The sequence below is a fragment of the Lissotriton helveticus genome, chromosome 6 (assembly GCF_964261635.1).
Source record: "Lissotriton helveticus chromosome 6, aLisHel1.1, whole genome shotgun sequence".
In the NCBI taxonomy this organism is placed as follows: domain Eukaryota; kingdom Metazoa; phylum Chordata; class Amphibia; order Caudata; family Salamandridae; genus Lissotriton; species Lissotriton helveticus.
Window position 1 is genome coordinate 348,985,123 of NC_136067.1, and position 72,089 is coordinate 349,057,211.

The following is a 72,089-nucleotide window of genomic DNA, read 5'->3' on the forward strand; positions in this document are numbered from 1 at the left end:
CAACATAACAGCAACAGGGCAGTGTGCACAACAGAGCAGGTACATCTGAGGCAGCACATGAGACGGCACAATGCAGCAACATAACAGCAACAGGGCAGTGTGCACAACAGAGCAGGTACATCTGAGGCAGCACATGAGAGGGGCAAAGTGCATCAACAGTCCATGGTACAGAGCAGCTACATCTGAGGCAGCACATGAGAGGGGCAAAGAGCATCACCAGTCCATGGTACAGAGCAGGTACATCTGAGGCAGCACATGAGAGGGGCAAAGAGCATCGCCAGTCCATGGTACAGAGCAGGTACATCTGAGGCAGCACATGAGAGGGGCAAAGTGCATCAACAGTCCATGGTACAGAGCAGGTACATCTGCGGCAGCACATGAGAGGGGCAAAGAGCATCACCAGCCCATGGTACGAAGCAGGTACATCTGAGGCAGCACATAAGAGGGGCAAAGTGCATCAACAGTCCATGGTACAAAGCAGGTACATCTGAGGCAGCACATGAGAGGGGCAAAGAGCATCACCAGTCCATGGTACAGAACAGGTACATCTGAGGCAGCACATGAGAGGGCAGAATGCAGCAACATAACAGCAACAGGGCAGTGTGCACAACAGAGCATGTATATCTGAGGCAGCACATGAGAGGGCACAATGCAGCAACATAACAGCAACAGGGCAGTGTGCACAACAGAGCAGGTACATCTGAGGCAGCACATGAGAGGGGCAAAGTGCATCAACAGTCCATGGTACAGAGCAGGTACATCTGAGGCAGCACATAAGAGGGGCAAAGAGCATCACCAGTCCATGGTACAGAGCAGGTACATCTGAGGCAGCACATGAGAGGGGTAAAGTGCCTCACCAGTCCATGGTACAAAGCAGGTACATCTGAGGCAGCACATTAGGGGGCACAATGCAGCAACATAACAGCAACAGGGCAGTGTGCACAACAGAGCAGGTACATCTGAGGAACCACATGAGAGGGGCTAAGTGCATCAACAGTCCATGGTACAGAGCAGGTACATATGAGGTAGCGCATGAGAGAGCAGAATACAGCAACATAACAGCAACAGGGCAGTGTGCACAACAGAGCAGGTACATCTGAGGCAGCACATGAGACGGCACAATGCAGCAACATAACAGCAACAGGGCAGTGTGCACAACAGAGCAGGTACATCTGAGGCAGCACATGAGAGGGGCAAAGAGCATCACCAGTCCATGGTACAAAGCAGGTACATCTGAGGCAGCACATGAGAGGGGCAAAGTGTATCAACAGTCCATGGTACAAAGCAGGTTAATCTGAGGCAGAACATGTGAGGGGCAAAGAGCATCACCAGTCCATGGTACAGAGCAGGTACATCTGCGGCAGCACATGAGAGGGCACAATGCAGCAACATAACAGCAACAGGGTAGTGTGCACAACAGAGCAGGTACATCTGATGCAGCACATGAGAGGGGCAAAGTGCATCAACAGTCCCTGGTACAGAGCAGGTACATCTGAGGCAGCACATGAGAGGGGCAAAGAGCATCACCAGTCCATGGTACAGAGCAGGTACATCTGAGGCAGCACATTAGAGGGCACAATGCAGCAACATAACAGCAACAGGGCAGTGTGCACAACAGAGCAGGTACATCTGAGGCAGCACATGAGAGGGGCTAAGTGCATCAACAGTCCATGGTACAGAGCAGGTACATATGAGGCAGCGCATGAGAGGGCAGAATACAGCAACATAACAGCAACAGGGCAGTGTGCACAACAGAGCAGGTACATCTGAGGCAGCACATGAGACGGCACAATGCAGCAACATAACAGCAACAGGGCAGTGTGCACAACAGAGCAGGTACATCTGAGGCAGCACATGAGAGGGGCAAAGTGCATCAACAGTCCATGGTACAGAGCAGGTACATCTGAGGCAGCACATGAGAGGGGCAAAGAGCATCACCAGTCCATGGTACAGAGCAGGTACATCTGAGGCAGCACATGAGAGGGGCAAAGTGCATCAACAGTCCATGGTACAGAGCAGGTACATCTGCGGCAGCACATGAGAGGGGCAAAGAGCATCACCAGCCCATGGTACGAAGCAGGTACATCTGAGGCAGCACATGAGAGGGGCAAAGTGCATCAACAGTCCATGGTACAAAGCAGGTACATCTGAGGCAGCACATGAGAGGGGCAAAGAGCATCACCAGTCCATGGTACAGAACAGGTACGGTACAGAACAGGTACATCTGAGGCAGCACATGAGAGGGCAGAATGCAGCAACATAACAGCAACAGGGCAGTTTGCACAACAGAGCATGTATATCTGAGGCAGCACATGAGAGGGCACAATGCAGCAACATAACAGCAACAGGGCAGTGTGCACAACAGAGCAGGTACATCTGAGGCAGCACATGAGAGGGGCAAAGTGCATCAACAGTCCATGGTACAGAGCAGGTAGATCTGAGGCAGCACATGAGAGGGGCAAAGAGCAATAGAAGTCCATGGTACAGAGCAGGTACATCTGAGGCAGCACACGAGAGGGGCAAAGTGCATCAACAGTCCATAGTACAGAGCAGGTACATCTGCGGCAGCACATGAGAGGGGCAAAGTGCATCAACAGTCCATGGTACAAAGCAGGTACATCTGAGGCAGCACATGAGAGGGGCAAAGAGCATCACCAGTCCATGGTACAGAGCAGGTACATCTGAGGCAGCACATGAGAGGGTCAAAGTGCATCAACAGTCCATGGTACAGAGCAGGTACATCTGAGGCAGCACACGAGAGGGGCAAAGAGCATAACCAGTCCATGGTACAGAGCAGGTACATCTGAGGCAGCACATGAGAGGGCACAATGCAGCAACATAACAGCAACAGGGCAGTGTGCACAACAGAGCAGGTACATCTGAGGCAGCACATGAGAGGGGCAAAGTGCATCAACAGTCCATGGTACAGAGCAGGTACATCTGAGGCAGCCCATGAGAGGAGACAATGCAGCAACATAACAGCAACAGGGCAGTGTGCACAACATAGGAGGTACATCTGAGGCAGCACACGAGAGGGGCAAAGTGCATCAACAGTCCATGGTACAGAGCAGGTACATCTGAGTTTGCGCATGAGAGCGCACAATGCAGCGACATAACAGCAACAGGGCAGTGTGCACAACAGAGCAGGTACATCTGAGGCAGCACATGAAAGGGAAAAAGTGCATCAACAGTCCATGGTACAGAGCAGGTACATCTGAGGCAGCGCATGCTAGGGCACAATGCAGCAACATAACAGCAACAGGGCAGTGTGCACAACAGAGCAGGTACATCTGAGGCAGCACATGAGAGGGGCAAAGAGCATCACCAGCCCATGGTACGAAGCAGGTACATCTGAGGCAGCATATGAGAGGGGCAAAGTGCATCAACAGACCATGGTACAAAGCAGGTACATCTGAGGCAGCACATGAGAGGGGCAAAGAGCATCACCAGTCCATGGTACAGAACAGGTACGGTACAGAACAGGTACATCTGAGGCAGCACATGAGAGGGCAGAATGCAGCAACATAACAGCAACAGGGCAGTGTGCACAACAGAGCATGTATATCTGAGGCAGCACATGAGAGGGCACAATGCAGCAACATAACAGCAACAGGGCAGTGTGCACAACAGAGCAGGTACATCTGAGGCAGCACATGAGAGGGGCAAAGTGCATCAACAGTCCATGGTACAGAGCAGGTAGATCTGAGGCAGCACATGAGAGGGGCAAAGAGCAATAGAAGTCCATGGTACAGAGCAGGTACATCTGAGGCAGCACATGAGAGGGGCAAAGTGCATCAACAGTCCATAGTACAGAGCAGGTACATCTGCGGCAGCACATGAGAGGGGCAAAGTGCATCAACAGTCCATGGTACAAAGCAGGTACATCTGAGGCAGCACATGAGAGGGGCAAAGAGCATCACCAGTCCATGGTACAGAGCAGGTACATCTGAGGCAGCACATGAGAGGGTCAAAGTGCATCAACAGTCCATGGTACAGAGCAGGTACATCTGAGGCAGCACACGAGAGGGGAAAAGAGCATCACCAGTCCATGGTACAGAGCAGGTACATCTGAGGCAGCACATGAGAGGGCACAATGCAGCAACATAACAGCAACAGGGCAGTGTGCACAACAGAGCAGGTACATCTGAGGCAGCACATGAGAGGGGCAAAGTGCATCAACAGTCCATGGTACAGAGCAGGTACATCTGAGGCAGCCCATGAGAGAAGACAATGCAGCAACATAACAGCAACAGGGCAGTGTGCACAACAGAGGAGGTACATCTGAGGCAGCACACGAGAGGGGCAAAGTGCATCAACAGTCCATGGTACAGAGCAGGTACATCTGAGTTTGCGCATGAGAGCGCACAATGCAGCGACATAACAGCAACAGGGCAGTGTGCACAACAGAGCAGGTACATCTGAGGCAGCACATGAAAGGGGAAAAGTGCATCAACAGTCCATGGTACAGAGCAGGTACATCTGAGGCAGCGCATGCTAGGGCACAATGCAGCAACATAACAGCAACAGGGCAGTGTGCACAACAGAGCAGGTACATCTGAGGCAGCACATGAGAGGTCACAATGCAGCAACATAACAGCAACAAGGCATTGTGCACAACAGAGCAGGTACATCAGAGGCAGCACATGAGAGGGTCAAAGTGCATCAACAGTCCATGGTACAGAGCAGGTACATCTGAGGCAGCACATGAGAGGGGAAAAGAGCATCACCAGTCCATGGTACAGAGCAGGTACACCAGAGGCAGCACATGAGAGGGGCAAAGTGCATCACCAGTTCATGGTACAGAGCAGGTACATCTGAGGCAGCACATGACAGGGGCAAAGAGCATCACCAATCCATGGTACGAAGCAGGTACATCTGAGGCAGCACATGAGAGGGGCAGAGTGCATCAACAGTCCATGGTACAAAGCAGGTACATCTGAGGCAGCACATGACAGGGGCAAAGAGCATCATCAGTCCATGGTACAGAGCAGGTACATCTGAGGCAGCACATGAGAGGGGCAAAGTGCATATACAGTCCATGGTACAGAGCAGGTACATCTGAGGCAGCACATGAGAGGGGCAAAGTGCATCAACAGTGCATGGTACAGAGCAGGTACATCTGCGGCAGCACATGAGAGGGGCAAAGAGCATCACCAATCCATGGTACGAAGCAGGTACATCTGAGGCAGCACATGAGAGGGGCAAAGTGCATCAACAGTCCATGGTACAAAGCAGGTACATCTGAGGCAGCACATGACAGGGGCAAAGAGCATCATCAGTCCATGGTACAGAGCAGGTACATCTGAGGCAGCACATGAGAGGGGCAAAGTGCATATACAGTCCATGGTACAGAGCAGGTACATCTGAGGCAGCACATGAGAGGGGCAAAGAGCATCACCAGTCCATGGTACAAAGCAGGTACATCTGAGGCAGCACATTAGGGGGCACAATGCAGCAACATAACAGCAACAGAGCAGTGTGCACAACTGAGCAGGTACATCTGAGGCAGCACATGAGAGGGGCTAAGTGCATCAACAGTCCATGGTACAGAGCAGGTACATATGAGGCAGCGCATGAGAGGGCACAATGCAGCAACATAACAGCAACAGGGCAGTGTGCACAACAGAGCAGGTACATCTGAGGCAGCACATGAGACGGCACAATGCAGCAACATAACAGCAACAGGGCAGTGTGCACAACGGAGCAGGTTCAGCTGAGGCAGCACAAGAGAGGGGCAAAGTGCATCAACAGTCCATGGTACAGAGCAGGTACATCTGAGGCAGCACATGATAGGGGCAAAGAGCATCACCAGTCCATGGTACAAAGCAGGTACATCTGAGGCAGCACATTAGGGGGCACAATGCAGCAACATAACAGCAACAGAGCAGTGTGCACAACAGAGCAGGTACATCTGAGGCAGCACATGAGAGGGGCTAAGTGCATCAACAGTCCATGGTACAGAGCAGGTACATATGAGGCAGCGCATGAGAGGGCACAATGCAGCAACATAACAGCAACAGGGCAGTGTGCACAACAGAGCAGGTACATCTGAGGCAGCACATGAGACGGCACAATGCAGCAACATAACAGCAACAGGGCAGTGTGCACAACAGAGCAGGTACATCTGAGGCAGCACAAGAGAGGGGCAAAGTGCATCAACAGTCCATGGTACAGAGCAGGTACATCTGAGGCAGCACATGAGAGGGGCAAAGAGCATCACCAGTTCAGGGTACAGAGCAGGTACATCTGAGGCAGCACATGAGAAGGGGAAAGTGCATCAACAGTCCATGGTACTGAGCAGGTACATCTGCGGCAGCACATGAGAGGGGCAAAGAGCATCACCAGCCCATGGTACGAAGCAGGTACATCTGAGGCAGCACATGAGAGGGGCAAAGTGCATCAATAGTCCATGGTACAAAGCAGGGACATCTGAGGCAGCACATGAGAGGGCAGAATGCAGCAACATAACAGCAACAGGGCAGTGTGCACAACAGAGCAGGTACATCTGAGGCAGCACATGAGAGGGGCACAGAGCATCACCTTTCCATGGTACAGAGCACGTACATCTGAGGCAGCACATGAGAGGGGCTAAGAGCATCACCAGTCCATGGTACAGAGCAGGTACATTTGAGGCAGCACATGAGAGGGCACAATGCAGCAACATAACAGCAACAGGGCAGTGTGCACAACAGAGCAGGTAAATCTGAGGCAGCACATGAGAGGGCACAATGCAGCAACATAACAGCAACAGGGCAGTGTGCACAACAGAGCAGTTACATCTGAGTCAGCACATGAAAGGGGCAAAGAGCATCACCAGTCCATGGTACAAAGCAGGTACATCTGAGGAGGCACATGAGAGGGGCAAAGTGCATCACCAGTCCATGGTACAAAGCAGGTACATCTGAGGCAGAACATAAGAGGGGCAAAGAGCATCACCAGTCCATGGTACAGAGCAGGTACATATGAGGCAGCACATTAGAGGGCACAATGCAGCAACATAACAGCAACAGGGCAGTGTGCACAACAGAGCAGGTACATCTGAGGCAGCATATGAGAGGGGCTAAGTGCATCAACAGTCCATGGTACAGAGCAGGTTCATCTGAGGCAGTGCATGAGAGGGCACAATGCAGCAACATAACAGCAACAGGGCAGTGTGCACATAAGAGCAGGTACATCTGAGGCAGCAGATGAGAGGGCACAATGCAGCAACATAACAGCAACAGGGCATTGTGCACAACAGAGCAGGTACATCTGAGGCAGCACATGAGAGGGGCAAAGTGCATCAACAGTCCATGGTACAGAGCAGGTACATCTGAGGCAGCACATGAGAGGGGCAAAGTGCATCACCAGTCCATGGTACAGAGCAGGTAAATCTGAGGCAGCACAAGAGAGGGCACAATGCAGCAACATAACAGCAACAGGGCAGTGTGCACAACAGAGCAGGTACATCTGAGGCAGCACATGAGAGGGGCAAAGTGCATCAACAGTCCATGGTACAGAGCAGGTACATCTGAGGCAGCACATAAGAGGGGCAAAGAGCATCACCAGTCCATGGTACAGAGCAGGTACATCTGAGGCAGCACATGAGAGGGGTAAAGTGCCTCACCAGTCCATGGTACAAAGCAGGTACATCTGAGGCAGCACATGAGAGGGCACAATGCAGCAACATAACAGAAACAGGGCAGTGTGCACAACAGAGCAGGTACATCTGAGGCAGCACAAGAGAGGGGCAAAGAGCATCACCAGTCCATGGTACAAAGCAGGTACATCTGAGGCAGCACATGAGAGGGGCAAAGTGTATCAACAGTCCATGGTACACAGCAGGTTAATCTGAGGCAGAACATGTGAGGGGCAAAGAGCATCACCAGTCCATGGTACAGAGCAGGTACATCTGAGGCAGCACATGAGAGGGCACAATGCAGCAACATAACAACAACAGGGTAGTGTGCACAACAGAGCAGGTACATCTGAGGCAGCACACGAGAGGGGCAAAGTGCATCAACAGTCCATGGTACAGAGCAGGTACATCTGAGGCAGCACATGAGAGGGGCAAAGAGCATCACCAGTCCATGGTACAGAGCAGGTACATCTGAGGCAGCACATTAGGGGGCACAATGCAGCAACATAAGAGCAACAGGGCAGTGTGCACAACAGAGCAGGTACATCTGAGGCAGCACATGAGAGGGGCTAAGTGCATCAACAGTCCATGGTACAGAGCAGGTACATATGAGGCAGCGCATGAGAGGGCAGAATACAGCAACATAACAGCAACAGGGCAGTGTGCACAACAGAGCAGGTACATCTGAGGCAGCACATGAGACGGCACAATGCAGCAACATAACAGCAACAGGACAGTGTGCACAACAGAGCAGGTACATCTGAGGCAGCACATGAGAGGGGCAAAGTGCATCAACAGTCCATGGTACAGAGCAGGTACATCTGAGGCAGCACATGAGAGGGGCAAAGAGCATCACCAGTCCATGGTACAGAGCAGGTACATCTGAGGCAGCACATGAGAGGGGCAAAGTGCATCAACAGTCCATGGTACAGAGCAGGTACATCTGCGACAGCACATGAGAGGGGCAAAGAGCATCACCAGCCCGTGGTACGAAGCAGGTACATCTGAGGCAGCACATAAGAGGGGCAAAGTGCATCAACAGTCCATGGTACAGAGCAGGTACACCTGCGGCAGCACATGAGAGGGGCAAAGAGCATCACCAGCCCGTGGTACGAAGCAGGTACATCTGAGGCAGCACATGAGAGGGGCAAAGTGCATCAACAGTCCATGGTACAAAGCAGGTACATCTGAGGCAGCACATGAGAGGGGCAAAGAGCATCACCAGTCCATGGTACAGAACAGGTACATCTGAGGCAGCACATGAGAGGGCAGAATGCAGCAACATAACAGCAACAGGGCAGTGTGCACAACAGAGCATGTATATCTGAGGCAGCACATGAGAGGGCACAATGCAGCAACATAACAGCAACAGGGCAGTGTGCACAACAGAGCAGGTACATCTGAGGTAGCACATGAGAGGGGCAAAGTGCATCAACAGTCCATGGTACAGAGCAGGTACATCTGAGGCAGCACATAAGAGGGGCAAAGAGCATCACCAGTCCATGGTACAGAGCAGGTACATCTGAGGCAGCACATGAGAGGGGTAAAGTGCCTCACCAATCCATGGTACAAAGCAGGTACATCTGAGGCAGCACATTAGGGGGCACAATGCAGCAACATAACAGCAACAGGGCAGTGTGCACAACAGAGCAGGTACATCTGAGGCACCACATGAGAGGGGCTAAGTGCATCAACAGTCCATGGTACAGAGCAGGTACATATGAGGTAGCGCATGAGAGAGCAGAATACAGCAACATAACAGCAACAGGGCAGTGTGCACAACAGAGCAGGTACATCTGAGGCAGCACATGAGACGGCACAATGCAGCAACATAACAGCAACAGGGCAGTGTGCACAACAGAGCAGGTACATCTGAGGCAGTACATGAGAGGGGCAAAGAGCATCACCAGTCCATGGTACAAAGCAGGTACATCTGAGGCAGCACATGAGAGGGGCAAAGTGTATCAATAGTCCATGGTACAAAGCAGGTTAATCTGAGGCAGAACATGTTAGGGGCAAAGAGCATCACCAGTCCATGGTACAGAGCAGGTACATCTGCGGCAGCACATGAGAGGGCACAATGCAGCAACATAACAGCAACAGGGTAGTGTGCACAACAGAGCAGGTACATCTGAGGCAGCACATGAGAGGGGCAAAGTGCATCAACAGTCCATGGTACAGAGCAGGTACATCTGAGGCAGCACATGAGAGGGGCAAAGAGCATCACCAGTCCATGGTACAGAGCAGGTACATCTGAGGCAGCACATTAGAGGGCACAATGCAGCAACATAACAGCAACAGGGCAGTGTGCACAACAGAGCAGGTACATCTGAGGCAGCACATGAGAGGGGCTAAGTTCATCAACAGTCCATGGTACAGAGCAGGTACATATGAGGCAGCGCATGAGAGGGCAGAATACAGCAACATAACAGCAACAGGGCAGTGTGCACAACAGAGCAGGTACATCTGAGGCAGCACATGAGACGGCACAATGCAGCAACATAACAGCAACAGGGCAATGTGCACAACAGAGCAGGTACATCTGAGGCAGCACATGAGAGGGGCAAAGTGCATCAACAGTCCATGGTACAGAGCAGGTACATCTGAGGCAGCACATGAGAGGGGCAAAGAGCATCACCAGTCCATGGTACAGAGCAGGTACAACTGAGGCAGCACATGAGAGGGGCAAAGTGCATCAACAGTCCATGGTACAGAGCAGGTACAACTGCGGCAGCACATGAGAGGGGCAAAGAGCATCACCAGCCCATGGTACGAAGCAGGTACATCTGAGGCAGCACATGAGAGGGGCAAAGTGCATCAACAGTCCATGGTACAAAGCAGGTACATATGAGGCAGCACATGAGAGGGGCAAAGAGCATCACCAGTCCATGGTACAGAACAGGTACGGTACAGAACAGGTACATCTGAGGCAGCACATGAGAGGGCAGAATGCAGCAACATAACAGCAACAGGGCAGTGTGCACAACAGAGCATGTATATCTGAGGCAGCACATGAGAGGGCACAATGCAGCAACATAACAGCAACAGGGCAGTGTGCACAACAGAGCAGGTACATCTGAGGCAGCACATGAGAGGGGCAAAGTGCATTAACAGTCCATGGTACAGAGCAGGTAGATCTGAGGCAGCACATGAGAGGGGCAAAGAGCAATAGAAGTCCATGGTACAGAGCAGGTACATCTGAGGCAGCACATGAGAGGGGCAAAGTGCATCAACAGTCCAGAGTACAGAGCAGGTACATCTGCGGCAGCACATGAGAGGGGAAAAGTGCATCAACAGTCCATGGTACAAAGCAGGTACATCTGAGGCAGCACATGAGAGGGGCAAAGAGCATCACCAGTCCATGGTACAGAGCAGGTACATCTGAGGCAGCACATGAGAGGGTCAAAGTGCATCAACAGTCCATGGTACAGAGCAGGTACATCTGAGGCAGCACACGAGAGGGGCAAAGAGCATCACCAGTTCATGGTACCGAGCAGGTACATCTGAGGCAGCACATGAGAGGGCACAATGCAGCAACATAACAGCAACAGGGCAGTGTGCACAACAGAGCAGGTACATCTGAGGCAGCACATGAGAGGGGCAAAGTGCATCAACAGTCCATGGTACAGAGCAGGTACATCTGAGGCAGCCCATGAGAGGAGACAATGCAGCAACATAACAGCAACAGGGCAGTGTGCACAACAGAGGAGGTACATCTGAGGCAGCACATGAGAGGGGCAAAGTGCATCAACAGTCCATGGTACAGAGCAGGTACATCTGAGTTTGCGCATGAGAGCGCACAATGCAGCGACATAACAGCAACAGGGCAGTGTGCACAACAGAGCAGGTACATCTAAGGCAGCACATGAAAGGGGAAAAGTGCATCAACAGTCAATGGTACAGAGCAGGTACATCTGAGGCAGCGCATGCTAGGGCACAATGCAGCAACATAACAGCAACAGGGCAGTGTGCACAACAGAGCAGGTACATCTGAGGCAGCACATGAGAGGGCACAATGCAGCAACATAACAGCAACAAGGCATTGTGCACAACAGAGCAGGTACATCAGAGGCAGCACATGAGAGGGGCAAAGTGCATCAACAGTCCATGGTACAGAGCAGGTACATCTGAGGCAGCACATGAGAGGGGAAAAGAGCATCACCAGTCCATGGTACAGAGCAGGTACATCTGAGGCAGCACATGAGAGGGGCAATCAGAGGGCACAATGCAGCAATATAACAGCAACAGGGCAGTGCACACAACAGAGCAGGTACATCTGAGGCAGCACATGAGAGGGGCAAAGTGCATCAACAGTCCATGGTACAGAGCAGGTAGATCTGAGGCAGCACATGAGAGGGGCAAAGAGCATCACCAGTCCATGGTACAGAGCAGGTACATCTGAGGCAGCACATGAGAGGGGCAAAGTGCATATACAGTCCATGGTACAGAGCAGGTACATCTGAGGCAGCACATGAGAGGGGCAAAGTGCATCAACAGTGCATGGTACAGAGCAGGTACATCTGCGGCAGCACATGAGAGGGGCAAAGAGCATCACCAATCCATGGTACGAAGCAGGTACATCTGAGGCAGCACATGAGAGGGGCAAAGTGCATCAACAGTCCATGGTACAAAGCAGGTACATCTGAGGCAGCACATGACAGGGGCAAAGAGCATCATCAGTCCATGGTACAGAGCAGGTACATCTGAGGCAGCACATGAGAGGGGCAAAGTGCATATACAGTCCATGGTACAGAGCAGGTACATCTGAGGCAGCACATGAGAGGGGCAAAGAGCATCACCAGTCCATGGTACAAAGCAGGTACATCTGAGGCAGCACATTAGGGGGCACAATGCAGCAACATAACAGCAACAGAGCAGTGTGCACAACTGAGCAGGTACATCTGAGGCAGCACATGAGAGGGGCTAAGTGCATCAACAGTCCATGGTACAGAGCAGGTACATATGAGGCAGCGCATGAGAGGGCACAATGCAGCAACATAACAGCAACAGGGCAGTGTGCACAACAGAGCAGGTACATCTGAGGCAGCACATGAGACGGCACAATGCAGCAACATAACAGCAACAGGGCAGTGTGCACAACGGAGCAGGTTCAGCTGAGGCAGCACAAGAGAGGGGCAAAGTGCATCAACAGTCCATGGTACAGAGCAGGTACATCTGAGGCAGCACATGATAGGGGCAAAGAGCATCACCAGTCCATGGTACAAAGCAGGTACATCTGAGGCAGCACATTAGGGGGCACAATGCAGCAACATAACAGCAACAGAGCAGTGTGCACAACAGAGCAGGTACATCTGAGGCAGCACATGAGAGGGGCTAAGTGCATCAACAGTCCATGGTACAGAGCAGGTACATATGAGGCAGCGCATGAGAGGGCACAATGCAGCAACATAACAGCAACAGGGCAGTGTGCACAACAGAGCAGGTACATCTGAGGCAGCACATGAGACGGCACAATGCAGCAACATAACAGCAACAGGGCAGTGTGCACAACAGAGCAGGTACATCTGAGGCAGCATAAGAGAGGGGCAAAGTGCATCAACAGTCCATGGTACAGAGCAGGTACATCTGAGGCAGCACATGAGAGGGGCAAAGAGCATCACCAGTTCAGGGTACAGAGCAGGTACATCTGAGGCAGCACATGAGAAGGGGAAAGTGCATCAACAGTCCATGGTACAGAGCAGGTACATCTGCGGCAGCACATGAGAGGGGCAAAGAGCATCACCAGCCCATGGTACGAAGCAGGTACATCTGAGGCAGCACATGAGAGGGGCAAAGTGCATCAATAGTCCATGGTACAAAGCAGGGACATCTGAGGCAGCACATGAGAGGGCAGAATGCAGCAACATAACAGCAACAGGGCAGTGTGCACAACAGAGCAGGTACATCTGAGGCAGCACATGAGAGGGGCACAGAGCATCACCTTTCCATGGTACAGAGCACGTACATCTGAGGCAGCACATGAGAGGGGCTAAGAGCATCACCAGTCCATGGTACAGAGCAGGTACATTTGAGGCAGCACACGAGAGGGCACAATGCAGCAACATAACAGCAACAGGGCAGTGTGCACAACAGAGCAGGTAAATCTGAGGCAGCACATGAGAGGGCACAATGCAGCAACATAACAGCAACAGGGCAGTGTGCACAACAGAGCAGTTACATCTGAGTCAGCACATGAAAGGGGCAAAGAGCATCACCAGTCCATGGTACAAAGCAGGTACATCTGAGGAGGCACATGAGAGGGGCAAAGTGCATCACCAGTCCATGGTACAAAGCAGGTACATCTGAGGCAGAACATAAGAGGGGCAAAGAGCATCACCAGTCCATGGTACAGAGCAGGTACATATGAGGCAGCACATTAGAGGGCACAATGCAGCAACATAACAGCAACAGGGCAGTGTGCACAACAGAGCAGGTACATCTGAGGCAGCATATGAGAGGGGCTAAGTGCATCAACAGTCCATGGTACAGAGCAGGTTCATCTGAGGCAGTGCATGAGAGGGCACAATGCAGCAACATAACAGCAACAGGGCAGTGTGCACATAAGAGCAGGTACATCTGAGGCAGCAGATGAGAGGGCACAATGCAGCAACATAACAGCAACAGGGCATTGTGCACAACAGAGCAGGTACATCTGAGGCAGCACATGAGAGGGGCAAAGTGCATCAACAGTCCATGGTACAGAGCAGGTACATCTGAGGCAGCACATGAGAGGGGCAAAGTGCATCACCAGTCCATGGTACAGAGCAGGTAAATCTGAGGCAGCACAAGAGAGGGCACAATGCAGCAACATAACAGCAACAGGGCAGTGTGCACAACAGAGCAGGTACATCTGAGGCAGCACATGAGAGGGGCAAAGTGCATCAACAGTCCATGGTACAGAGCAGGTACATCTGAGGCAGCACATAAGAGGGGCAAAGAGCATCACCAGTCCATGGTACAGAGCAGGTACATCTGAGGCAGCACATGAGAGGGGTAAAGTGCCTCACCAGTCGGTGGTACAAAGCAGGTACATCTGAGGCAGCACATGAGAGGGCACAATGCAGCAACATAACAGAAACAGGGCAGTGTGCACAACAGAGCAGGTACATCTGAGGCAGCACAAGAGAGGGGCAAAGAGCATCACCAGTCCATGGTACAAAGCAGGTACATCTGAGGCAGCACATGAGAGGGGCAAAGTGTATCAACAGTCCATGGTACACAGCAGGTTAATCTGAGGCAGAACATGTGAGGGGCAAAGAGCATCACCAGTCCATGGTACAGAGCAGGTACATCTGAGGCAGCACATGAGAGGGCACAATGCAGCAACATAACAACAACAGGGTAGTGTGCACAACAGAGCAGGTACATCTGAGGCAGCACACGAGAGGGGCAAAGTGCATCAACAGTCCATGGTACAGAGCAGGTACATCTGAGGCAGCACATGAGAGGGGCAAAGTGCATCAACAGTCCATGGTACAGAGCAGGTACATATGAGGCAGCGCATGAGAGGGCAGAATACAGCAACATAACAGCAACAGGACAGTGTGCACAACAGAGCAGGTACATCTGAGGCAGCACATGAGACGGCACAATGCAGCAACATAACAGCAACAGGACAGTGTGCACAACAGAGCAGGTACATCTGAGGCAGCACATGAGAGGGGCAAAGTGCATCAACAGTCCATGGTACAGAGCAGGTACATCTGAGGCAGCACATGAGAGGGGCAAAGAGCATCACCAGTCCATGGTACAGAGCAGGTACATCTGAGGCAGCACATGAGAGGGGCAAAGTGCATCAACAGTCCATGGTACAGAGCAGGTACATCTGCGGCAGCACATGAGAGGGGCAAAGAGCATCACCAGCCCGTGGTACGAAGCAGGTACATCTGAGGCAGCACATAAGAGGGGCAAAGTGCATCAACAGTCTATGGTACAGAGCAGGTACACCTGCGGCAGCACATGAGAGGGGCAAAGAGCATCACCAGCCCGTGGTACGGAGCAGGTACATCTGAGGCAGCACATGAGAGGGGCAAAGTGCATCAACAGTCCATGGTACAAAGCAGGTACATCTGAGGCAGCACATGAGAGGGGCAAAGAGCATCACCAGTCCATGGTACAGAACAGGTACATCTGAGGCAGCACATTAGAGGGCACAATGCAGCAACATAACAGCAACAGGGCAGTGTGCACAACAGAGCAGGTACATCTGAGGCAGCACATGAGAGGGCACAATGCAGCAACATAACAGCAACAGGGCAGTGTGCACAACAGAGCAGGTACATCTGAGGTAGCACATGAGAGGGGCAAAGTGCATCAACAGTCCCTGGTACAGAGCAGGTACATCTGAGGCAGCACATAAGAGGGGCAAAGAGCATCACCAGTCCATGGTACAGAGCAGGTACATCTGAGGCAGCACATGAGAGGGGTAAAGTGCCTCACCAATCCATGGTACAAAGCAGGTACATCTGAGGCAGCACATTAGGGGGCACAATGCAGCAACATAACAGCAACAGGGCAGTGTGCACAACAGAGCAGGTACATCTGAGGCACCACATGAGAGGGGCTAAGTGCATCAACAGTCCATGGTACAGAGCAGGTACATATGAGGTAGCGCATGAGAGAGCAGAATACAGCAACATAACAGCAACAGGGCAGTGTGCACAACAGAGCAGGTACATCTGAGGCAGCACATGAGACGGCACAATGCAGCAACATAACAGCAACAGGGCAGTGTGCACAACAGAGCAGGTACATCTGAGGCAGTACATGAGAGGGGCAAAGAGCATCACCAGTCCATGGTACAAAGCAGGTACATCTGAGGCAGCACATGAGAGGGGCAAAGTGTATCAATAGTCCATGGTACAAAGCAGGTTAATCTGAGGCAGAACATGTTAGGGGCAAAGAGCATCACCAGTCCATGGTACAGAGCAGGTACATCTGCGGCAGCACATGAGAGGGCACAATGCAGCAACATAACAGCAACAGGGTAGTGTGCACAACAGAGCAGGTACATCTGAGGCAGCACATGAGAGGGGCAAAGTGCATCAACAGTCCATGGTACAGAGCAGGTACATCTGAGGCAGCACATGAGAGGGGCAAAGAGCATCACCAGTCCATGGTACAGAGCAGGTACATCTGAGGCAGCACATTAGAGGGCACAATGCAGCAACATAACAGCAACAGGGCAGTGTGCACAACAGAGCAGGTACATCTGAGGCAGCACATGAGAGGGGCTAAGTTCATCAACAGTCCATGGTACAGAGCAGGTACATATGAGGCAGCGCATGAGAGGGCAGAATACAGCAACATAACAGCAACAGGGCAGTGTGCACAACAGAGCAGGTACATCTGAGGCAGCACATGAGACGGCACAATGCAGCAACATAACAGCAACAGGGCAGTGTGCACAACAGAGCAGGTACATCTGAGGCAGCACATGAGAGGGGCAAAGTGCATCAACAGTCCATGGTACAGAGCAGGTACATCTGAGGCAGCACATGAGAGGGGCAAAGAGCATCACCAGTCCATGGTACAGAGCAGGTACAACTGAGGCAGCACATGAGAGGGGCAAAGTGCATCAACAGTCCATGGTACAGAGCAGGTACATCTGCGGCAGCACATGAGAGGGGCAAAGAGCATCACCAGCCCATGGTACGAAGCAGGTACATCTGAGGCAGCACATGAGAGGGGCAAAGTGCATCAACAGTCCATGGTACAAAGCAGGTACATATGAGGCAGCACATGAGAGGGGCAAAGAGCATCACCAGTCCATGGTACAGAACAGGTACGGTACAGAACAGGTACATCTGAGGCAGCACATGAGAGGGCAGAATGCAGCAACATAACAGCAACAGGGCAGTGTGCACAACAGAGCATGTATATCTGAGGCAGCACATGAGAGGGCACAATGCAGCAACATAACAGCAACAGGGCAGTGTGCACAACAGAGCAGGTACATCTGAGGCAGCACATGAGAGGGGCAAAGTGCATTAACAGTCCATGGTACAGAGCAGGTAGATCTGAGGCAGCACATGAGAGGGGCAAAGAGCAATAGAAGTCCATGGTACAGAGCAGGTACATCTGAGGCAGCACATGAGAGGGGCAAAGTGCATCAACAGTCCAGAGTACAGAGCAGGTACATCTGCGGCAGCACATGAGAGGGGAAAAGTGCATCAACAGTCCATGGTACAAAGCAGGTACATCTGAGGCAGCACATGAGAGGGGCAAAGAGCATCACCAGTCCATGGTACAGAGCAGGTACATCTGAGGCAGCACATGAGAGGGTCAAAGTGCATCAACAGTCCATGGTACAGAGCAGGTACATCTGAGGCAGCACACGAGAGGGGCAAAGAGCATCACCAGTCCATGGTACAGAGCAGGTACATCTGAGGCAGCACATGAGAGGGCACAATGCAGCAACATAACAGCAACAGGGCAGTGTGCACAACAGAGCAGGTACATCTGAGGCAGCACATGAGAGGGGCAAAGTGCATCAACAGTCCATGGTACAGAGCAGGTACATCTGAGGCAGCCCATGAGAGGAGACAATGCAGCAACATAACAGCAACAGGGCAGTGTGCACAACAGAGGAGGTACATCTGAGGCAGCACATGAGAGGGGCAAAGTGCATCAACAGTCCATGGTACAAAGCAGGTACATCTGAGTTTGCGCATGAGAGCGCACAATGCAGCGACATAACAGCAACAGGGCAGTGTGCACAACAGAGCAGGTACATCTAAGGCAGCACATGAAAGGGGAAAAGTGCATCAACAGTCCATGGTACAGAGCAGGTACATCTGAGGCAGCGCATGCTAGGGCACAATGCAGCAACATAACAGCAACAGGGCAGTGTGCACAACAGAGCAGGTACATCTGAGGCAGCACATGAGAGGGCACAATGCAGCAACATAACAGCAACAAGGCATTGTGCACAACAGAGCAGGTACATCAGAGGCAGCACATGAGAGGGGCAAAGTGCATCAACAGTCCATGGTACAGAGCAGGTACATCTGAGGCAGCACATGAGAGGGGAAAAGAGCATCACCAGTCCATGGTACAGAGCAGGTACATCTGAGGCAGCACATGAGAGGGGCAAAGTGCATCACCAGTTCATGATACAGAGCAGGTACATCTGAGGCAGCACATGAGAGGGCAATCAGAGGGCACAATGCAGCAATATAACAGCAACAGGGCAGTGCACACAACAGAGCAGGTACATCTGAGGCAGCAAATGAGAGGGGCAAAGTGCATCAACAGTCCATGGTACAGAGCAGGTAGATCTGAGGCAGCACATGAGAGGGGCAAAGAGCATCACCAGTCCATGGTACAGAGCAGGTACATCTGAGGCAGCACATGAGAGGGGCAAAGTGCATCAACAGTCCATGGTACAGAGCAGGTACATCTGCGGCAGCACATGAGAGGGGCAAAGAGCATCACCAATCCATGGTACGAAGCAGGTACATCTGAGGCAGCACATGAGAGGGGCAAAGTGCATCAACAGTCCATGGTACAAAGCAGGTATATCTGAGGCAGCACATGACAGGGGCAAAGAGCATCATCAGTCCATGGTAGAAAGCAGGTACATCTGAGGCAGCACATGAGAGGGGCAAAGTGCATATACAGTCCATGGTACAGAGCAGGTACATCTGAGGCAGCACATGAGAGGGGCAAAGAGCATCACCATCCATAGTACAAAGCAGGTACATCTAAGGCAGCACATTAGGGGGCACAATGCAGCAACATAACAGCAACAGAGCAGTGTGCACAACTGAGCAGGTACATCTGAGGCAGCACATGAGAGGGGCTAAGTGCATCAACAGTCCATGGTACAGAGCAGGTACATATGAGGCAGCGCATGAGAGGGCACAATGCAGCAACATAACAGCAACAGGGCAGTGTGCACAACAGAGCAGGTACATCTGAGGCAGCACATGAGACGGCACAATGCAGCAACATAACAGCAACAGGGCAGTGTGCACAACGGAGCAGGTTCAGCTGAGGCAGCACAAGAGAGGGGCAAAGTGCATCAACAGTCCATGGTACAGAGCAGGTACATCTGAGGCAGCACATGAGAGGGGCAAAGAGCATCACCAGTCCATGGTACAAAGCAGGTACATCTGAGGCAGCACATTAGGGGGCACAATGCAGCAACATAACAGCAACAGAGCAGTGTGCACAACAGAGCAGGTACATCTGAGGCAGCACATGAGAGGGGCTAAGTGCATCAACAGTCCATGGTACAGAGCAGGTACATATGAGGCAGCGCATGAGAGGGCACAATGCAGCAACATAACAGCAACAGGGCAGTGTGCACAACAGAGCAGGTACATCTGAGGCAGCACATGAGACGGAACAATGCAGCAACATAACAGCAACAGGGCAGTGTGCACAACAGAGCAGGTACATCTGAGGCAGCACAAGAGAGGGGCAAAGTGCATCAACAGTCCATGGTACAGAGCAGGTACATCTGAGGCAGCACATGAGAGGGGCAAAGAGCATCATCAGTTCATGGTACAGAGCAGGTACATCTGAGGCAGCACATGAGAAGGGGAAAGTGCATCAACAGTCCATGGTACAGAGCAGGTACATCTGAGGCAGCACATGAGAGGGGCAAAGTGCATCAACAGTCCATGGTACAAAGCAGGGACATCTGAGGCAGCACATGAGAGGGCAGAATGCAGCAACATAACAGCAACAGGGCAGTGTGCACAACAGAGCAGGTACATCTGAGGCAGCACATGAGAGGGGCACAGAGCATCACCTTTCCATGTTACAGAGCACGTACATCTGAGGCAGCACATGAGAGGGGCTAAGAGCATCACCAGTCCATGGTACAGAGCAGGTACATCTGAGGCAGCACATGAGAGGGCACAATGCAGCAACAAACAGCAACAGGGCAGTGTGCACAACAGAGCAGGTAAATCTGAGGCAGCACATGAGAGGGGCAAAGAGCATCACCAGTCCATGGTACTGAGCAGGTACATCTGAGGCAGCACCTGAGAGGGCACAATGCAGCAACATAACAGCAACAGGGCAGTGTGCACAACAGAGCAGGTACATCTGAGTCAGCACATGAAAGGGGCAAAGAGCATCAGCAGTCCATGGTACAAAGCAGGTACATCTGAGGAGGCACATGAGAGGGGCAAAGTGCATCACCAGTCCATGGTACAAAGCAGGTACATCTGAGGCAGAACATAAGAGGGGCAAAGAGCATCACCAGTCCATGGTACAGAGCAGGTACATATGAGGCAGCACATTAGAGGGCACAATGCAGCAACATAACAGCAACAGGGCAGTGTGCACAACAGAGCAGGTACATCTGAGGCAGCATATGAGAGGGGCTAAGTGCATCAACAGTCCATGGTACAGAGCAGGTACATATGAGGCAGCGCATGAGAGGGCACAATGCAGCAACATAACAGCGACAGGGCAGTGTGCACAACAGAGCAGGTACTTCTGAGGCAGCACATGAGAGGGGCAAAGTGCATCAACAGTCCATGGTACTGAGCAGGTACATCTGAGGCAGTGCATGAGAGGGCACAATGCAGCAACATAACAACAACAGGGCAGTGTGTACAACAGAGCAGGTACATCTGAGGCAGCACATGAGAGGGGCAAAGTGCATCAACAGTCCATGGTACAGAGCAGGTTCATCTGAGGCAGTGCATGAGAGGGCACAATGCAGCAACATAACAGCAACAGGGCAGTGTGCACATAAGAGCAGGTACATCTGAGGCAGCAGATGAGAGGGCACAATGCAGCAACATAACAGCAACAGGGACTGTGCACAACAGAGCAGGTACATCTGAGGCAGTGCATGAGAGGGCACAATGCAGCAACATGACAACAACAGGGCAGTGTGTACAACAGAGCAGGTACATCTGAGGCAGCACATGAGAGGGGCAAAGTGCATCAACAGTCCATGGTACAGAGCAGATTCATCTGAGGCAGTGCATGAGAGGGCACAATGCAGCAACATAACAGCAACAGGGCAGTGTGCACATAAGAGCAGGTACATCTGAGTCAGCAGATGAGAGGGCACAATGCAGCAACATAACAGCAACAGGGCATTGTGCACAACAGAGCAGGTACATCTGAGGCAGCACATGAGAGGGGCAAAGTGCATCAACAGTCCATGGTACAGAGCTGGTACATCTGAGGCAGCACATGAGAGGGGCAAAGTGCATCACCAGTCCATGGTACAGAGCAGGTAAATCTGAGGCAGCACATGAGAGGGCACAATGCAGCAACATAACAGCAACAGGGCAGTGTGCACAACAGAGCAGGTACATCTGAGGCAGCACATGAGAGGGGCAAAGTGCATCAACAGTCCATGGTACAGAGCAGGTACATCTGAGGCAGCACATAAGAGGGGCAAAGAGCATCACCAGTCCATGGTACAGAGCAGGTACATCTGAGGCAGCACATGTGAGGGGTAAAGTGCCTCACCAGTCCATGGTACAAAGCAGGTACATCTGAGGCAGCACATGAGAGGGCACAATGCAGCAACATAACAGAAACAGGGCAGTGTGCACAACAGAGCAGGTACATCTGAGGCAGCACATGAGAGGGGCAAAGAGCATCACCAGTCCATGGTACAAAGCAGGTACATCTGAGGCAGCACATGAGAGGGGCAAAGTGTATCAACAGTCCATGGTACAAAGCAGGTTAATCTGAGGCAGAACATGTGAGGGGCAAAGAGCATCACCAGTCCATGGTACAGAGCAGGTACATCTGAGGCAGCACATGAGAGGGCACAATGCAGCAACATAACAGCAACAGGGTAGTGTGCACAACAGAGCAGGTACATCTGAGGCAGCACATGAGAGGGGCAAAGTGCATCAACAGTCCATGGTACAGAGCAGGTACATCTGAGGCAGCACATGAGAGGGGCAAAGAGCATCACCAGTCCATGGTACAGAGCAGGTACATCTGAGGCAGCACATTAGGGGGCACAATGCAGCAACATAAGAGCAACAGGGCAGTGTGCACAACAGAGCAGGTACATCTGAGGCAGCACATGAGAGGGGCTAAGTGCATCAACAGTCCATGGTACAGAGCAGGTACATATGAGGCAGTGCATGAGAGGGCAGAATACAGCAACATAACAGCAACAGGGCAGTGTGCACAAAAGAGCAGGTACATCTGAGGCAGCACATGAGACGGCACAATGCAGCAACATAACAGCAACAGGGCAGTGTGCACAACAGAGCAGGTACATCTGAGGCAGCACATGAGAGGGGCAAAGTGCATCAACAGTCCATGGTACAGAGCAGGTACATCTGAGGCAGCACATGAGAGGGGCAAAATGCATCAATAGTCCATGGTACAGAGCAGGTACATCTGAGGCAGCACATGAGAGGGGCAAAGAGCACCACCAGTCCATAGTACAGAGTAGGTACATCTGAGGCAGCACATGAGAGGGCACAATGCAGCAACATAACAGCAACAGGGCATTGTGCACAACAGAGCAGGTACATCTGAGGAAGCACATGAGAGGGGCAAAGTGCATCAACAGTCCATGGTACAGAACAGTTACATCTGAGGCAGCACATGAGATGGGCAAAGATCATCACCAGTCCATGGTAAAAAGCAGGTACATCTGAGGCAGCACATGAGAGGGGCAAAGAGCAACACCAGTCCATGGTACAAAGCAGGTGCATCTGAGGCAGCACATGAGAGGGGCAAAGAGCATCACCAGTCCATGGTACTGAGCAGGTACATCTGAGGCAGCACATGAGAGGGGCAAAGTGCATGAACAGTCCATGGTACAGAGCAGGTACATCTGAGGCAGCACATGAGAGGGCACAATGCAGCAACATAACAGCAACAGGGCAGTGTGCACAACAGAGCAGGTACATCTGAGGCAGCACCTGAGATGGGCAAAGTGCATCAACATTCCATGGTACAGAGCAGTTACATCTGAGGCAGCTCATGAGAGGGGCAAAGAGCATCACCAGTCCATGGTACAGAGCAGGTATATCTGAGGCAGCACATGAGAGGGGCAAAGTGCATCAACAGTCCATGGTACAGAGCAGGTACATCTGAAGCAGCACATGAGAGGGGCAAAGAGCATCACCAGTCCATGGTACAAAGCAGGTACATCTGAGGCAGCACAAGAGAGGGGCAAAGTGCATCAACAGTCCATGGTACAAAGCAAGTACATATGAGGCAGCACATGAGAGGGGCAAAGAGCAACACCAGTCCATGGTACAGAGCAGGTACATCTGAGGCAGCACATGAGAGGGCACAATGCAGCAACATAACAGCAACAGGGCAGTGTGCACAACAAAGCAGGTACATTTGAGGCAGCATATGAGAGGGGCAAAGAGCATCACCAGTCCATGGTACTGAGCAGGTACATCTGAGGCAGCACATGAGAGGGCACAATGCAGCAACATAACAGCAACAGGGCAGTGTGCACAACAGAGCAGGTACATCTGAGGCAGCACATGAGAGGGGCAAAGAGCAACACCAGTCCATGGTACAAAGCAGGTGTTGGACAGGCCCCACGAAGGGCTCGCTCCCTCCCCACATGACAGGGCCCAGACACCGGCTCTCCGGGGGCTACCCGCAGAAGCAACCCGCAACCCGTCCCCTCCGGGACATCTGCTCCCGGATATCTCTGTGTCACGGGCCCGGGCCCCCGGCAGCCCCATTGCCCGGCCCAGCCGCCATCTTGGACACTGCACCACGCGGCCGTGTGGCCTCAGCTCGACCCCAACCCTGGGCCCGGCCAGACCCCGCCATCTCGGCACCACCATCCATCCAGGAGGTGAACGGACCACTTGGCAGGCTAATGGGAGAAAGAAGTGTTGATGGCTCTCCCCCGCCAGGTGCCGATCGCCCCCAGCCTCCCCGGGTGCTGGCTCCACCCCCCTGCTGGGTGTCTGGACTCCCTCATCCCGGACCTCCCGACCTCCCAGTGCGAGGGTCCGGACATCAAAGGGCGCCAGACCTATAACCGAGGAGCCCCAGAGCAGGAAGGCAGTTGTATCCTGGAGTCGAGAGACACCGAGAAGAACTCATCCTTGACGGACTGCTGGCGCTGCCGCAGCCCTGCCTTGTGAACTATCGTCCTGCCTGCTGGCGCTGCCGCGGCCTTCTGCAACCTTCATCCTCGTGGGACCTGCTGGCGCTGCCGCGGCCCGTTGCAACTTCCATCTTCGTTGGGACCTGCTGGCGCTGCCGCGGCCCGTTGCCACCTACGATCTCTTCGGGACCTGCTGGCGCTGCCGCGGTCCGACCCGTCCGACCGCCGAGCTCGAGGATTGTGAGCTACCGCTGTTTCACCTCAGTACCCGTAGGTACCAAGACTGTCCCGCTACCCCCTTTTCCTACTAGAGACTAGAATTGAGAGGATCATCGTGTCCTGATCTCCTTGTATCGTACTACCTTACTTCAAGAACTGCCTATAAAAGGTGTTACTCTGATCTTCGTGTGGTGTCCATCTGTGGGGGGGGGGAAGTTACTTGTCTGTACGATCGCTGGAGACGGCCCTCACCGGAGGCCTCTCCCCTTGTGCTCGGCCGACCCTGCAGGTCCCCGTCTAACATTGGTGGCAGCGGTGGGATCCGAACCAACGCGTAACCGTACAGAGAGTAACTCACCCTACGACTAATCCACAATGACGACCAGAGAGAGCGGATCTGCAGAGAAATTCCAGATGGAAAAACTGGAAGAGTACAACCACCGAGAGCTAAAACAATTTTGCATAGAACTAGGCATTGCCACCACCGGTCTGAGCACGAAAGAGGACTTCAAACACGCCTTAGAATCCTGGGCAGAGACAAATATCGCCGGACCCCGGGACCCCGAAGCCCCGGAGACAAACACCACTCTGACGGAAGAAAGGAGAACGGATCTCTCCCGGGAAGAGATCCGAGAACGAGAGAAAAATAGACTACACGAGTTAGAGTTGGCACGGCTCAAATTAGCCGGAGAATTGAAACTGGCAGAACAAAAGATGAACTTAGAACACTTACGGCTCCAAGAAGAGCGAGAGGAAAAGCAGAGACAGAGAGAACTCGAAGAAAAAAGACTGGCATACGAACACGAGTGCAAGCTAGCGGAGATAGAAATGCGCAAACAGAGCAAAGACCTAGGGGTGCCCGAGCAACCGCGCCCCCCAGGTACTACCGAACAGAAGGTCCACATCCCCAAGGATGTGGTCCGTGAATACTATCGGAACGACGACATACAGCAGTGGTTCAAGGCCTACGAGATCGCCATGACTGCCCACCGGATCGCTCGTAGTGACTGGGGAGCCGGTCTATGGGGGAGATTCGTCAATGAAGGCCGGGATGCCCTGCTGCAGCTTCCGGACCATCAAATGACGTCCTATGACCACATGAAGGCCGCCCTCCTCAGTCGATATGGGCTGACGCCCGAGATGTACCGCCAGAGGTTCCGCAACTGCACCCGGATCCCGGGTACAACCTTGTTAGACGGGGACCTGGAGGGTCGGCCGAGCACAAGGGGAGAGGCCTCCGGTGAGGGCCGTCTCCAGCGATCGTACAGACAAGTAACTTCCCCCCCCACAGATGGACACCACACAAAGATCAGAGTAACACCTTTTATAGGCAGTTCTTGAAGTAAGGTAGTACGATACAAGGAGATCAGGACACGATGATCCTCTCAATTCTAGTCTCTAGTAGGGGAAGGGGGTAGCGGGACAGTCTTGGTACCTACGGGTACTGAGGTGAAACGGCGGTAGCTCACAATCCTCGAGCTCGGTGGACGGACGGGTCGGACCGCGGCAGCGCCAGCAGGTCCTGAAGAGATCGTAGGTGGCAACGGGCCGCGGCAGCGCCAGCAGGTCCCAACGAGGATGGAAGGTACAACGGGCCGCGGCAGCGCCAGCAGGTCCCACGAGGATGAAGGTTGCAGAAGGCCGCAGCAGCGCCAGCAGGCAGGACGATAGTTCACAAGGCAGGGCTGCGGCAGCGCCAGCAGTCCGTCAAGGATGAGTTCTTCTCGGTGTCTCTCGACTCCAGGATACAACTGCCTTCCTGCTCTGGGGCTGCCTCGGTTATAGGTCTGGCGCCCTTTGATGTCCGGACCCTCGCACTGGGAGGGCGGGAGGTCCGGGATGAGGGAGTCCAGACACCCAGCAGGGGGGTGGAGCCAGCACCCGGGGAGGCTGGGGGCGATCGGCACCTGGCGGGGGAGAGCCATCAAAATACAAATAATGTCACTCTCACCTTTGTTTCCAGCTTTAAAATAGCCTGTGAGACTCAGTCCATCAAGGACGGCATCGGTAACAACAGAGGTTTAACATCTCCTCCACTATGCCGGCTCCTGGCGAATGGCTATACAGGAATCCCAAATGATGAAGGGCGGTTCCGAGTGGTGACTGATGGGAACCCTGCTATAGATCACGAGGTGCCCACCTAACTCGACAAACACCTAGATGTAATTTCTCTAATACATCGACGACAGTACCACATTTTTTCTTTAGACCCGGTGACATTATTTGTATTTTGAGTCTATTAGGGAACATGTCATCGCTAGGTCTTTAAATTCCCTGTAGGCCCCTTCCCCACCCTATTTTGTTCACGGGGGAGAGCCATCGACACTTCTTTCTCCCATTAGCCTGCCAAGTGGTCCGTTCACCTCCTGGATGGATGGTGGTGCCGGGATGGCGGGGCCTGGCCGGGGTCGAGCTGAGGCCACGCGGCCGCGTGGTGCAGTATCCAAGATGGCGGCTGGGCCGGGCAATGGGACTGACGGGGGCCCGGGCCCGTGACACAGAGATATCCAGGAGCAGGCGTCTCGGAGGGGACGGGTTGCGGGTTGCTTCTGCGGGTAGCCCCCGGAGAGCCGGTGTCTGGGCCCTGTCGTGCGGGGAGGGAGCGAGCCCTTCGTGGGGCCTGTCCAACATGCGTCCCCCCCAGCTGAAGGCGGGGAGAGTCACCCATCCTCTTGGGGACTCTCCTCGTCGAGGCGGAAAAAGTGGGACAGGCCATCCGCGTTGGCGTGGTCTTGGCCAGGGCGATGCTCCACAGTGAAGTCCATCCCCTGCAGGGAGATGGACCATCGCAATAGTTTGGGGTTCTCCCCCCGCATTTGCATTAGCCATTGCAGGGGCCGATGATCTGTTTGTACCCGGAAGTGGGTTCCGAAGAGGTAAGGCCGGAGCTTCTTGAGGGCCCATACTACTGCGAAGGCCTCTCGCTCAATGGTGCTCCAGCGCTGTTCTCGGGGCAGGAGGCGTCTGCTGATGAAGGCCACTGGTTGGTCGACTCCCTCGGGGTTCAGTTGGGAGAGGACGGCCCCGATGCCATGGTCTGAGGCATCAGTCTGGACGATGAACTCATGGCTGTAGTCGGGGGCCTGGAGCACATGAGCGGTGCACATGGCGGCCTTCAGCCTCTCGAAGGCCGCTTGACAGTCGGGAGTCCAGTTCACTGTTTTTGGGTAGGTCTTGGATGTGAGTTCCGTGAGGGGCCCCACAATGCTGCCATAGTCCTTTACGAACCGCCGATAGTATCCGGTGAGCCCCAAGAAGGCTCGGACCTCGGTTTGGGTTACGGGGGGCGCCAGGACTGGATGGCAGCGATCTTGAGCTGGAGGGGGGCCACCAGACCGCTCCCCACTTGGTGTCCGAGGTAGGTCACGGACCCCTGGCCGATTTGGCACTTGCTGGCCTTGATTGTGAGGCCGGCCCGTTGGAGGGCCTGCAGGACCCCTCGGAGGTGGCGGAGGTGGTCTGACCAGTGGCGGCTATACACCGCGATGTCGTCCAGGTATGCGGCGCTGAACTCTTCGAGGCCCGCCAATACCTGGTTCACAAGTCGTTGAAACGTGGCTGGAGCGTTTTTCATGCCGAATGGCATCACTCTGAAATGGTAGTGTCCATCCGGGGTGGAGAAAGCGGATCGTTCTTGTGCCCTGGGGGTGAGGCCGATCTGCCAGTAGCCCGCCATCAGGTCGAAGATGCTTAGGTAGCGGGCCGCCCCCATGCGGTCAACTAGTTCGTCGGCTCGGGGGATGGGGTGAGCGTCGGTTCGGGTGACAGCGTTCAGACCCCGATAGTCGACGCAGAACCGGAGCTCGGGTGTGGTGCCCGGGGCCGCAGCTTTGGGGACCAGTACAACCGGGCTGGCCCAGGGGCTGTCAGAGGGTTCGATGACTCCGAGTGCGAGCATCTTGGAGACTTCTTCTTGGATGCAGGTGCGTACCCGATCTGGTACCCGGTACGGCCGGTGTCGGATAGGAGGACTGTCGCCAGTGTCCACGTCGTGCAGACACCAGGGGGTGACCCCGGGTGTGAGGGAGAATAGGTTTGCAAATTGCAGCAGGAGGGCCCGACAGTCTTGGCGCTGCTCCGGGGTCAGAGCCTCGGAGAGTTGGACCCCGTCCACCGAACCATCTTTTTCCCCGGCCCCCAGTAGGTCAGGGAGGGGCTCGGAGTCCTCTTCTGCCCCACTGTCTGTAGCCATCAGCAGGCTGAGCTCCGAGCGCACGAAGTGGGGTTTGAGTCTGTTGGCGTGGAGGACCCGGAGGGGGTTCCGGGGGGATTCCATGTCGATGAGGTAGGTGATGGGGCTCTTACGCTCGATCACCTTGAAGGGCCCCGTCCATTTGTCCTGTAAGGCACAAGGTTCGATGGGGGACATCACCCATACCTGCTGGCCCGGCTCGAATTCGATGGAGGAGGCATGTTGATCGTACCACTTCTTCATGTCCTCCTGACTGGCTTCAAGATTGGCTTTGGCGAGCTCTCTGAATCGCCGGGTCTGATTACAGAGGGTCAGGAGGTACTTGTAGACGTCTGGAGGGGTCTTCAGGGGGGCCATTTCCCACTCTTCTTTAACTAGGCTGAGAGGCCCGCGAACAGGGTGTCCGTACAGGAGTTCGAAAGGGCTGAAGCCGAGGGACTTCTGGGGGACTTCTCGGTAGGCGAAGAGGAGGCACGGTAGTAGCACGTCCCACTGGCGGCGTAGGGGTTCTTCCAGCCCCATGATCATCCCCTTGAGAGTGCGGTTGAATCGCTCGACCAGTCCGTTTCCTTGCGGGTGATAGGGGGTTGTGAATTGGTAGGTGACTCCGCACTGTTGCCATAGGGATTTCATATATTTGGAGATAAAGTTCGTGCCCCTGTCGCTGACGACTTCCCTGGGGAAGCCCACTCGAGAGAAGATCCCCATTAAGGCTCGACCTACCACTGGTGCTGTTACAGTTCGAAGGGGAACCGCCTCAGGATAGCGGGTGGCGTGGTCCACCAGGACCAGGATGAATCGATGCCCTTGTGCTGTTCGGGGGTCCAGGGGCCCCACAATGTCTATTCCCACCCTTTCGAACGGGGTGGTCACAACGGGGAATGGTTGAAGAGGTGCCTTGAGCTTGCGGCCGCTCTTCCCGCTGGCCTGGCAGGTCGGGCAGGACCGGCAGTGGGTGGAGACGTCATTTCTCATTTTCGGCCAGTAAAAGTGAGTTACCAGGCGGTTGTATGTTTTGTCTTGCCCCAAGTGTCCAGCCAGGGGGACATCATGGGCCAAGTTCAGAAGGAAGTCTCTGAAACGGAGGGGCACCACCAGCACTCGACTGGCCCCCAGCTCCGCTATTCTTTGTTCGCTGTACAGTAGGTCATTGTCCCAATAGATCCAGTGGGCCCCTGCGGTGTCTCCTGTGCCCTGGGCGAGCGCTTGCTGTCGCAGTCCCTCGAGGGAGGGACATGTCTTTTGCTCTTGCCGGAATTGTTCTTGGGTGGGCCCCCCTTCCTGACGCCACTGAGCCAGGTCCGGGAGGTCTTGGGGCTGAGCGGGCTCTTCGTGGGTTTGTTCCGGGGTGTCCGCAGGGATGGAGTCTCCCTCTGAAGCGATCGGGGGAGGAGGTGCTGGCCATTCGGGTTCTTCAGATCTAGGGATGGTGTCGGCGGCCATGGACCGGGTTGTTACGCACGCCCAGCCCGGGAGGCCTAACATCCCCAGGTGCTCTCTTCTTTCAACGGCTGCCCACGGGGAACTCTCGAGATCGTTCCCCAGGAGGCAGTCCATGGGGGCATCGTCGCGGACAGTCACTTTTAACATACCGGAGACTCCTCCCCATTCGAAGGGGACGCAGGCCATCCGACACAGGCTCTCCGAATTGTCGGCCGATCGGACGGGGCAAAGAACGTTTGGCAGGATTTGTTCTGGGGTCACCAGGTGACAACGGATGGCCGTCACACTGGCCCCTGTGTCACGCAGGGCTTCGGCCTTACGCCCATTTATGTTCACCCACTGGCTGTATTTCCTGGTGTTGGCTGGTAGGGGAGCCCGCGGGATCAGGTCTCTTCCCCCTAGGCAGGCCAGGGTCATGGCGGCAGGTTCCCACTCGGGCTGCTCCTGCTCATACTCTTCAGGCTCTTCGGAGACTTGCTCTTCTCCTAGGGCGGCGGCAGCCACCTGGCGGGGTCCGGGGGTCTGGTTCTTTGGGCAGGTCGGGTCACTGGCATAGTGGCCGACTCGCTGGCATCGATGACACGTAACGTTGGCTCGGAACCCCGGGCGCATCGGGGGGTTGCCCCGGCCGGCCGGGGGCGGGGTGTTGTTGACGGGAGCGGCCGGGACGGCGTCTCTGCCCCGGCCCTGTCCTCCTCCTCCTCCTCGGGGACGATGATGACCTTGGTTGGTTCTGTTCTGCTCGTTTGGCCCACTCCGGGTCACTCGGGTGCTCTCCCATCGGTCAGCCTCGGCGGCGAGCTGCCGTGGGTCAGTCAATTTACTGTCGAGGAGGTGCTGCCTGAGCTCGACGAAGCAGTTGTTGGAGAGGTGCTCCCACACAATGAGGTTGAAGAGCTGTTCGTAGGTTGTTACGTTGCTACCCTTGATCCATCCCTCGAAGGCTCGGCTGAAATAGTTTACATATTCTATCCAGGTTGTACCCGGGATCCGGGTGCAGTTGCGGAACCTCTGGCGGTACATCTCGGGCGTCAGCCCATATCGACTGAGGAGGGCGGCCTTCATGTGGTCATAGGACGTCATTTGATGGTCCGGAAGCTGCAGCAGGGCATCCCGGCCTTCATTGACGAATCTCCCCCATAGACCGGCTCCCCAGTCACTTCGAGCGATCCGGTGGGCAGTCATGGCGATCTCGTAGGCCTTGAACCACTGCTGTATGTCGTCGTTCCGATAGTATTCACGGACCACATCCTTGGGGATGTGGACCTTCTGTTCGGTAGTACCTGGGGGGCGCGGTTGCTCGGGCACCCCTAGGTCTTTGTTCTGTTTGCGCATTTCTATCTCCGCTAGCTTGCACTCGTGTTCGTATGCCAGTCTTTTTTCTTCGAGTTCTCTCTGTCTCTGCTTTTCCTCTCGCTCTTCTTGGAGCCGTAAGTGTTCTAAGTTCATCTTTTGTTCTGCCAGTTTCAATTCTCCGTCTAATTTGAGCCGTGCCAGCTCTAACTCGTGTAGTCTATTTTTCTCTCGTTCTCGGATCTCTTCCCGGGAGAGATCCGTTCTCCTTTCTTCCGTCAGAGTGGTGTTTGTTTCCGGGGCTTCGGGGTCCCGGGGTCCGGCGATATTTGTCTCTGCCCAGGATTCGAGGGCGTGTTTGAAGTCCTCTTTCGTGCTCAGACCGGTGGTGGCAATGCCTAGTTCTATGCAAAATTGTTTTAGCTCTCGGTGGTTGTACTCTTCCAGTTTTTCCATCTGGAATTTCTCTGCAGATCCGCTCTCTCTGGTCGTCATTGTGGATTAGTCGTAGGGTGAGTTACTCTCTGTACGGTTTACGCGTTGGTTCGGATCGCGCCGCTGGCCACCAATGTTAGACGGGGACCTGGAGGGTCGGCCAAGCACAAGGGGAGAGGCCTCCGGTGAGGGCCGTCTCCAGCGATCGTACAGACAAGTAACTTCCCCCCCCACAGATGGACACCACACGAAGATCAGAGTAACACCTTTTATAGGCAGTTCTTGAAGTAAGGTAGTTCGATACAAGGAGATCAGGACACGATGATCCTCTCAATTCTAGTCTCTAGTAGGGGAAGGGGGTAGCGGGACAGTCTTGGTACCTACGGGTACTGAGGTGAAACAGCGGTAGCTCACAATCCTCGAGCTTGGTGGACGGACGGGTCGGACCGCGGCAGCGCCAGCAGGTCCCGAAGAGATCGTAGGTGGCAACGGGCCGCGGCAGCGCCAGCAGGTCCCAACGAGGATGGAAGGTACAACGGGCCGCGGCAGCGCCAGCAGGTCCCACGAGGATGAAGGTTGCAGAAGGCCGTGGCAGCGCCAGCAGGCAGGACGATAGTTCACAAGGCAGGGCTGCGGCAGCGCCAGCAGTCCGTCAAGGATGAGTTCTTCTCGGTGTCTCTCGACTCCAGGATACAACTGCCTTCCTGCTCTGGGGCTGCCTCGGTTATAGGTCTGGCGCCCTTTGATGTCCGGACCCTCGCTCTGGGAGGTCGGGAGGTCCGGGATGAGGGAGTCCAGACACCCAGCAGGGGGGTGGAGCCAGCACCCGGGGAGGCTGGGGGCGATCGGCACCTGGCGGGGGAGAGCCATCGACACTTCTTTCTCCCATTAGCCTGCCAAGTGGTCCGTTCACCTCCTGGATGGATGGTGGTGCCGGGATGGCGGGGCCTGGCCGGGCCCAGGGTTGGGGTCGAGCTGAGGCCACGCGGCCGCGTGGTGCAGTGTCCAAGAGGGCGGCTGGGCCGGGCAATGGGACTGACGGGGGCCCGGGCCCGTGACACAGAGATATCCGGGAGCAGGCGTCCCGGAGGGGACGGGTTGCGGGTTGCTTCTGCGGGTAGCCCCCGGAGAGCCGGTGTCTGGGCCCTGTCGTGCGGGGAGGGAGCGAGCCCTTCGTGGGGCCTGTCCAACAAACCTGGATAGAATATGTGAACTATTTCAGCCGAGCCTTCGAGGGATGGATCAAGGGTAGCAACGTAACAACCTACGAACAGCTCTTCAACCTCATTGTGTGGGAGCACCTCTCCAACAACTGCTTCGTCGAGCTCAGGCAGCACCTCCTCGACAGTAAATTGACTGACCCACGGCAGCTCGCCGCCGAGGCTGACCGATGGGAGAGCACCCGAGTGACCCGGAGTGGGCCAAACGAGCAGAACAGAACCAACCAAGGTCATCATCGTCCCCTAGGAGGAGGAGGAGGACAGGGCCGGGGCAGAGACGCCGTCCCGGCCGCTCCCGCCAACAACACCCCGCCCCCAGCCGGCCGGGGCAACCCCCCGATGCCCCCTGGGTTCCAAGCCAACGTTACGTGTCATCGATGCCAGCGAGTCGGCCACTATGCCAGTGACCCGACCTGCCCAAAGAACCAGACCCCCGGACCCCGCCAGGTGGCTGCCGCCGCCCTAGGAGAAGAGCAAGTCTCCAAAGAGCCTGAAGAGTATGAGCAGGAGCAGCCCGAGTGGGAACCTGCTGCCATGACCCTGGCCTGCCTAGGGGGAAGAGACCTGATCCCGCGGGCTCCCCTACCAGCCAACACCAGGAAATACAGCCAGTGGGTGAACATAAATGGGCGTAAGGCCGAAGCCCTGCGTGACACAGGGGCCAGTGTGACGGCCGTCCGTTGTCACCTGGTGACCCCAGAACAAATTCTGCCAAACGTTCTTTGCCCCGTCCGATCGGCCGACAATTCGGAGAGCCTGTGTCGGATAGCCTGCGTCCCCTTCGAATGGGGAGGAGTCTCCGGTATGTTAAAAGTGACTGTCCGCGACGATGCCCCCGTGGACTGCCTCCTGGGGAACGATCTCGAGAGTTCCCCGTGGGCAGCCATTGAAAGAAGAGAGCACCTGGGGATGTTAGGCCTCCCGGGCTGGGCGTGCGTAACAACCCGGTCCATGGCCGCCGACACCATCCCTAGATCTGAAGAACCCGAATGGCCAGCACCTCCTCCCCCGATCGCTCCAGAGGGAGACTCCATCCCTACCGACACCCCGGAACAAACCCACGAAGAGCCCGCTCAGCCCCAAGACCTTCCGGACCTGGCTCAGTGGCGTCAAGAAGGGGGGCCCACCCAAGAACAATTCCGGCAAGAGCAAAAGACATGTCCCGTGGGGCCCGACAGTCTTGGCGCTGCTCCGGGGTCAGAGCCTCGGAGAGTTGGACCCCGTCCACTGAACCATCCTTTTCCCCGGCCCCCAGTAGGTCAGGGAGGGGCTCGGAGTCCTCTTCCGCCCCACTGTCTGTAGCCATCAGCAGGCTGAGCTCCGAGCGCACGAAGTGGGGTTTGAGTCTGTTGGCGTGGAGGACCCGGAGGGGGTTCCGGGGGGATTCCATGTCGATGAGGTAGGTGACGGGGCTCTTACGCTCAATCACCTTGAAGGGCCCCGTCCATTTGTCCTGTAAGGCAAAAGGTTCGATGGGGGACATCACCCAGGTACATCTGAGGCAGCACATGAGAGGGGCAAAGTGCATCAACAGTCCATGGTACAAAGCAGGTACATCTGAGGCAGCACATGAGAGGGGCAAAGAGCATCACCAGTCCATGGTACAGAGCAGGTACATCTGAGGCAGCACATGAGAGGGCACAATGCAGCAATATAACAGCAACATGGCAGTGTGCACAACAGAGCAGGTACATCTGAGGCAGCACATGAGAGGAGCAAAGAGCATCACCAGTCCATGGTACAGAGCAGGTATATCTGAGGCAGCACATGAGAGGGGCAAAATGTATCAATAGTCCATGGTACAGAGCAGGTACATCTGAGGCAGCACATGAGAGGGGCAAAGAGCACCACCAGTCCATAGTACAGAGCAGGTACATCTGAGGCAGCACATGAGAGGGCACAATGCAGCAACATAACAGCAACAGGGCATTGTGCACAACAGAGCAGGTACATCTGAGGAAGCACATGAGAGAGGCAAAGTGCATCAACAGTCCATGGTACAGAGCAGTTACATCTGAGGCAGCACATGAGATGGACAAAGATCATCACCAGTCCATGGTAAAAGGCAGGTACATCTGAGGCAGCACATGAGAGGGGCAAAGAGCAACACCAGTCCATGGTACAAAGCAGGTGCATCTGAGGCAGCACCTGAGAGGGGAAGAGAGCATCACCAGTCCATGGTACAGAGCAGGTACGTCAGAGGCAGCACATGAGAGGGGAAAAGTGCATCAACAGGCCATGGTACAGAGCAGGTACATCTGAGGAAGCACATGAGATGGGCAAAGATCATCACCAGTCCATGGTAAAAAGCAGGTACATCTGAGGCAGCACATGAGAGGGGCAAAGAGCAACACGAGTCCATGGTACAAAGCAGGTACATCTGAGGCAGCACATAAAAGGGGCAAAGTGCATTAACAGTCCATGGTACAAAGAAGGTACATCTGAGGCAGCACATGAGAGGGGCAAAGAGCATCACCAGTCCATGGTACAGAGCAGGTACATCTGATGCAGCACATGAGAGGGCACAATGCAGCAACATAACAGCAACAGGGCAGTGTGCACAATAGAGCAGGTACATCTGAGGCAGCACATAAGAGGGGCAAAGAGCATCACCAGTCCATGGTACAAAGCAGGTACATCTGAGGCAGCATATGAGAGGGGCAAAGTGCATGAACAGTCCATGGTACAAAGCAGGTACATCTGAGGCAGCACATGAGAGTGGCAAAGTGCATCAACAGTCCATGGTACAAAGCAGGTACATCTGAGGCAGCACATGAGAGGGGCAAAGAGCATCACCAGTCCATGGTACAGAACAGGTAGATCTGAGGCAGCACATGAGAGGGCAGAATGCAGCAACATAACAGCAACAGGGCAGTGTGCACAACAGAGCATGTACATGTGAGGCAGCATATGAGAGGGCACAATGTGGCAACATAACAGCAACAGGGCAGTGTGAACAACAGTGCAGCTATGTCTGAGGCAGCACATGAGAGGTGCAAAGTGCATCAACAGTCCATGGTACAGAATAGGGACATCTGAGGCAGCACATGAGAGGGGCAAAGAGCATCACCAGTCCATGGTACAGAGCAGGTACATCTGAGGCAGCACATGAGAGGGGCAAAGTGCATCACCAGTCCATGGTACAGAGCAGGTACATCTGAGGCAGCACATGAGAGGGCACAATGCAGCAACATAACAGCAACAGGGCAGTGTTCACAACAGAGCAGGTACATCTGAGGCAGCACATGAGAGGGGCAAAGTGCATCAACAGTCCATAGTACAGAGCAGTTACATCTGAGGCAGCACATGAGAGGGGCAAAGTGCATCACCAGTCCATGGTACAGAGCAGGTACGTCTGAGGCAGCACATGAGAGTGGCAAATTGCATCAACAGTCCATGGCACAGAGCAGGTACATCTGGGCAGCACATGAGAGGGGCAAAGAGCATCACCAGTCCATGGTACAGAGCAGGTACATCTGGGCAGCACATGAGAGGGGCAAAGAGCATCACCAGTCCATGGTACAAAGCAGGTACATCTTAGGCAGCCCATGAGAGGGGCAAGGTGCATCAACAGTCCATGGTACAAAGCAGGTACATCGGAGGCAGCACATGAGAGGGCAAAGAGCATCACCAGCCCATGGTACAGAGCAGGTACATCTGAGGCAGCACATGAAAGGGCACAATGCAGCAACATAACAGCAACAGGGCAGTGTGCACAACAGAGCAAGTACATCTGAGGCAGCACATGAGAGGGGCAAAGAGCATCGCCAGTCCATGGTACAGAGCAGGTACATCTGAGGCAACACATGAGAGGGCACAATGCAGCAACATAACAGCAACAGGGCACTGTGCACAACAGAGCAGGTACATCTGAGGCAGCATATGAGAGGGGCAAAGAGCATCCCCAGTCCATGGTACTGAGCAGGTACATCTGAGGCAGCACATGAGAGGGGCAAAGTGCATGAACAGTCCATGGTACAAAGCAGGTACATCTGAGGCAGCACATGAGAGGGCACAATGCAGCAAGATAACAGCAACAGGGCAGTGTGCACAACAGAGCAGGTACATCTGAGGCAGCACCTGAGATGGGCAAAGTGCATCAACATTCCATGGTACAGAGCAGTTACATCTGAGGCAGAACATGAGAGGGGCAAAGAGCATCACCAGTCCATGGTACAGAGCAGGTACATCTGAGGCAGCACATGAGAGGGGAAAAGTGCATCAACAGTCCATGGTACAGAGCAGGTACATCTGAAGCAGCACATGAGAGGGGCAAAGAGCATCACCAGTCCATGGTACAAAGCAGGTACATCTGAGTCAGCACAAGAGAGGGGCAAAGTGCATCAACAGTCCATGGTACAAAGCAAGTACATATGAGGCAGCACATGAGAGGGGCAAAGAGCAACACCAGTCCATGGTACAGAGCAGGTACATCTGAGGCAGCACATGAGAGGGCACAATGCAGCAACATAACAGCAACAGGGCAGAGTGCACAACAGAGCAGGTAAATTTGAGGCAGCATATGAGAGGGGCAAAGAGCATCACCAGTCCATGGTACTGAGCAGGTACATCTGAGGCAGCACATGAGAGGGGACAATGCAGCAACATAACAACAACAGGGCAGTGTGCACAACAGAGCAGGTACATCTGAGGCAGCACATGAGAGGGGCAAAGAGCAACACCAGTCCATGGTACAAAGCAGGTACATCTGAGGCAGCACATGAGAGGGGCAAAGTGCATCAACAGTCCATGGTACAAAGCAGGTACATCTGAGGCAGCACATGAGAGGGTCAAAGAGCATCACCAGTCCATGGTACAGAGCAGGTACATCTGAGGCAGCACATGAGAGGGCACAATGCAGCAACATAACAGCAACAGGGCAGTGTGCACAACAGAGCAGGTACATCTGAGGAAGCACATGAGAGGAGCAAAGAGCATCACCAGTCCATGGTACAGAGCAGGTATATCTGAGGCAGCACATGAGAGGGGCAAAATGCATCAATAGTCCATGGTACACAGCAGGTACATCTGAGGCAGCACATGAGATGGGCAAAGAGCACTACCAGTCCATAGTACAGAGCAGGTACATCTGAGGCAGCACATGAGAGGGCACAATGCAGCAACATAACAGCAACAGGGCATTGTGCACAACAGAGCAGGTACATCTGAGGAAGCACATGAGAGGGGCAAAGTGCATCAACAGTCCATGGTACAGAACAGTTACATCTGAGGCAGCACATGAGATGGGCAAAGATCATCACCAGTCCATGGTAAAAAGCAGGTACATCTGAGGCAGCACATGAGAGGGGCAAAGAGCAACATCAGTCCATGGTACAAAGCAGGTGCATCTGAGGCAGCACATGAGAGGGGCAAAGAGCATCACCAGTCCATGGTACTGAGCAGGTACATCTGAGGCAGCACATGAGAGGGGCAAAGTGCATGAACAGTCCATGGTACAAAGCAGGTACATCTGAGGCAGCCCATGAGAGGGCACAATGCAGCAACATAACAGCAACAGGGCAGTGTGCACAACAGAGCAGGTACATCTAAGGCAGCACCTGAGATGGGCAAAGTGCATCAACGTTCCATGGTACAGAGCAGTTACATCTGAGGCAGCACATGAGAGGGGCAAAGACCATCACCAGTCCATGGTACAGAGCAGGTATATCTGAGGCAGCACATGAGAGGGGCAAAGTGCATCAACAGTCCATGGTACAGAGCAGGTACATCTGAAGCAGCACATGAGAGGGGCAAAGAGCATCACCAGTCCATGGTACAAAGCAGGTACATCTGAGGCAGCACAAGAGAGGGGCAAAGTGCATCAATAGTCCATGGTACAGAGCAGGTACATCTGAGGCAGCACATGAGATGGGCAAAGAGCACCACCAGTCCATAGTACAGAGCAGGTACATCTGAGGCAGCACATGAGAGGGCACAATGCAGCAACATAACAGCAACAGGGCATTGTGCACAACAGAGCAGGTACATCTGAGGAAGCACATGAGAGGGGCAAAGTGCATCAACAGTCCATGGTACAGAACAGTTACATCTGAGGCAGCACATGAGATGGGCAAAGATCATCACCAGTCCATGGTAAAAAGCAGGTACATCTGAGGCAGCACATGAGAGGGGCAAAGAGCAACACCAGTCCATGGTACAAAGCAGGTGCATCTGAGGCAGCACATGAGAGGGGCAAAGAGCATCACCAGTCCATGGTACTGAGCAGGTACATCTGAGGCAGCACATGAGAGGGGCAAAGTGCATGAACAGTCCATGGTACAAAGCAGGTACATCTGAGGCAGCACATGAGAGGGCACAATGCAGCAACATAACAGCAACAGGGCAGTGTGCACAACAGAGCAGGTACATCTAAGGCAGCACCTGAGATGGGCAAAGTGCATCAACGTTCCATGGTACAGAGCAGTTACATCTGAGGCAGCACATGAGAGGGGCAAAGAGCATCACCAGTCCATGGTACAGAGCAGGTATATCTGAGGCAGCACATGAGAGGGGCAAAGTGCATCAACAGTCCATGGTACAGAGCAGGTACATCTGAAGCAGCACATGAGAGGGGCAAAGAGCATCACCAGTCCATGGTACAAAGCAGGTACATCTGAGGCAGCACAAGAGAGGGGCAAAGTGCATCAACAGTCCATGGTACAAAGCAAGTACATATGAGGCAGCACATGAGAGGGGCAAAGAGCAACACCAGTCCATGGTACAGAGCAGGTACATCTGAGGCAGCACATGAGAGGTCACAATGCAGCAACATAACAGCAACAGGGCAGTGTGCACAACAAAGCAGGTACATTTGAGGCAGCATATGAGAGGGGCAAAGAGCGTCACCAGTCCATGGTACTGAGCAGGTACATCTGAGGCAGCACATGAGAGGGCACAATGCAGCAACATAACAGCAACAGGGCAGTGTGCACAACAGAGCAGGTACATCTGAGGCAGCACATGAGAGGGGCAAAAAGCAACACCAGTCCATGGTACAAAGCAGGTACATCTGAGGCAGCACATGAGAGGGGCAAAGTGCATCAACAGTCCATGGTACAAAGCAGGTACATCTGAGGCAGCACATGAGAGGGGCAAAGAGCATCACCAGTCCGTGGTACAGAGCAGGTACATCTGAGGCAGCACATGAGAGGGCACAATGCAGCAACATAACAGCAACAGGGCAGTGTGCACAACAGAGAAGGTACATCTGAGGCAGCACATGAGAGGAGCAAAGAGCATCACCAGTCCATGGTACAGAGCAGGTATATCTGAGGCAGCACATGAGAGGGGCAAAATGCATCAATAGTCCATGGTACAGAGCAGGTACATCTGAGGCAGCACATGAGAGGGGCAAAGAGCACCACCAGTCCATAGTACAGAGCAGGTACATCTGAGGCAGCACATGAGAGGGCACAATGCAGCAACATAACAGCAACAGGGCATTGTGCACAACAGAGCAGGTACATCTGAGGAAGCACATGAGAGGGGCAAAGTGCATCAACAGTCCATGGTACAGAGCAGTTACATCTGAGGCAGCACATGAGATGGACAAAGATCATCACCAGTCCATGGTAAAAGGCAGGTACATCTGAGGCAGCACATGAGAGGGGCAAAGAGCAACACCAGTCCATGGTACAAAGCAGGTGCATCTGAGGCAGCACATGAGAGGGGCAAAGAGCATCACCAGTCCATGGTACAGAGCAGGTACGTCAGAGGCAGCACATGAGAGGGGAAAAGTGCATCAACAGGCCATGGTACAGAGCAGGTACATCTGAGGAAGCACATGAGATGGGCAAAGATCATCACCAGTCCATGGTAAAAAGCAGGTACATCTGAGGCAGCACATGAGAGGGGCAAAGAGCAACACGAGTCCATGGTACAAAGCAGGTACATCTGAGGCAGCACATGAAAGGGGCAAAGTGCATCAACAGTCCATGGTACAAAGAAGGTACATCTGAGGCAGTACATGAGAGGGGCAAAGAGCATCACCAGTCCATGGTACAGAGCAGGTACATCTGATGCAGCACATGAGAGGGCACAATGCAGCAACATAACAGCAACAGGGCAGTGTGCACAATAGAGCAGGTACATCTGAGGCAGCACATAAGAAGGGCAAAGAGCATCACCAGTCCATGGTACAAAGCAGGTACATCTGAGGCAGCATATGAGAGGGGCAAAGTGCATGAACAGTCCATGGTACAAAGCAGGTACATCTGAGGCAGAACATGAGAGGGGCAAAGAGCAACACCAGTCCATGGTACAGAGCAAGTACATCTGAGGCAGCACATTAGAGGGCACAATGCAGCATCATAACAGCAACAGGGCAGTGTGCACAACAGAGCAGGTACATCTGAGGCAGCACGTGAGAGGGGCAAAGTGCATCAACAGTCCATGGGACAGAGCAGGTACATCTGAGGGAGCACATGAGAGGGGCAAAGAGCATCACCAGTCCATGGTACTGAGCAGGTACATCTGAGGCAGCACATGAGAGGGCACAATGCAGCAACATAACAGCAACAGGGCAGTGTGCACAACAGAGCAGGTACATCTGAGGCAGCACATAAGAGGGGCAAAGTGCATCACCAGTCCATGGTAAAAAGCAGGTACATCTGAGGCAGCACATAAGAGGAGCAAAGAGCAACACCAGTCCATGGTACAAAGCAGGTACATCTGAGGCAGCACATGAGAGGGGCAAAGAGCATCACCAGTCCATGGTACAGAGCAGGTACGTCAGAGGCAGCACATGAGAGGGGAAAAGTGCATCAACAGTCCATGGTACAGAGCAGGTACATCTGAGGAAGCACATGAGATGGGCAAAGATCATCACCAGTCCATGGTAAAAAGCAGGTACATCTGAGGCAGCTCATGAGAGGGGCAAAGAGCAACACCAGTCCATGGTACAAAGCAGGTACATCTGAGGCAGCACATGAGAGGGGCAAAGTGCATCAACAATCCATGGTACAAAGAAGGTACATCTGAGGCAGCACATGAGAGGGGCAAAGAGCATCACCAGTCCATGGTACAGAGCAGGTACATCTGAGGCAGCACATGAGAGGGCACAATGCAGCAACATAACAGCAACAGGGCAGTGTGCACAACAGAGCAGGTACATCTGAGGCAGCACATGAGAGGGGCAAAGAGCATCAACAGTCCATAGTACAGAGCAGTTACATCTGAGGCAGCACATGAGAGGGGCAAAGTGCATCACCAGTCCATGGTACAGAGCAGGTACGTCTGAGGCAGCACATGAGAGGGGCAAATTGCATCAACAGTCCATGGCACAGAGCAGGTACATCTGAGGCAGCACATGAGAGGGGCAAAGAGCATCACCAGTCCATGGTACAAAGCAGGTACATATTAGGCAGCACATGAGAGGGGCAAGGTGCATCAACAGTCCATGGTACAAAGCAGGTACATCGGAGGCAGCAAATGAGAGGGCAAAGAGCATCACCAGCCCATGGTACAGAGCAGGTACATCTGAGGCAGCACATGAAAGGGCACAATGCAGCAACATAACAGCAACAGGGCAGTGTGCACAACAGAGCAAGTACATCTGAGGCAGCACATGAGAGGGGCAAAGAGCATCACCAGTCCATGGTACAGAGCAGGTACATCTGAGGCAACACATGAGAGGGCACAATGCAGCAACATAACAGCAACAGGGCACTGTGCACAACAGAGCAGGTACATCTGAGGCAGCACATGCGAGGGGCAAAGAGCATCCCCAGTCCATGGTACTGAGCAGGTACATCTGAGGCAGCACATGAGAGGGGCAAAGTGCATGAACAGTCCATGGTACAAAGCAGGTACATCTGAGGCAGCACATGAGAGGGCACAATGCAGCAACATAACAGCAACAGGGCAGTGTGCACAACAGAGCAGGTACATCTGAGGCAGCACCTGAGATGGGCAAAGTGCATCAACATTCCATGGTACAGAGCAGTTACATCTGAGGCAGCACATGAGAGGGGCAAAGAGCATCACCAGTCCATGGTACAGAGCAGGTACATCTGAGGCAGCACATGAGAGGGGCAAAGTGCATCAACAGTCCATGGTACAGAGCAGGTACATCTGAAGCAGCACATGAGAGGGGCAAAGAGCATCACCAGTCCATGGTACAAAGCAGGTACCTCTGAGGCAGCACAAGAGAGGGGCAAAGTGCATCAACAGTCCATGGTACAAAGCAAGTACATATGAGGCAGCACATGAGAGGGGCAAAGAGCAACACCAGTCCATGGTACAGAGCAGGTACATCTGAGGCAGCACATGAGAGGGCATAATGCAGCAACATAACAGCAACAGGGCAGTGTGCACAACAGAGCAGGTACATTTGAGGCAGCATATGAGAGGGGCAAAGAGCATCACCAGTCCATGGTACTGAGCAGGTACATCTGAGGCAGCACATGAGAGGGCACAATGCAGCAACATAACAACAACAGGGCAGTGTGCACAACAGAGCAGGTACATCTGAGGCAGCACATGAGAGGGCACAATGCAGCAACATAACAGCAACAGGGCAGTGTGCACAACAGAGCAGGTACATCTGAGGCAGCACATGAGAGGAGCAAAGAGCATCACCAGTCCATGGTACAGAGCAGGTATATCTGAGGCAGCACATGAGAGGGGCAAAATGCATCAATAGTCCATGGTACAGAGCAGGTACATCTGAGGCAGCACATGAGAGGGGCAAAGAGCACCACCAGTCCATAGTACAGAGCAGGTACATCTGAGGCAGCACATGAGAGGGCACAATGCAGCAACATAACAGCAACAGGGCATTGTGCACAACAGAGCAGGTACATCTGAGGAAGCACATGAGAGGGGCAAAGTGCATCAACAGTCCATGGTACAGAACAGTTACATCTGAGGCAGCACATGAGTTGGGCAAAGATCATCACCAGTCCATGGTAAAAAGCAGGTACATCTGAGGCAGCACATGAGAGGGGCAAAGAGCAACACCAGTCCATGGTACAAAGCAGGTGCATCTGAGGCAGCACATGAGAGGGGCAAAGAGCATCACCAGTCCATGGTACTGAGCAGGTACATCTGAGGCAGCACATGAGAGGGGCAAAGTGCATGAACAGTCCATGGTACAAAGCAGGTACATCTGAGGCAGCACATGAGAGGGCACAATGCAGCAACATAACAGCAACAGGGCAGTGTGCACAACAGAGCAGGTACATCTGAGGCAGCACCTGAGATGGGCAAAGTGCATCAACATTCCATGGTACAGAGCAGTTACATCTGAGGCAGCACATGAGAGGGGCAAAGAGCATCACCAGTCCATGGTACAGAGCAGGTATATCTGAGGCAGCACATGAGAGGGGCAAAGTGCATCAACAGTCCATGGTACAGAGCAGGTACATCTGAAGCAGCACATGAGAGGGGCAAAGAGCATCACCAGTCCATGGTACAAAGCAGGTACATCTGAGGCAGCACAAGAGAGGGGCAAAGTGCATCAACAGTCCATGGTACAAAGCAAGTACATATGAGGCAGCACATGAGAGGGGCAAAGAGCAACACCAGTCCATGGTACAGAGCAGGTACATCTGAGGCAGCACATGAGAGGGCACAATGCAGCAACATAACAGCAACAGGGCAGTGTGCACAACAAAGCAGGTACATTTGAGGCAGCATATGAGAGGGGCAAAGGGCATCACCAGTCCATGGTACTGAGCAGGTACATCTGAGGCAGCACATGAGAGGGCACAATGCAGCAACATAAAAGCAACAGGGCAGTGTGCACAACAGAGCAGGTACATCTGAGGCAGCACATGAGAGGAGCAAAGAGCATCACCAGTCCATGGTACAGAGCAGGTATATCTGAGGCAGCACATGAGAGGGGCAAAATGCATCAATAGTCCATGGTACAGAGCAGGTACATCTGAGGCAGCACATGAGAGGGGCAAAGAGCACCACCAGTCCATAGTACAGAGCAGGTACATCTGAGGCAGCACATGAGAGGGCACAATGCAGCAACATAACAGCAACAGGGCATTGTGCACAACAGAGCAGGTACATCTGAGGAAGCACATGAGAGGGGCAAAGTGCATCAACAGTCCATGGTACAGAACAGTTACATCTGAGGCAGCACATGAGTTGGGCAAAGATCATCACCAGTCCATGGTAAAAAGCAGGTACATCTGAGGCAGCACATGAGAGGGGCAAAGAGCAACACCAGTCCATGGTACAAAGCAGGTGCATCTGAGGCAGCACATGAGAGGGGCAAAGAGCATCACCAGTCCATGGTACTGAGCAGGTACATCTGAGGCAGCACATGAGAGGGGCAAAGTGCATGAACAGTCCATGGTACAAAGCAGGTACATCTGAGGCAGCACATGAGAGGGCACAATGCAGCAACATAACAGCAACAGGGCAGTGTGCACAACAGAGCAGGTACATCTGAGGCAGCACCTGAGATGGGCAAAGTGCATCAACATTCCATGGTACAGAGCAGTTACATCTGAGGCAGCACATGAGAGGGGCAAAGAGCATCACCAGTCCATGGTACAGAGCAGGTATATCTGAGGCAGCACATGAGAGGGGCAAAGTGCATCAACAGTCCATGGTACAGAGCAGGTACATCTGAAGCAGCACATGAGAGGGGCAAAGAGCATCACCAGTCCATGGTACAAAGCAGGTACATCTGAGGCAGCACAAGAGAGGGGCAAAGTGCATCAACAGTCCATGGTACAAAGCAAGTACATATGAGGCAGCACATGAGAGGGGCAAAGAGCAACACCAGTCCATGGTACAGAGCAGGTACATCTGAGGCAGCACATGAGAGGGCACAATGCAGCAACATAACAGCAACAGGGCAGTGTGCACAACAAAGCAGGTACATTTGAGGCAGCATATGAGAGGGGCAAAGGGCATCACCAGTCCATGGTACTGAGCAGGTACATCTGAGGCAGCACATGAGAGGGCACAATGCAGCAACATAAAAGCAACAGGGCAGTGTGCACAACAGAGCAGGTACATCTGAGGCAGCACATGAGAGGGGCAAAGAGCAACACCAGTCCATGGTACAAAGCAGGTACATCTGAGGCAGCACATGAGAGGGCACAATGCAGCAACATAACAGCAACAGGGCAGTGTGCACAACAGAGCAGGTACATCTGAGGCAGCACATGAGAGGAGCAAAGAGCATCACCAGTCCATGGTACAGAGCAGGTATATCTGAGGCAGCACATGAGAGGGGCAAAATGCATCAATAGTCCATGGTACAGAGCAGGTACATCTGCGGCAGCACATGAGAGGGGCAAAGAGCACCACCAGTCCATAGTACAGAGCAGGTACATCTGAGGCAGCACATGAGAGGGCACAATGCAGCAACATAACAGCAACAGGGCATTGTGCACAACAGAGCAGGTACATCTGAGGAAGCACATGAGAGGGGCAAAGTGCATCAACAGTCCATGGTACGGAGCAGTTACATCTGAGGCAGCACATGAGATGGACAAAGATCATCACCAGTCCATGGTAAAAGGCAGGTACATCTGAGGCAGCACATGAGAGGGGCAAAAAGCAACACCAGTCCATGGTACAAAGCAGGTGCATCTGAGGCAGCACATGAGAGGGGCAAAGAGCATCACCAGTCCATGGTACAAAGCAGGTACGTCAGAGGCAGCACATGAGAGGGGTAAAGTGCATCAACAGTCCATGGTACAGAGCAGGTACATCTGAGGAAGCACATGAGATGGGTAAAGATCATCACCAGTCCATGGTAAAAAGCAGGTACATCTGAGGCAGCACATGAGAGGACACAATGCAGCAACATAACAGCAACAGGGCAGTGTGCACAACAGAGCAGGTACATCTGAGGCAGCATATGAGAGGGGCAAAGGGCATCACCAGTCCATGGTACTGAGCAGGTACATCTGAGGCAGCACATGAGAGGGCACAATACAGCAACGTAACAGCAACAGGGCAGTGTGCACAACAGAGCAGGTACATCTGAGGCAGCATATGAGAGGGGCAAAGTGCAACATCAGTCCATGGTACAAAGCAGGTACATCTGAGGCAGCACATGGGAGGGGCAAAGTGCATCAACAGTCCATGGTACAAAGAAGGTACATCTGAGGCAGCACATGAGAGGGGCAAAGAGCATCACCAGTCCATGGTACAGAGCAGGTACATCTGAGGCAGCACATGAGAGGGCACAATGCAGCAACATAACAGCAACAGGGCAGTGTGCACACAGAGCAAGTACATCTGAGGCAGCACATGAGAGGGGTAAAGTGCATCAACAGTCCATGGTACAGAGCAGTTACATCTGAGGCAGCACATGAGAGGGGCAAAGAGCATCACCAGTCCATGGTAGAGAGCATGTACGTCAGAGGCAGCACATGAGAGGGGCAAAGATCATCACCAGTCCATGGTAAAAAGCAGGTACATCTGAAGCAGCACATGAGAGGGGCAAAGTGCATCAACAGTCCATGGTACAAAGCAGGTACATCTGAGGCAGCACATGAGAGGGGCAAATAGCATCACCAGTCCACGGTACAGTGCAGGTACATCTGAGGCAGCACATGAGAGGGCACAAAGCAGCAACATAACAGCAACAGGGCAGTGTGCACAACAGAGCAGGGACATCCGAGGCAGCACATGAGAGGGGCAAAGAGCATCACCAGTCCATGGTACAGAGCAGGTACATCTGAGGCAGCACAAGGGAGGGGCAAAGAGCATCACTAGTCCATGGTACAGAGCAGGTACATCTGAGGCAGCACATGAGAGGGCACAATGCAGCAACATAACAGCAACAGGGCAGTGTGCACAACAGAGCAGGTACATCTGAGGCAGCACATGAGAGAGGCAAAGAGCATCACCAGTCCATGGTACTGAGCAGGTACATCTGAGGCAGCACATGAGAGGGGCTAAGAGCAACACCAGTCCATGGTAGAGAGCAGGTACATCTGAGGCAGCACATGAGAGGGCACAATGCAGCAACATAACAGCAACAGGGCAGTGTGCACAACAGAGCAGGTACATCTGAGGCAGCACATGAGAAGGAGAAAGTGCATCAACAGTCCATGGTACAAAGTAGGTACATTTGAGGCAGCACATGAGAGGGGCAAAGAGCATCACCAGTCCATGGCACAGAGCAGGTACATCTGAGGCAGCACATGAGAGGGCACAATGCAGCAACATAACAGCAACAGGGCAGTGTGCACAACAGAGCAGGTACATCTGAAGCAGCTCATGAGAGGGGCAAAGAGCATCACCAGTCCATGGTACAAGGCAGTGTTACACAAAGGGGGTTAAACCCATGTAGTCACGGGGACCTGGGTGCAATATGATACATATGAAGGGGAGGGGTCCCCGTAAGAGAAGTGTGTGCCAAAAGACCACACTAGAGCATGATTATTATTTAATCAAACAGTAGACAAAGACATTTCACATGGTAATAAAGATTTATTACCAAAAAGCGACACACAAATTCAATAATAATACAAAAATTCAATATTGACAAAGCCCCGAGGGGGGAAGGGGGAAGGGAAGAAAGGAAGTGCTAGAGGGAAAAGCAGTAAAGATAGTAGACACAGTATAAATGACCTGATTATTACAAGGTTAAGTGACACAATACAAAAATTTACAAAATGAAGGCCTAATTACGACCAAATACACACTATTAACAAATAATCCAAAATATATATCCGGCATGTATGATGAATCAAATTACTAAGGATAGTGTCCGGTATATCAACATAAAACAGTCGACGTTTCGACCCCTATTAACAGGCTGAGTGTAGTCCTTTCACGGGGTCTTCATCAGGACGTCACATGGGGGGGGGGAAGTGGGGGGAGGGGGGGCCAACTGTGAAAAAAGACAATGCGACTTTAATACATGGTAAAGACGGGAATTAATCCAACGGTCTAAACCTAATAATTAATTGAAAACATATACAACAAAATTAAATTTACCATGGGGTACGGCCTGTGGAGGCTCTGTACACTGGATTGGCGCCACGCTAGTGAGTCGCGGTCGGTCAAAAACGGTGGAAATCACCACTACAGAGGAGAAAAAGCTACAGTTAAAAACGCTCAGTGGCATGAGTCACAGTACTAATATGGTAAACCAAACAACTCCATTTCCTTCTCAAAGTGATTGGAGTGTCCACAGGAGCAGAACAACATCCCTTGTTCCCGCTCTTATAATTGTGAGAATAGGTGGTAAATTTACCTCGGTACTCTGGCGAAATTAGTACACCAAAGGGCAGCGTGTTTAGCACATATATTAAAATATGGCCCCTCAAGAGAGCTGGAAGGAGTAAGTGAAAGAAATCACATTACTGGCCACAGAGATTAAACAAATTGAAAACAGTGGAATGAGTAGTTTTAAACTTACAAGAGAACTGTTGGGGGACTGACTTATCTTGGATACATCAGATGTATACCTCAGCGAGGTAGTGTAGAGAGATGGGAAATTGTTGACATAAAAGCGATTAGTCGTATATTTCAAGGACACAACTCGCTGTGGGAAATGAAAGAGAGCTAGAGTCTATATTTAATTTAAAACCGTCAAACACACTGTGCAATGACGTGCAAAGGCTCTTACTCACAGAAAAGTTTGTTGTGGCAACGCGAAAATCCGTCTTTGGAAAAGCCGGTAATCGCTACAGAGCTCAGCGGGAGAGCGACTCTACTTTGCAGGGCTTACTTTTCAACTTCGTCCTAAATAACGGAAAAACTATTATACTCTTCAACTCGAAGGGAGAGAGAGACGGCAAAAAACGCCCGTCAGATGTTTACTTACATCAAAAACGACCGGTCGGCAGGCTACAAGGATCCGCACTGCACAGCGTCTGCAGGGGTCCGGACAGCAACTCCGCCAAACCACAACGCGGAGTTAGTGGGCGGGGCCGATTGGTGTTGATTCCAATGAAATGGAAAAAATACTCAAAGTTTCAGCCGGGGAGGGGTAGTTAAAGCGATGGTATAACAAAGGAGGGAATTGCAGTATAATTAAATAAAGACCCAAAGTTACCCAGCAGTTCTGATAAATAACTCGGCTGAGGGTAACGTCTCTAGTGCAGTTCACATGTGTGAGAAAAAATATAATAATAATCATTCTCAGTACAACAGATTGTTAAATGTTGAAAGTGGTGCTTCTCTCACACAGGAGGAAGTAGACCGCTTCTTACATAGATTTCAGGCTATATGTTGAAGAAATTCTGTGAAAAAGCACATAGGTGTTTGCAAGCACATTCAGTCAAAATTCCAGAGGGATGATTAAGTTCCAGATTACAGATTCTCAAAGTACAAATGGAACAACAGCACAGTAGTTAAAACGAACGTGAATTGATGGGTGCATCTCTCACGCAGGAGGATGAAGACCCATTTAACCACTTCTCAGAAAATTACCAACATTAACTAAGAGGTCAAAAGTTGCCATAGCAGATAAATGAGAGCTATGTTAGGTGTATCACCCTAACGCTGCCAATTGTGATAGGCTGCTGTCCTGTTCATTCAAACCATGTTTTATGGAGTCCAGAAGTGACATCCATTTAGACTCCCGTGTGTTGAGGATAGACCGGAGGTTACCCCCTCGTCTACCCAAAGTCACCTTTTCAACGGCAAACCACCGCAGGTCGGTGACCAAATGGCCAGCTGTCAGCCAATGGTCCACAAGGGGGGCGCCTTCCACTTTGCATCTTAATCTACTGCAATGAGATGAAATTCTAGCCTTAATTTTCTGTTGGGTCTGACCTACATACAGTTGGCCACATGGGCAACGGATGATGTATATCACTCCAGTGGAATTGCAGTTGGTATAGTGTTTAAGAGTGTACGTTCGCCCATGATGATCAAATGTTTTGGTCTGGATTGTAGTATCGCATGCAGTACACCCGCCACATCTATAGTGGCCTATTACAGGGGGCAAATTCCAGAGGGCTGTTAAGGTGGGTTGGCTCTCACCCTCAAGGAAAGAGTGGACAACCATGTCCCTAATATTTTTGGCTCTCTTAAAGGAATGAAGAGGCAACTCTCTTTGGTTAATGACATCGGCCACTAATGGCCAGTTATAATTGATGATCTTCTTGATCTCATTGCTGCGAGTGGAGAAGGTCGTCACACAGATGACGCGATCAGTTGTGGCCCGTGAAGCATCATTTGGATTAAGTAAAGAATCACGGGGGCTATACCAAGCCCGTTTTCTAGCTCTCTTAACCAACCTGGTGGGATAACCACGTGATATCAGGCGGTCACTCAAGACCTCTGACTCTGTAAAATAATCGGCTCTTGTAGAACAGTTTCTCCTAATCCTAAAAAATTGGCCAACTGGCAGGTTATCCTTTAGGCCTCTAGGATGGTGACTCTGGTATTGTAAAAGTGAGTTTCGCTCAGTGGGCTTCCTAAACAAGGTAGTGTATAGGTGGTCTGAATCTACGCAGATCGAAATGTCTAGGAAAGGTATAGCTTCTTTGCTGGATTCCATCGTGAACTGGATGGCCGCATTGCGGGTGTTAAGCCAATTGTGAAACATTTGGAGTTGGACAACATCTCCGTCCCAAATACAAAGGACGTCATCTATATATCTGACCCAAAGAGGCAGATGGGCCTTGAATGGATTGGTGGCTGGAAAGATGTGCTGGTGTTCGAAGTAGTCCATGAAGATTATAGCCAGATTTGGAGCGAAGGTGGCCCCCATCGCTACGCCCCTGGTCTGCAAATAGAACTGATCTTGGAAAATGAAAAAAATTTTCATCATTGCAATTTCCAATAGTTCGATAATGAACTCAGTGGGGACCTGGGCCGGGGTGGGTCGGGTGTCCAAAACCATTCTTATTATGTCCAGTGCTTCTTGTTGGGGTATGCTCGTGTAGAGCGATACGATATCGCATGTGACCAGAAGGGAACTCTCTGGATTGAAAGGTCGGCCATCTATCAGATTGATGACTTGGGTTGTGTCTCGTAAATAAGCCTTAGTTTGTAAAGCAATAGGCTTAAGGAAAAAATCCACGTATTGGCACAGAGGTTCCAAAAGGGACCCGCAGCCAGAAACTATCGGGCGTCCAGGAGGTTTACTAAGGTTCTTGTGAACTTTAGGCAAGGTGTAAATAGTGGCCAGTCTAGGAAATTTCTGATTGAGGAATTCGAATTCCTGTTTACTCAAGAAACCGGTATCCAAACCCTTTTGTGTAACTCTTAAGATGGTCTTACTCAAGTCACTTGAGGGGTCACTGGGTAAAAGACGGTAACTGATGCCATCCGATAATTGTCTATGAATTTCTGCTTTGTAGTCTGAGAGGTCTTGTACCACAATGGCACCGCCTTTGTCAGCAGGTTTTATAACAACCTCTTTGTTGTTACTCAGATCCGACAAAGCCTTCTTTTCTGTTTTAGATAAATTTAACCTCGTGAATTTGGGCTCTTTAAGCGACTGGTCTATGGAAGAAGTTACAATATCCTCAAAGGCCAGGATCCTGCTGTTCATGGCATACGTTGGTGGAAAAAAGGTTGAGGGGACCCTTAGGCCGGTAGCTGAATTGTTCGGTCTGGTGGTCTGATTTCGGAAGAAGTATCGCAGCCTAATCCTTCTGAAAAAACTATACAGTTCCGTTTTCAACAAAAATTTGTTCACCGATGCAGTCGGAACATAAGAAAGTCCTCGGCCGAGGACTTTGAGTTCAGCCTCCTGGAGCTGATGTTTGGAGATGTTAATCACAGGACTAATGGTGCTAGGAAGACCGAGGTCTGATGGATTCGGCACGGTTACCATCTGTAGGTGTTCCTCCGTGTCGATATCTCCCCGTGGGTCTCGGGGCGGAAAGTGACCCGCTTCTGTTGCTTGCCTCGGCCTCCTTCCCATCCTGCCTGATTCTGTGGTTGGCCTCTTGTTTGTCCACGGGGCCAATTGTTGCCACGGCCTCGTGGTGGGCGCCACTGTCCCCGTCCCTGGTCTAAAAAATGAGGTGGAAACTGGGGGGGATACTGCTGGTAAGTGGGGTCTTGGATGGGGTAGGGGGGGTAAGGGTAGGAAGTGCTCGGTCCTGCCTCAGCCTCACTCCCAGAACTATAGGAGGAGTCCGAAAAGGTGGTATAGTTCTGTCGTCCTCTATACCCCCCGCGGCCCCGATTGGTGAATCGGCCTAAGTTGTCCTGTTTATAATACTCGGGCTGTAGGTAAGGATACACTAGTTTTTTATCGAAATTCCTGAGATCACGTGCCAATTTCTCCAATTTCTTTGTTTGTGCAGTGGTGTCAAAATCTTTGATGGTCGCTTCCAAATTATCAATGGCCTCCTTAGCTTTTGTGAGGGTACTATCACCCAAGATTTCCGCCTTCAAATCTGCGATCTCTTTACTTAAGGAGACAACCTGTTCTGCGGCTGTCTCCACTCCCAGCACCATCCAGTGCCGGGAGCAGTTGTTAGCCACGTAACTAAACCCCTCTTTGAATTTAGGTACGTCAACGAATATCACTGGTTCGATTTTAATTTGCAAGCCCACCGGGATTATGTTCTCTTGCAAGTATCTCGTAAAAAGGTGGCCGTGAAGTCGTGTTCGAATAAGTTTTTTCTCTAATCTTTCTAGGCGGGCTACCTTATCATTGAGGGTGATGTCAATAGCCGGGACCGAGGTAGACAAGAAAGTGGACGATAGGTCTTTGGTTAACTGATTAATATACTCCTCTGTATAGGAAAGTAATTCTGATTCCACCATGGTGTGACTAAAATTAATTTAGAAAAAGGAAACCTCGCAGGTCAGCACCTGCTCAGAAAGTGTTACACAAAGGGGGTTAAACCCATGTAGTCACGGGGACCTGGGTGCAATATGATACATATGAAGGGGAGGGGTCCCCGTAAGAGAAGTGTGTGCCAAAAGACCACACTAGAGCATGATTATTATTTAATCAAACAGTAGACAAAGACATTTCACATGGTAATAAAGATTTATTACCAAAAAGCGACACACAAATTCAATAATAATAAAAAAATTCAATATTGACAAAGCCGGTCTATCCTCAACACACGGGAGTCTAAATGGATGTCACTTCTGGACTCCATAAAACATGGTTTGAATGAACAGGACAGCAGCCTATCACAATTGGCAGCGTTAGGGTGATACACCTAACATAGCTCTCATTTATCTGCTATGGCAACTTTTGACCTCTTAGTTAATGTTGGTAATTTTCTGAAAAGTGGTTAAATGGGTCTTCATCCTCCTGCGTGAGAGATGCACCCATCAATTCACGTTCGTTTTAACTACTGTGCTGTTGTTCCATTTGTACTTTGAGAATCTGTAATCTGGAACTTAATCATGCCTCTGGAATTTTGACTGAATGTGCTTGCAAACACCTATGTGCTTTTTCACAGAATTTCTTCAACATATAGCCTGAAATCTATGTAAGAAGCGGTCTACTTCCTCCTGTGTGAGAGAAGCACCACTTTCAACATTTAACAATCTGTTGTACTGAGAATGATTATTATTATATTTTTTCTCACACATGTGAACTGCACTAGAGACGTTACCCTCAGCCGAGTTATTTATCAGAACTGCTGGGTAACTTTGGGTCTTTATTTAATTATACTGCAATTCCCTCCTTTGTTATACCATCGCTTTAACTACCCCTCCCCGGCTGAAACTTTGAGTATTTTTTCCATTTCATTGGAATCAACACCAATCGGCCCCGCCCACTAACTCCGCGTTGTGGTTTGGCGGAGTTGCTGTCCGGACCCCTGCAGACGCTGTGCAGTGCGGATCCTTGTAGCCTGCCGACCGGTCGTTTTTGATGTAAGTAAACATCTGACGGGCGTTTTTTGCCGTCTCTCTCTCCCTTCGAGTTGAAGAGTATAATCGTTTTTCCGTTATTTAGGACGAAGTTGAAAAGTAAGCCCTGCGAAGTAGAGTCGCTCTCCCGCTGAGCTCTGTAGCGATTACCGGCTTTTCCAAAGACGGATTTTCGCGTTGCCACAACAAACTTTTCTGTGAGTAAGAGCCTTTGCACGTCATTGCACAGTGTGTTTGACGGTTTTAAATTAAATATAGACTCTAGCTCTCTTTCATTTCCCACAGCGAGTTGTGTCCTTGAAATATACGACTAATCGCTTTTATGTCAACAATTTCCCATCTCTCTACACTACCTCGCTGAGGTATACATCTGATGTATCCAAGATAAGTCAGTCCCCCAACAGTTCTCTTGTAAGTTTAAAACTACTCATTCCACTGTTTTCAATTTGTTTAATCTCTGTGGCCAGTAATGTGATTTCTTTCACTTACTCCTTCCAGCTCTCTTGAGGGGCCATATTTTAATATATGTGCTAAACACGCTGCCCTTTGGTGTACTAATTTCGCCAGAGTACCGAGGTAAATTTACCACCTATTCTCACAATTATAAGAGCGGGAACAAGGGATGTTGTTCTGCTCCTGTGGACACTCCAATCACTTTGAGAAGGAAATGGAGTTGTTTGGTTTACCATATTAGTACTGTGACTCATGCCACTGAGCGTTTTTAACTGTAGCTTTTTCTCCTCTGTAGTGGTGATTTCCACCGTTTTTGACCGACCGCGACTCACTAGCGTGGCGCCAATCCAGTGTACAGAGCCTCCACAGGCCGTACCCCATGGTAAATTTAATTTTGTTGTATATGTTTTCAATTAATTATTAGGTTTAGACCGTTGGATTAATTCCCGTCTTTACCATGTATTAAAGTCGCATTGTCTTTTTTCACAGTTGGCCCCCCCTCCCCCCACTTCCCCCCCCCCATGTGACGTCCTGATGAAGACCCCGTGAAAGGACTACACTCAGCCTGTTAATAGGGGTCGAAACGTCGACTGTTTTATGTTGATATACCGGACACTATCCTTAGTAATTTGATTCATCATACATGCCGGATATATATTTTGGATTATTTGTTAATAGTGTGTATTTGGTCGTAATTAGGCCTTCATTTTGTAAATTTTTGTATTGTGTCACTTAACCTTGTAATAATCAGGTCATTTATACTGTGTCTACTATCTTTACTGCTTTTCCCTCTAGCACTTCCTTTCTTCCCTTCCCCCTTCCCCCCTCGGGGCTTTGTCAATATTGAATTTTTGTATTATTATTGAATTTGTGTGTCGCTTTTTGGTAATAAATCTTTATTACCATGTGAAATGTCTTTGTCTACTGTTTGATTAAATAATAATCATGCTCTAGTGTGGTCTTTTGGCACACACTTCTCTTACGGGGACCCCTCCCCTTCATATGTATCACATGGTACAAGGCAGGCACATCTGAGGCAGCACATAAGAGGGGCAAAGTGCATGAACAGTCCATTGTACAAAGCAGGTACATCTGAGACAGCACATGAGAGGGGCAAAGAGCATCACCAGTCCATGGTACAAAGCAGGAACATCTGAGGCAGCACATGAGAGGGGCAAAGTGCATCAACAGTCCATGGTACAAAGCAGGTACATCTGAGGCAGCACATGAGAGGGTACAATGAAGCAACATAACAGCAACAGGGCAGTGTGCACAACAGAGCAGGTACATCTGAGGCAGCACATGAGAGGGGCAAAGAGCAACACCAGTCCATGGTACAAAGCAGGTACATCAGAGGCAGCACATGAGAGGGGCAAAGTACATCAACAGTCCATGGTACAAAGCAGGTACATCTGAGGCAGCACATGAGAGGGGCAAAGAGCATCACCAGTCCATGGTACAGAGCAGGTACGTCTGAGGCAGCACATGAGAGGGCACAATGCAGCAACATAACAGCAACAGGGCAGTGTGCACAACAGAGCAGGTACATCTGAGGCAGCACATGAGAGGAGCAAAGAGCATCACCAGTCCATGGTACAAAGCAGGTGCATCTGAGGCAGCACATGAGAGGGGCAAAGAGCATCACCAGTCCATGGTACTGAGCAGGTACATCTGAGGCAGCACATGAGAGGGGCAAAGTGCATGAACAGTCCATGGTACAAAGCAGGTACATCTGAGGCAGCACATGAGAGGGCACAATGCAGCAACATAACAGCAACAGGGCAGTGTGCACAACAGAGCAGGTACATCTAAGGCAGCACCTGAGATGGGCAAAGTGCATCAACGTTCCATGGTACAGAGCAGTTACATCTGAGGCAGCACATGAGAGGGGCAAAGAGCATCACCAGTCCATGGTACTGAGCAGGTACATCTGAGGCAGCACATGAGAGGGGCAAAGTGCATGAACAGTCCATGGTACAAAGCAGGTACATCTGAGGCAGCACATGAGAGGGTACAATGAAGCAACATAACAGCAACAGGGCAGTGTGCACAACAGAGCAGGTACATCTGAGGCAGCACATGAGAGGGGCAAAGAGCAACACCAGTCCATGGTACAAAGCAGGTACATCAGAGGCAGCACATGAGAGGGGCAAAGTACATCAACAGTCCATGGTACAAAGCAGGTACATCTGAGGCAGCACATGAGAGGGGCAAAGAGCATCACCAGTCCATGGTACAGAGCAGGTACATCTGAGGCAGCACATGAGAGGGCACAATGCAGCAACATAACAGCAACAGGGCAGTGTGCACAACAGAGCAGGTACATCTGAGGCAGCACATGAGAGGAGCAAAGAGCATCACCAGTCCATGGTACAGAGCAGGGACATCTGAGGCAGCACATGAGAGGGGCAAAATGCATCAACATTCCATGGTACAGAGCAGGTACATCTGAGGCAGCACATGAGAGGGGCAACAAGCATCACCAGTCCATGGTACAAAGCAGGTACATCTGAGGCAGCACATGAGAGGGGCAAAGTGCATCAACAGTCCATGGTACAAAGCAGGTACATCTGAGGCAGCGCATGAGAGGGCACAACGCAGCAACATAACAGCAACAGGGCAGTGTGCACAGCAGAGCATGTACATCTGAGGCAGCACATGAGAGGGCACAATGCAGCAACATAACAGCAACAGGGCAGTGTGCACAAAAGACCAGCTGCATCTGAGGCAGCACTTGAGAGGGGCAATGTGTATCAACAGTCCATGGTACAGAGCAGGGGCATCTGAGGCAGCACATGAGAGGGGCAAAGAGCATCACCAGTCCATGGTACAGAGCAGGTACATCTGAGGCAGCACATGAGAGGGGCAAAGTGCATCACCAGTCCATAGTACAGAGCAGGTACATCTGAGGCAGCACATGAGAGGGCACAATGCAGCAACATAACAGTAACAGGGCAGTGTGCACAACAGAGCAGGTACATCTGAGGCAGCACATGAGAGGGGCAAAGTGCATCAACAGTCCATGGTACAGAGCAGTTACATCTGAGGCAGCACATGAGAGGGGCAAAGAGCATCACCAGTCCATGGTAAAAAGCAGGTACGTCAGAGGCATCACATGAGAGGGGTAAAGTGCAATAACAGTCCATGGTACAGAGCAGGTACATCTGAGGAAGCACATGAGATGGGCAAAGATCATCACCAGTCCATGGTAAAAAGCAGGTACATCTGAGGCAGCACATGAGAGGACACAATGCAGCAACATAACAGCAACAGGGCAGTGTGCACAATAGAGCAGGTACATCTGAGGCAGCATATGAGAGGGGCAAAGGGCATCACCTGTCCATGGTACTGAGCAGGTACATCTGAGGCAGCACATCAGAGGGCACAATGCAGCAACATAACAGCAACAGGGCAGTGTGCACAACAGAGCAGGTACATCTGAGGCAGCACATGCGAGGGGCAAAGAGCAACATCAGTCCATGGTACAAAGCAGGTACATCTGAGGCAGCACATGGGAGGGGCAAAGTGCATCAACAGTCCATGGTACAAAGAAGGTACATCTGAGGCAGCACATGAGAGGGGCAAAGAGCATCACCAGTCCATGGTACAGAGCAGGTACATCTGAGGCAGCACATGAGAGGGCACAATGCAACAACATAACAGCAACAGGGCAGTGTGAGCACAGAGCAGGTACATCTGAGGCAGCACATGAGAGGGGCAAAGTGCATCAACAGTCCATGGTACAGAGCAGTTACATCTGAGGCAGCACATGAGAGGGGCAAAGAGCATCACCAGTCCATGGTAGAGAGCAGGTACGTCAGAGGCAGCACATGAGAGGGGCAAAGATCATCACCAGTCCATGGTAAAAAGCAGGTACATCTGAAGCAGCACATGAGAGGGGCAAAGTGCATCAACAGTCCATGGTACAAAGCAGGTACATCTGAGGCAGCACATGAGAGGGGCAAATAGCATCACCAGTCCACGGTACAGTGCAGGTACATCTGAGGCAGCACATGAGAGGGCACAAAGCAGCAACATAACAGCAACAGGGCAGTGTGCACAACAGAGCAGGGACATCCGAGGGAGCACACGAGAGGGGCAAAGAGCATCACCAGTTCATGGTACAGAGCAGGTACATCTGAGGCAGCACATGAGAGGGGCAAAGAGCATCACCAGTCCATGGTACAGAGCAGGTACATCTGAGGCAGCACATGAGAGGGCACAATGCAGCAACATAACAGCAACAGGGCAGTGTGCACAACAGAGCAGGTACATCTGAGGCAGCACATGAGAGAGGCAAAGAGCATCACCAGTCCATGGTACTGAGCAGGTACATCTGAGGCAGCACATGAGAGGGGCTAAGAGCAACACCAGTCCATGGTACAGAGCAGGTACATCTGAGGCAGCACATGAGAGGGCACAATGCAGCAACATAACAGCAACAGGGCAGTGTGCACAACAGAGCAGGTACATCTGAGGCAGCACATGAGAAGGAGAAAGTGCATCAACAGCCCATGGTACAAAGCAGGTACATTTGAGGCAGCAAGCATCACCAGTCCATGGTACAGAGCAGGTACATCTGAGGCAGCACATGAGAGGGCACAATGCAGCAACATAACATCAACAGGGCAGTGTGCACAACAGAGCAGGTACATCTGAAGCAGCTCATGAGAGGGGCAAAGAGCATCACCAGTCCATGGTACAAGGCAGGCACATCTGAGGCAGCACATGAGAGGGGCAAAGTGCATGAACAGTCCATGGTACAAAGCAGGTACATCTGAGGCAGCACATGAGAGGGGCAAAGAGCATCACCAGTCCATGGTACAAAGCAGGTACATCTGAGGCAGCACATGAGAGGGGCAAAGTGCATCAACAGTCCATGGTACAAAGCAGGTACATCTGAGGCAGCACATGAGAGGGGCAAAGAGCAACACCATCCATGGTACAGAGCAGGTACATCTGAGGCAGCACATGAGAGGGCACAATGCAGCAACATAACAGCAACAGGGCAGTGTGCACAACAGAACAGGTACATCTGAGGCAGCAAATGAGAGGGGCAAAGAGCATCACCAGTCCATGGTACTGAGCAGGTACATCTGAGGCAGCACATGGGAGGGCACAATGAAGCAACATAAAAGCAACAGGGCAGTGTGCACAACAGAGCAGGTACATCTGAGGCAGCACATGAGAGGGGCAAAGAGCAACACCAGTCCATGGTACAAAGCAGGTACATCAGAGGCAGCACATGAGAGGGGCAAAGTGCATCAACAGTCCATGGTACAAAGCAGGTACATCTGAGGCAGCACATGAGAGGGGCAAAGAGCATCACCAGTCCATGGTACAGAGCAGGTACATCTGAGGCAGCACATGAGGGGGCACAATGCAGCAACATAACAGTAACAGGGCAGTGTGCACAACAGAGCAGGTACATCTGAGGCAGCACATGAGAGTGGCAAAGTGCATCAACAGTCCATGGTACAGAGCAGTTACATCTGAGGCAGCACATGAGAGGGGCAAAGAGCATCACCAGTCCATGGTAAAAAGCAGGTACGTCAGAGGCAGCACATGAGAGGGGTAAAGTGCATCAACAGTCCATGGTACAGAGCAGGTACATCTGAGGAAGCACATGAGATGGGCAAAGATCATCACCAGTCCATGGTAAAAAGCAGGTACATCTGAGGCAGCACATGAGAGGACACAATGCAGCAACATAACAGCAACAGGGCAGTGTGCACAACAGAGCAGGTACATCTGAGGCAGCATATGAGAGGGGCAAAGGGCATCACCAGTCCATGGTACTGAGCAGGTACATCTGAGGCAGCACATCAGAGGGCACGATGCAGCAACATAACAGCAACAGGGCAGTGTGCACACAGAGCAGGTACATCTGAGGCAGCACATGAGAGGGGCAAAGAGCAACATCAGTCCATGGTACAAAGCAGGTACATCTGAGGCAGCACATGGGAGGGGCAAAGTGCATCAACAGTCCATGGTACAAAGAAGGTACATCTGAGGCAGCACATGAGAGGGGCAAAGAGCATCACCAGTCCATGGTACAGAGCAGGTACATCTGAGGCAGCACATGAGAGGGCACAATGCAACAACATAACAGCAACAGGGCAGTGTGAGCACAGAGCAGGTACATCTGAGGCAGCACATGAGAGGGGCAAAGTGCATCAACAGTCCATGGTACAGAGCAGTTACATCTGAGGCAGCACATGAGAGGGGCAAAGAGCATCACCAGTCCATGGTAGAGAGCAGGTACGTCAAAGGCAGCACATGAGAGGGGCAAAGATCATCACCAGTCCATGGTAAAAAGCAGGTACATCTGAAGCAGCACATGAGAGGGGCAAAGTGCATCAACAGTCCATGGTACAAAGCAGGTACATCTGAGGCAGCACATGAGAGGGGCAAATAGCATCACCAGTCCACGGTACAGTGCAGGTACATCTGAGGCAGCACATGAGAGGGCACAAAGCAGCAACATAACAGCAACAGGGCAGTGTGCACAACAGAGCAGGGACATCCGAGGCAGCACACGAGAGGGGCAAAGAGCATCACCAGTTCATGGTACAGAGCAGGTACATCTGAGGCAGCACATGAGAGGGGCAAAGAGCATCACCAGTCCATGGTACAGAGCAGGTACATCCGAGGCAGCACATGAGAGGGCACAATGCAGCAACATAACAGCAACAGGGCAGTGTGCACAACAGAGCAGGTACATCTGAGGCAGCACATGAGAGAGGCAAAGAGCATCACCAGTCCATGGTACTGAGCAGGTACATCTGAGGCAGCACATGAGAGGGGCTAAGAGCAACACCAGTCCATGGTACAGAGCAGGTACATCTGAGGCAGCACATGAGAGGGCACAATGCAGCAACATAACAGCAACAGGGCAGTGTGCACAACAGAGCAGGTACATCTGAGGCAGCACATGAGAAGGAGAAAGTGCATCAACAGTCCATGGTACAAAGCAGGTACATTTGAGGCAGCACATGAGAGGGGCAAAGAGCATCACCAGTCCATGGTACAGAGCAGGTACATCTGAGGCAGCACATGAGAGGGCACAATGCAGCAACATAACATCAACAGGGCAGTGTGCACAACAGAGCAGGTACATCTGAAGCAGCTCATGAGAGGGGCAAAGAGCATCACCAGTCCATGGTACAAGGCAGGCACATCTGAGGCAGCACATGAGAGGGGCAAAGTGCATGAACAGTCCATGGTACAAAGCAGGTACATCTGAGGCAGCACATGAGAGGGGCAAAGAGCATCACCAGTCCATGGTACAAAGCAGGTACATCTGAGGCAGCACATGAGAGGGGCAAAGTGCATCAACAGTCCATGGTACAAAGCAGGTACACCTGAGGCAGCACATGAGAGGGGCAAAGAGCAACACCAGTCCATGGTACAGAGCAGGTACATCTGAGGCAGCACATGAGAGGGCACAATGCAGCAACATAACAGCAACAGGGCAGTGTGCACAACAGAACAGGTACATCTGAGGCAGCAAATGAGAGGGGCAAAGAGCATCACCAGTCCATGGTACTGAGCAGGTACATCTGAGGCAGCACATGAGAGGGCACAATGAAGCAACATAAAAGCAACAGGGCAGTGTGCACAACAGAGCAGGTACATCTGAGGCAGCACATGAGAGGGGCAAAGAGCAACACCAGTCCATGGTACAAAGCAGGTACATCAGAGGCAGCACATGAGAGGGGCAAAGTGCATCAACAGTCCATGGTACAAAGCAGGTACATCTGAGGCAGCACATGAGAGGGGCAAAGAGCATCACCAGTCCATGGTACAGAGCAGGTACATCTGAGGCAGCACATGAGAGGGCACAATGCAGCAACATAACAGCAACAGGGCAGTGTGCACAACAGAGCAGGTACATCTGAGGCAGCACATGAGAGGAGCAAAGAGCATCACCAGTCCATGGTACAGAGCAGGGACATGTGAGGCAGCACATGAGAGGGACAAAATGCATCAACAGTCCATGGTACAGAGCAGGTACATCTGAGGCAGCACATGAGAGGGGCAACGAGCATCACCAGTCCATGTACACAGCAGGTACATCTGAGGCAGCACATGAGAGGGGCAAAGTGCATCAACAGTCCATGGTACAAAGCAGGTACATCTGAGGCAGCACATGAGGGTGCACAATGCAGCAACATAACAGCAACAGGGCAGTGTGCACAACAGAGCAGGTACATCTGAGGCAGCACATGAGAGGGGCAAAGTGCATCAACAGTCCATGGTACAGAGCAGTTACATCTGAGGCAGCACATGAGAGGGGCAAAGAGCATCACCAGTCCATGGTACAGAGCAGGAACGTCAGAGGCAGCACATGAGAGAGGCAACGTGCATCAACAGTCCATGGTACAGAGCAGGTACATCTGAGGAAGCACATGAGATGGGCAAAGAACATCACCAGTCCATGGTAAAAAGCAGGTACATCTGAAGCTGCACATGAGAGGGGCAAAGTGCATCAACAGTCCATGGTACAAAGCAGGTACATCTGAGGCAGCACATGAGAGGGGCAAATAGCATCACCAGTCCACGGTACAGTGCAGGTACATCTGAGGCAGCACATGAGAGGGCACAATGCAGCAACATAACAGCAACAGGGCAGTGTGCACAACAGAGCAGGTACATCCGAGGCAGCACATGAGAGGGGCAAAGAGCATCACCAGTCCATGGTACAGAGCAGGTACATCTGAGGCAGCACATTGAGGTACTGGGTTTTTCAGAACCGGTGCTTAACCGGTAACCCAGCGGTGTCAGGGAATACACACCCAAAGACCTCGAGTCCTTTTCCTGATTCAGACCACAGAAACTCAGAGTCTTCTAGGTGAAGTCAAAGATTGGTTTTATTGGCTGCAAACAAGGTAACAAGTGTCCTAGAAGTACAACACATGGAAGTATGTTCTCAGGAGACTGCTTCAAAATCACGAAGTCAGGCTTCTCTTCTTATACAAAATAATAAGCTTCAGGCAACATTCCTAGATTTTCAGGATACTATTCACATATTTGGACCACAAATAAGTAACAGAGTTATGATGACAAGCTCACATTTCGTTTGTCTGATACATAATAAATTACTCGGCAAGGTCCGGTATTTCAATCAGATATCGGTGTTCCCCAATAGAATGAGCACGTTCTCATCATAAAACAAGTAGGAAAGAAGGAGCGGGGTCAGGTGTGGGCAAGATTCGGCAGGGTGAGAATGTGATGAAAGGGTTTTATGGCCGGGTGCGCATAGATGCTATCTTGACCGGCCACTGGGAGAGGAACTGACCAAATGGGTTGGCCTGGGGCGATGGTTTCAACCTGCCCAGGTCACGAAAAAGTCAATCGAGGAGTGCTTGTCCTTATGATATTGGATTAAGCCTATGTGAAGGGCAACATACAAAATGTCTGCCGTATACAAAATGGAAGCCAAGGGTTCAGGGTATAAGTGATGATTTTCGAGGTGAAAGCAACCTTCGAATGCGACGAAAATGTTTGTACATAATGTACTCGCCATTCTCGGTCTTTTGATACTAAATTTGTCGTGGTACGAGGAAGTTTTATTCTTGCGTCTGAATGGTTACACGAGTTTGGATTTTCAGTACTACAAACCCTCCTTTTGCCCTTACATAGGCAATTTAACCTACTCTCATGTTAATCTGAGTTTAGGTCGATATTCCTGAAGTCATTGAGATGTTGCTGTAACATCATCCTAGTACTTAGCTCGTCTCTTGATACAGGTTTCCTTATACATGATGTGACACAAAGGCCACATATTGGTGGAGCACACTGCATAAACAGACAGAACAGGAAAAGGATGGCTAAGACCATCCCAATGACCATCAGGATTTTCCATCCCCAGCTGGATATTAGTTCCCAGAACCACCCCATTAATGACCAATCTCCTTTATCCACATGAATAGATTCGGAAATCTTATGCAGTTTGGAGATGGCTTGGTACACTGTTGGAGCGTTATCTGGGATAAAAATGCAGCAACAAGATTGGATCAATCTGCATACCCCACCTCGGTCTGCAAGGATGACATCTAAGGCGACCCTGTTCTGAAGGGTCATAAGACGATCCGACTGGAGCTCAGCAGTCAAGTTACTAAGGGCACCAACAGTTTCAGTCACGGTGGACTCAACTACCATTGTCAATTGTCTTATGTTCCTGCTGTTAGCCATGGATCCCCAGAACGGCAGAAAACCCTTTGCAAAGTCACCAAATTCTTGACCTGCAGTGTCCTCTTCACTCAAGACACCTCTAACTACCCTTGTCCTGTGGTAATCCGCCGCTGCTGTGTAGGTGGGAGGTAACAGGAACAAAACGAAACATGAGCCCGAGAAGTCAGGGGGCAACCATGTATAGGCTCTATCATGACAGATGAAATAAGTACCCTTAGCTGCTAAAAACGCAGGAGAAGTCTGAGACCCAAAAATATATGTTTCTGTACAGATACTTCTCCCTAACTGAGCTCTGGGATTCCTGCCAATGCCTTGCAGACACAAGTTACCTTGATGGGGTACAATCCATATCGGGGAAGATTTCTTCGCTTGCTGTTTCTCACTTAAAGTAGCTCCATATCTGGTCACGTTCCAACCTACATATGCAAGTATCTCGTCGTTAGGGGTATTTTCATAAGAAGTTACTTCCTTAATCATGTCAACTATGCCTTTTACTAGGGCGCTAGTCTTGAGGTTGTCTTTTGCAGAACGTAGGGGTTGGATTTCTCGTGCATATATGAACATCGTTCTGTATGCCCACGCAGAACCATTATGACTGAAAGGTAGAACTAGATAAGGGATACCTTTATCCGTCGTGTGAGGCATAAGTCCACATACCCAACAATTAGTTGTGTTCATTACTAACTGGTGCTGGTGCAGGAGCTGAATGAAGGAATTATTAATGAATTCTAATCTCCTATGGGATTCATGGCCAGGAAGGGAGTGGAAAGAATGAGGGGAAACAGTAGTAGGAGGAGGTGTAGGGGATGCAGGTGGTGCGAGTGTTACATGAAAAGAGAATCCTATCAGAAATATCATCACACTGGATATCATAAAAATGCATACTATTAAAAAACTTTTCCTTGTCGCCACTGTACACAACTGGCGTCTAGAGTTCATTTGTTTGGCAGGCCTTTCCATTTCAGAAAACTCCATCCTTTCTAGAGTGCTGCCCGCGGTGGTAGGTTGATTCTGCTAAAAGATGCTTCTGTCAGTCCAGGGCAACTCCCTTAGACCAACCAGAACTCCCGACCTAACGTCGTTAGCTGCACCCAAAAGACTTTTTAGGCAACCGCGGCCCTAGCAGCAGAACCCGGATGGCGGTTCGAAAAACAAAAATGAGCAAGTTTTCTTCTGATGGAGGAGCTGCCTTTTCAAAAATAGTACTTGGAGGGAAAAAATAATTCTTTATTAGTCCATAGGTTTTTGCTTTAAAGTGGAAAAAGAAGTTTAATTTATTAGTTCGTATTTCTTGGTCTCAAATCGTATCTTTGTCTTCCCGGTACTGTGTTGTCCTGGAACAACAGTTCAGGCTCTGAAGTGTTCAATCGTTTTGACGGTGGCACACCTTCTTGAAGAATGTTCTTGTTTTCACGCTCAGAGTTAGTTCCTTTTACTTGTGCATCACTGAAAGGTATGAACCGAGGTACTGTGTCTGTTTCTGAGTCGCCGACACCTTCCTGGACCCACTGGTCATATGGCAGAGGGAGAGGGACCTTCTTGCAGTGGACCCCGTGGATCCAGGCCTTTTTCCCTTCCACTCACACTGCCGATCTTGTAGAGAGAAGGATAAGGTGTGGCCCTGTCCACCTGGGCTGGTCGTTTCTGGTCCTCTGGAAGTTTCGCACCAGTACCCAGGATCCAGGGTCAATGCTGTGTCCCGGAGTCTCAGAGACCGGAGGCAGGGTGTCGTTGACCTATTGATGTAAAACACGCAATTTAGCCGTCAATTTATACAGATAGTCAAGTAGAACGGGGTGCTCGAGCTCGCTAAACTTTTTGGGCCTAGGCACTCCCCATACGTTGGCCGGGCGGCCGAAAATAATTTCGTAGGGGCTGAGTTTCATTCGCGAATGCACAGTCATTCTGGTGGATAGGAGTGCTAAGGGTAGAGCATCAGGCCATTTAAGACCTGTGCTCGCTTGTATTTTGGCCAATTTTAACTTAAGAGTGCCGTTGTAGCATTCTACTAATCCAGCTGATTGGGGGTGATTTGCAGCGTGGAACTTCTGCCGGATACCTAGTCCTTCACACACTTTCTTCATCACACGACCCACAAATTCACTCCCATTATCAGACCAGACCATTCTAGGCATTCCGAATCTAGGGAAGTACTCTTTCACCAGGGCTTTCGCTGTGGACAGGGCAGTATTGTCTTTCAGGGGGTATGCTTCTATCCATCTCGAGAAGGCACAAACAACAACGAGCACATATTTTAAACTGTTGCACCTTTCCATATGGATGAAATCTAGCTGCAAAACCTCGAACGGATACGTAGGAGGTGCAAAATGACCAGCTGGAGTTGGGGTTCCCCTACCAGGATTGTGTTGCAGACACACCATGCAATTCTTGACCACGTTTTCTGCACACTTGGGAATCCCTGAATTCTCCCATACTGGAGCCAGCAACTTGCAAATCCCTTTCACGCTGATATGAGCCATACCATGAGCCATTGTGACTACTGCAAGCACGTACGCATCGGGTAACAACCACCTCTGATGCTCTGACAATTCAATCCAGCAACCACTCGCATCCATTCTACCCGAACTTTCTCTCCACGTACTCAACTCTTTCTCTGTGGCTTTGGCTTGAATGGACTTCACACTCTCTATCGTGTCTTCACACATTCCTATGTCACCAACCCATCTTGCAGGTCCTGCAACATACATTCGGCTCATCACATTCTTCTCAGTTTCTTTAGCCGTTTCATCAGCGAACGCATTTCCACGACCAACATCATCAGTCACTTTCTTGTGAGCGCTACATTTCACAATCGCTACTTGTAAGGGCAAAGTCAGTGATTCTAGAAGCTCATTTATCAACTGACCATGCTTAATTTTAGTTCCATGCGAAGTCAGAAATCCACGTTCTTTCCACAATCGTCCAAAACTATGGGCCACGCCGAACGCGTACTGGCTGTCGGTGTAGACAGTTACTTTCATTCCTTTCGACAACACACATGCTCTCGTGAGTGCAATTAGCTCCGCTGCCTGAGCTGAATTGTGTGGGATGCGTATAGCTTCAACAATCGTGTGCAAAGTCGTGACAGCATATGCTGCAGTCGTATCGCCATTCGGAAGCTTGAAACATGAACCATCCACCCACAATGTACCATCACATTCAGCAAGAGGAGTGTCGAAGAGGTCTACTCTTCCTTTCGTCTCTTCCTCTGTTCTATAAAGACAATCATGCTGTTCTGAAGCATCTGATTCTTCTATGAATGGTAACAACGTGGCTGGGTTAAGGGTGTTGCACTTTTGAATGTGCACATGACTTGCTAGCAAAGTCAGTTCGTACCCTGACAATCGAGCACTGGTTAAGTGCTGTGTCTTGGTTCTATTTAACAATGTGTCTACTGCATGTGGGACCATCACGATTAGTGTATTATTCATTACTAGACCAGCAGACTGTCGAATAGAAACAGCTGCTGCTGCTGTGGCTCTTAAACAACTAGGCAATGCTCTAGCCACTGGATCCAAAGTCGAGGAAAAGTAAGCACATGGACGCTGTTTGTTCCCAAATAACTGAGTCAGGACTGACAATGCACAACCATCCTTCTCATGGACATACAATGTAAAAGGCTTACTGTAGTTGGGGTTACCCAACACAGGAGCCGAACATAAGGCTGTGCGTAATTCGGAAAAACTCGTTTGACACTCTTCAGACGAAGGGACGGGATTGGGTGTATCTTTACACGTTAACGCCACCAAAGGTTTGGCTAATAACGAAAAATTAGGGATCCATTGTCTGCAATATGATGTAATGCCTAAGAAAGCACGCACTTCTTTCTGTGTTCTTGGCACACTCAATTTCGCTATTGCCTGAATTCTTTCTGGGGTCAGTTTCCTTCCCTCCTTCGATAAGAGATGACCTAAGTAGGTCACTTCTTGTCGGCAATATTGAAGCTTGGAAAATGACACCTTGTGATGCAAATCGCACAGATGGTGTAACAATGATATTGTTGCTTTCTTGCAAATTCCCTCAGTATCCGCAGCTATAAGCAAATCGTCGACGTACTGTACAAGAGTAGCACCTTTTGGCAAAACAATGGTATCAAGCTGCGTTTTTAGAGCTTGACTGTATATTGACGGACTTTCACAGTAGCCCTGAGGAGCGCGTTTAAAGCGGAAGCTTCGTCCTCCTAAACTGAAGGAAAAAATATCCCTCCTCTCCTCGTGATCGGGATGCTGAAGAAAGCATTCTTCAGGTCAATCACCGAAAACCAAGTGGCAGAAGCTGGAATCATAGTCAATAATGTAGTGATGTCGGGGACAACTGGAAATTGTGGCACAACTATTCTATTCACCTCTCTGAGATCGATCACAAATCTGTACACCGGTGGCTGAGATGGGTCAGTTCGTTTTAAAACAGGTAGAACGGGACTATTGCAAACGTTACCTCTTGTCTCTTCAATCACATCTTTTTCAATTAACTCGTGAACGATCGCTAGCAAAGCTTTTTCACCCTCACTAGATATTCGGTATTGCGGAATTCGTGGCATTTTAACATTGGCTTTCAATGTTACAACATATGGTGGTATTTCTAAGAGTCCCACGTCATTGGGACCAACTGCCCAAAGTATGTCTGGAAGAAGCGACAATTCTGTTGGAAGTTTATCTCTCGATAAGTACATTGGAAAAACCACTTTCTCACCCAGGGTAAGTTGTACTCCTGATGGAGAACAGTACAAAGTTGCATACAATCTTTTTAGCAAATCTAATCCTAGCAAATTTTCGCCACAACCTGTTGTCAGAATAAGGGGTGCTTCGAATTCGCAAGGACCAACAGAAAGAGACAACGGGTCAGAAATCGGGTTCCTAACCGGGGCGCCAGAAAAACCTACAGAAACGTTCGTTTCGCCAGACAAAGGTGCGCCAGGGAGTTTGGAGTGCATAATAGAACTCTTTGTAGCACCAGTATCCAAGAGAAAAGGCTCTGACACACCTGATGTGATCACCTCAACGTAAGGTCCATTCTGATCTACTGGAACTGAAACAACTCCCTCTCTTTGTCTATGGCTGTCCTAGCAATCATTACTGCTCCATTGCTCGCCTTCTGTATAGTAATCATCTGTATAGTACTGAGCTGTCCTACCAGATGCGTTGTTCTGCTGATCGAATTTATTCATAGAATTCTGTGGTGGAAGAGACTGCGCATTCTGGGGGACGTTTCCACGTCCTCTACCTCTAGGTGCTTGCTGAACGCCTCTACCTCTTGCGTTCGAAACACCGTTCACACGTTGTAACAAGATAGGGCGACTATACTTGAAATGACCTTCCTCCTTGCAATATGAACACTGGTTGGGACCTATATTGACACGTGGCTGATTATACTCGACTCTTTGTGAGTTCCCTTGATACTGTTGTGGCTGCCGATAGTTATTCTGATAGGTGTTCTGACCACCGTTATTCTGGCCATTACCACCACCACGTGGCGGATAGGCTTGCTGCAGTAAAACCTTAGTCTTTAATTCTTTCGTTTTCTTTTCTATTCTATCTTTCTCGTCTTTGTCTCTATTCTCGTAATATTGCGCAGTTGCTAATATCTGTGCTGAAGAGGAAACAGCCCAAGAACTCTCAGAATCTTTTAACTTTTTACACAATTCTGGAAGCAGATTGTGCACGAACTTATCGACAAATAATCGCTGACCACCTTCTGTGGTCATGTCTTGGCCACTGTGATCGACAAACGTTTCTTCGAACCTGGTGAAGAAATCTGAGACCGTCTCGTCTTTCTTCTGTTTACATGCAGATAACTTATCCCAATTCACACGTATTGCAGGCATTATCGTTTTCATGTAATCAACTATTTTACCAGGAAGTTCTGCTATTAATGGCTCAGGTTTAGCACCACCAACTTGTCGGGCATCTACAGCAGCGATATTGGCCCATGAATCGCCTAATTCCTGATCATGATCTGAATGACGAATCTTACTCCATAAAGGCTGTGGAACAACGTTCCCAAATAACATATCAATATCGGCTAAGTTCATTATACATGACCCAGTAGTCTGCGACAATTCCTTGTAATACCCTGCAGGATTCTTACGCGGATCTGGTAATGTCTGTTTAAGTGCTAAAACTTCAGCTCTCTTCCATGGGAAATGTACCCATACACGCTGAAAGTGTGGCGGAATAGGAGGTTCAACAGATGTGTCACCCTCCCTCCATTGCGGGGGAACTTCTCTCATGGGGTACTGTCGTGCCTTTTTCC